Source organism: Equus asinus, chromosome 1 (genome assembly GCF_041296235.1).
Source record: "Equus asinus isolate D_3611 breed Donkey chromosome 1, EquAss-T2T_v2, whole genome shotgun sequence".
NCBI lineage: Eukaryota > Metazoa > Chordata > Mammalia > Perissodactyla > Equidae > Equus > Equus asinus.
In genome coordinates, this window is record NC_091790.1 from 78,042,120 (window position 1) to 78,114,208 (window position 72,089).

Genomic DNA, 72,089 nt, shown 5'->3' on the forward strand with positions numbered 1-72,089 from the left:
GGAAGCTGAGAAACAACTCGCTCTGCACAGTGCTCTAACAGCCTACAGGGAACATCTCTTACAAAGGCCTGTGAAACGCAGTTTCTTTGCAGGCCTGATCTGGCTGAAGTAGAACTTCTGCTCTGGGTGTGCTACATTGCCTTAGAGCTGCAAGGCACAAAGTGCTGCCTTCTTGCCAAAGGGTGAGAAGGGCCCCAAAGCATCTTGCTTCCGGCTCTTTGGGAAGCTAAGAAACAACTCGCTCTGCACAGTGCTCTAACAGCCTACCGGGAACATCTCTTACAAAGGCCTGTGAAACGCAGTTTCTTTGCGGGCCTGATCTGGCTGAAGTAGAACTTCTGCTCTGGGTGTGCTACATTGCCCTAGAGCTGCAAGACACAAAGTGCTGCGTTCTTTCCATAGGGGCAGATGGGCCCCAAAGCATCTTTTTTTTTGTTTGTTTATTAATGTTATGATGGATTACAAGCTTGTGAAATTTCAGTTGTACATTTTTGTTAGTCATGTTGTGGGAACACCACTTCCCACTCCGTGCCCTCCCCCCACCCCCCCTTTTCCCTGGTAACCACCGATCAGATCTCCTTCTCAATATACTAATTTCCACCTATGAGTGGAGTCATATAGAGTTCGTCTTTCTCTGACTGACTTATTTCGCTTAACATAATGCCCTCGAGGTCCATCCACATTGTTGTGAAGGGGCCAATGTCGTCTTTTTTATGGCTGAGTAGTATTCCATTGTGTATATATACCACATCTTCTTTATCCAATCATCAGTTTCTGGGCATGTAGGCTGGTTCCACGTCTTGGCTATTGTAAATAACGCTGCGATGAACATAGGGGTGCAACGGACTCTTGAGATATCTGATATCAGGTTCTTAGGATAGATACCCAGTAATGGGATGGCTGGGTCATAGGGTATTTCTATTTTTAACTTTTTGAGAAATCTCCATACTGTTTTCCATAGTGGCTGTACCAGTTTGCATTCCCACCAACAGTGTATGAGGGTTCCTCTTTCTCCACAACCTCTCCAACATTCGTCGTTCTTGGTTTTGGATGTGTTTGCCAATCTAACGGGGGTAAGGTGATATCTTAGTGTAGTTTTGATTTGCATTTCCCTGATGATTAGCGATGATGAACATCTTTTCATGTGTCTATTGGCCATATTCATATCTTCTTTTGAGAAATGTCTGTTCATGTCCTCTGCCCATTTTTTGATCGGGTTGTTTGTTTTTTTGTTGTTAAGCAGTGTGAGTTCTTTGTACCTATTCTCCTCAAACTGTTCCAGAAAATTGAGAAAGATGGAGAACTCCCTAACACATTCTATGAAGCCAACATCACTCTGATCCCCCAACCTGACAAGGACAACACAAAGAAGGAGAACTACAGGCCGATATCACTGATGAACATAGATGCAAAAATCCTCAACAAAATTTTGGCAAACCGATTACAGCAATACATCAAAAAGATTATACACCATGATCAAGTGGGATTTATACCAGGGACACAGGGATGGTTCAACACCCGCAAGTCAATCAACGTGATACACTACATCAACAAAATGAAAAACAAAAACCACATGATCATCTCAATAGACGCAGAGAAAGCATTCGACTAGATCCAACACCCATTTATGATAAAAACCCTCAGTAAAATGGGTATAGAAGGAAAGTACCTCAACATAATAAAGGCCATATATGATAGACCCACAGCCAACATCATACTCAATGGACAAAAGCTGAAAGCCATCCCTCTGAGGACAGGAACAAGACAAGGGTGCCCACTTTCACCACTCCTATTCAACATAGTACTGGAGGTGCTGGCCAGAGCAATTCGGCAGGAAAAAAAAATAAAAGGAATCCAAATAGGTAACGAAGAAGTAAAACTCGCGTTGTTTGCAGACGACATGATCTTATACATAGAAAACCCCAAAGAATCCACAGAAAAATTATTAGAAATAACCAACAACTACAGCAAAGTAGCAGGGTATAAAATTAACGGGCCACAAAGCATCTTGCTTCCAGCTCTCTGGGAAGCTAAGAAACAACTCGCTCTGCACAGTGCTCTAACAGCCTACCGGGAACATCTCTTACAAAGGCCTGTGAAACGCAGTTTCTTTGCAGGCCTGATCTGGCTGAAGTAGAACTTCTGCTCGGGGTGTGCTGCATTGCCCTAGAGCTGCAAGGCACAAAGTGCTGCGTTCTTTCCATACGGGCAGATGGGCCCCAAAGCATCTTGCTTCCAGCTCTCTGGGAAGCTAAAAAACTAGTCGCCCTGCACAGTGCTCTTACAGCCTACAGGGAACATCTCTTACAAAGGCCTGTGAAACGAAGTTTCTTTGCAGGTCTGATCTAGCTGAAGTAGAACTTCGGCTCTGGGTGTGCTAAATTGCCCTAGAGCTGCAAGGCACAAAGTGCTGCCTTCTTTCCAAAGGGTGAGAGGGCCCCAAAGCATCTTGCTTCCAGCTCTTTGGGAAGCTAAGAAACAAGTCGCTCTGCACAGTGCTCTAACAGCCTACCGGGAACATCTCTTACAAAGGCCTGTGAAACGAAGTTTCTTTGCAGGCCTGACCTGGCAGAAGTAGAACAACTTCTCTGGGTGTGCTACATTGCCCTAGAGCTGCAAGGCACAAAGTGCTGCCTTCTTTCCTTAAGGGCAGATGGTCCCTAAAGCATCTTGCTTCCAGCTCCTTGGGAAGCTAAGAAACAACTCGCTCTGCACAGTGCTCTAACAGCCTACAGGGAACATCTCTTACAAAGGCCTGTGAAACGCAGTTTCTTTGCAGGTCTGATCTGGCTGAAGTAGAACTTCTGCTTTGGGTGTGCTACATTGCCCTAGAGCTGCAAGGCACAAAGTGCTGCCTTCTTTCCAAAGGGTGAGAAGGGCCCAAAAGCATCTTGCTTCCAGCTCTTTGGGAAGCTAGGAAACAACTTGCTCTGCACAGTGCTCTAACAGCCTACCGGGAACATCTCTTACAAAGGCCTGTGAAACGCAGTTTCTTTGCAGGCCTGATCTGGCTGAAGTAGAACTTCTGCTCTGGGTGTGCTGCATTGCCCTAGAGCTGCAAGGCACAAAGTGCTGCCTTCTTTCCTTAAGGGCAGATGGCCCTCAAAGCATCTTGCTTCCGGCTGTTTGGGAAGCTGAGAAACAACTCGCTCTGCACAGTGCTCTAACAGCCTACCGCGAACATCTCTTACAAAGGCCTGTGAAACGCAGTTTCTTTGCAGGCCTGATCTGGCTGAAGTAGAACTTCTGCTCTGGGTGTGCTACATTGCCCTAGAGCTGCAAGGCACAAAGTGCTGCCTTCATCTCAAAGGGGCAGATGAGCCCCAAAGCATCTTGCTTCCAACTCTTTTGGAAGCTGAGAAACAACTCGCTCTGCACAGTGCTCTAACAGCCTACAGGGAACATCTCTTACAAAGGCCTGTGAAACGCAGTTTCTTTGCAGGCCTGATCTGGCTGAAGTAGAACTTCTGCTCTGGGTGTGCTACATTGCCTTAGAGCTGCAAGGCACAAAGTGCTGCCTTCTTGCCAAAGGGTGAGAAGGGCCCCAAAGCATCTTGCTTCCGGCTCTTTGGGAAGCTAAGAAACAACTCGCTCTGCACAGTGCTCTAACAGCCTACCGGGAACATCTCTTACAAAGGCCTGTGAAACGCAGTTTCTTTGCGGGCCTGATCTGGCTGAAGTAGAACTTCTGCTCTGGGTGTGCTACATTGCCCTAGAGCTGCAAGACACAAAGTGCTGCGTTCTTTCCATAGGGGCAGATGGGCCCCAAAGCATCTTTTTTTTTGTTTGTTTATTAATGTTATGATGGATTACAAGCTTGTGAAATTTCAGTTGTACATTTTTGTTAGTCATGTTGTGGGAACACCACTTCCCACTCCGTGCCCTCCCCCCACCCCCCCTTTTCCCTGGTAACCACCGATCAGATCTCCTTCTCAATATACTAATTTCCACCTATGAGTGGAGTCATATAGAGTTCGTCTTTCTCTGACTGACTTATTTCGCTTAACATAATGCCCTCGAGGTCCATCCACATTGTTGTGAAGGGGCCAATGTCGTCTTTTTTATGGCTGAGTAGTATTCCATTGTGTATATATACCACATCTTCTTTATCCAATCATCAGTTTCTGGGCATGTAGGCTGGTTCCACGTCTTGGCTATTGTAAATAACGCTGCGATGAACATAGGGGTGCAACGGACTCTTGAGATATCTGATATCAGGTTCTTAGGATAGATACCCAGTAATGGGATGGCTGGGTCATAGGGTATTTCTATTTTTAACTTTTTGAGAAATCTCCATACTGTTTTCCATAGTGGCTGTACCAGTTTGCATTCACACCAACAGTGTATGAGGGTTCCTCTTTCTCCACAACCTCTCCAACATTCGTCGTTCTTGGTTTTGTATGTTTTTGCCAATCTAACGGGGGTAAGGTGATATCTTAGTGTAGTTTTGATTTGCATTTCCCTGATGATTAGCGATGATGAACATCTTTTCATGTGTCTATTGGCCATATTCATATCTTCTTTTGAGAAATGTCTGTTCATGTCCTCTGCCCATTTTTTGATCGGGTTGTTTGTTTTTTTGTTGTTAAGCAGTGTGAGTTCTTTGTACCTATTCTCCTCAAACTGTTCCAGAAAATTGAGAAAGATGGAGAACTCCCTAACACATTCTATGAAGCCAACATCACTCTGATCCCCAAACCTGACAAGGACAACACAAAGAAGGAGAACTACAGGCCGATATCACTGATGAACATAGATGCAAAAATCCTCAACAAAATTTTGGCAACCCGATTACAGCAATACATCAAAAAGATTATACACCATGATCAAGTGGGATTTATACCAGGGACACAGGGATGGTTCAACACCCGCAAGTCAATCAACGTGATACACTACATCAACAAAATGAAAAACAAAAACCACATGATCATCTCAATAGACGCAGAGAAAGCATTCGACAAGATCCAACACCCATTTATGATAAAAACCCTCAGTAAAATGGGTATAGAAGGAAAGTACCTCAACATAATAAAGGCCATATATGATAGACCCACAGCCAACATCATACTCAATGGACAAAAGCTGAAAGCCATCCCTCTGAGGACAGGAACAAGACAAGGGTGCCCACTTTCACCACTCCTATTCAACATAGTACTGGAGGTGCTGGCCAGAGCAATTCGGCAGGAAAAAAAAATAAAAGGAATCCAAATAGGTAACGAAGAAGTAAAACTCGCGTTGTTTGCAGACGACATGATCTTATACATAGAAAACCCCAAAGAATCCACAGAAAAACTATTAGAAATAACCAACAACTACAGCAAAGTAGCAGGGTATAAAATTAACGGGCCACAAAGCATCTTGCTTCCAGCTCTCTGGGAAGCTAAGAAACAACTCGCTCTGCACAGTGCTCTAACAGCCTACCGGGAACATCTCTTACAAAGGCCTGTGAAACGCAGTTTCTTTGCAGGCCTGATCTGGCTGAAGTAGAACTTCTGCTCGGGGTGTGCTGCATTGCCCTAGAGCTGCAAGGCACAAAGTGCTGCGTTCTTTCCATACGGGCAGATGGGCCCCAAAGCATCTTGCTTCCAGCTCTCTGGGAAGCTAAAAAACTAGTCGCTCTGCACAGTGCTCTTACAGCCTACCGGGAACATCTCTTACAAAGGCCTGTGAAACGAAGTTTCTTTGCAGGTCTGATCTAGCTGAAGTAGAACTTCGGCTCTGGGTGTGCTAAATTGCCCTAGAGCTGCAAGGCACAAAGTGCTGCCTTCTTTCCAAAGGGTGAGAGGGCCCCAAAGCATCTTGCTTCCAGCTCTTTGGGAAGCTAAGAAACAAGTCGCTCTGCACAGTGCTCTAACAGCCTACCGGTAACATCTCTTACAAAGGCCTGTGAAACGAAGTTTCTTTGCAGGCCTGACCTGGCAGAAGTAGAACAACTTCTCTGGGTGTGCTACATTGCCCTAGAGCTGCAAGGCACAAAGTGCTGCCTCCTTTCCTTAAGGGCAGATGGTCCCTAAAGCATCTTGCTTCCAGCTCCTTGGGAAGCTAAGAAACAACTCGCTCTGCACAGTGCTCTAACAGCCTACAGGGAACATCTCTTACAAAGGCATGTGAAACGCAGTTTCTTTGCAGGTCTCATCTGGCTGAAGTAGAACTTCTGCTTTGGGTGTGCTACATTGCCCTAGAGCTGCAAGGCACAAAGTGCTGCCTTCTTTCCAAAGGGTGAGAAGGGCCCAAAAGCATCTTGCTTCCAGCTCTTTGGGAAGCTAGGAAACAACTTGCTCTGCACAGTGCTCTAAGAGCCTACCGGGAACATCTCTTACAAAGGCCTGTGAAACGCAGTTTCTTTGCAGGCCTGATCTGGCTGAAGTAGAACTTCTGCTCTGGGTGTGCTACATTGCCCTAGAGCTGCAAGGCACAAAGTGCTGCGTTCTTTGCATAGGGGCAGATGGGCCCCAAAGCATCTTTTTTTTTTTTTTTGTTTATTAATCTTATGATGGATTACAAGCTTGTGAAATTTCAGTTGTACATTTTTGTTAGTCATGTTGTGGGAACACCACTTCCCCCTCCGTGCCCTCCCCCACCCCCCCTTTTCCCTGGTAACCACCGATCAGATCTCCTTCTCAATATACTAATTTCCACCTATGAGTGGAGTCATATAGAGTTCGTCTTTCTCTGACTGACTTATTTCGCTTAACATAATGCCCTCGAGGTCCATCCACATTGTTGTGAAGGGGCCAATGTCGTCTTTTTTTATGGCTGAGTAGTATTCCATTGTGTATATATACCACATCTTCTTTATCCAATCATCAGTTTCTGGGCATGTAGGCTGGTTCCACGTCTTGGCTATTGTAAATAATGCTGCGATGAACATAGGGGTGCAACGGACTCTTGAGATATCTGATATCAGGTTCTTAGGATAGATACCCAGTAATGGGATGGCTGGGTCATAGGGTATTTCTATTTTTAACTTTTTGAGAAATCTCCATACTGTTTTCCATAGTGGCTGTACCAGTTTGCATTCCCACCAACAGTGTATGAGGGTTCCTCTTTCTCCACAACCTCTCCATTTGTCGTTCTTGGTCTTGGATGTTTTTGCCAATCAAACGGGGGTAAGGTGATATCTTAGTGTAGTTTTGATTTGCATTTCCCTGATGATTAGCGATGATGAACATCTTTTCATGTGTCTATTGGCCATATTCATATCTTCTTTTGAGAAATATCTGTTCATGTCCTCTGCCCATTTTCTGATCGGGTTGTTTGTTTTTTTGTTGTTAAGCAGTGTGAGTTCTTTGTACCTATTCTCCTCAGACTGTTCCAGAAAATTGAGAAAGATGGAGAACTCCCTAACACATTCTATGAAGCCAACATCACTCTGATCCCCCAACCTGACAAGGACAACACAAAGAAGGAGAACTACAGGCCGATATCACTGATGAACATAGATGCAAAAATCCTCAACAAAATTTTGGCAACCCGATTACAGCAATACATCAAAAAGATTATACACCATGATCAAGTGGGATTTATACCAGGGACACAGGGATGGTTCAACACCCGCAAGTCAATCAACGTGATACACTACATCAACAAAATGAAAAACAAAAACCACAGGATCATCTCAATAGACGCAGAGAAAGCATTCGACAAGATCCAACACCCATTTATGATAAAAACCCTCAGTAAAATGGGTATGGAAGGAAAGTACCTCAACATAATAAAGGCCATATATGATAGACCCACAGCCAACATCATACTCAATGGACAAAAGCTGAAAGCCATCCCTCTGAGGACAGGAACAAGACAAGGGTGCCCACTTTCACCACTCCTATTCAACATAGTACTGGAGGTGCTGGGCAGAGCAATTCGGCAGGAAAATAAAATAAAAGGAATCCAAATAGGTAACGAAGAAGTAAAACTCACGTTGTTTGCAGACGACATGATCTTATACATAAAAAACCCCAAAGAATCCACAGAAAAACTATTAGAAATAATCAACAACTACAGCAAAGTAGCAGGGTATAAAATTGACGGGCCCCAAAGCATCTTGCTTCCAGCTCTCTGGGAAGCTAAGAAACAACTCGCTCTGCACAGTGCTCTAACAGCCTACCGGGAACATCTCTTACAAAGGCCTGTGAAACGCAGTTTCTTTGCAGGCCTGATCTGGATGAAGTAGAACTTCTGCTCGGGGTGTGCTGCATTGCCCTAGAGCTGCAAGGCACAAAGTGCTGCGTTCTTTCCATACGGGCAGATGGGCCCCAAAGCATCTTGCTTCCAGCTCTCTGGGAAGCTAAAAAACTAGTCGCTCTGCACAGTGCTGTTACAGCCTACCGGGAACATCTCTTACAAAGGCCTGTGAAACGAAGTTTCTTTGCAGGTCTGATCTAGCTGAAGTAGAACTTCTGCTCTGGGTGTGCTACATTGCCCTAGAGCTGCAAGGCACAAAGTGCTGCCTTCTTTCCAAAGGGTGAGAGGGCCCCAAAGCATCTTGCTTCCAGCTCTTTGGGAAGCTAAGAAACAAGTCGCTCTGCACAGTGCTCTAACAGCCTACCGGTAACATCTCTTACAAAGGCCTGTGAAACGAAGTTTCTTTGCAGGCCTGACCTGGCAGAAGTAGAACAACTTCTCTGGGTGTGCTACATTGCCCTAGAGCTGCAAGGCACAAAGTGCTGCCTTCTTTCCTTAAGGGCAGATGGTCCCTAAAGCATCTTGCTTCCAGCTCCTTGGGAAGCTAAGAAACAACTCGCTCTGCACAGTGCTCTAACAGCCTACCGGGAACATCTCTTACAAAGGCCTGTGAAACGCAGTTTCTTTGCAGGCCTGATCTGGCTGAAGTAGAACTTCTGCTCTGGGTGTGCTACATTGCCCTAGAGCTGCAAGGCACAAAGTGCTGCGTTCTTTGCATAGGGGCAGATGGGCCCCAAAGCATCTTTTTTTTTTTTTTGTTTATTAATCTTATGATGGATTACAAGCTTGTGAAATTTCAGTTGTACATTTTTGTTAGTCATGTTGTGGGAACACCACTTCCCCCTCCGTGCCCTCCCCCACCCCCCCTTTTCCCTGGTAACCACCGATCAGATCTCCTTCTCAATATACTAATTTCCACCTATGAGTGGAGTCATATAGAGTTCGTCTTTCTCTGACTGACTTATTTCGCTTAACATAATGCCCTCGAGGTCCATCCACATTGTTGTGAAGGGGCCAATGTCGTCTTTTTTTATGGCTGAGTAGTATTCCATTGTGTATATATACCACATCTTCTTTATCCAATCATCAGTTTCTGGGCATGTAGGCTGGTTCCACGTCTTGGCTATTGTAAATAATGCTGCCATGAACATAGGGGTGCAACGGACTCTTGAGATATCTGATATCAGGTTCTTAGGATAGATACCCAGTAATGGGATGGCTGGGTCATAGGGTATTTCTATTTTTAACTTTTTGAGAAATCTCCATACTGTTTTCCATAGTGGCTGTACCAGTTTGCATTCCCACCAACAGTGTATGAGGGTTCCTCTTTCTCCACAACCTCTCCATTTGTCGTTCTTGGTCTTGGATGTTTTTGCCAATCAAACGGGGGTAAGGTGATATCTTAGTGTAGTTTTGATTTGCATTTCCCTGATGATTAGCGATGATGAACATCTTTTCATGTGTCTATTGGCCATATTCATATCTTCTTTTGAGAAATATCTGTTCATGTCCTCTGCCCATTTTCTGATCGGGTTGTTTGTTTTTTTGTTGTTAAGCAGTGTGAGTTCTTTGTACCTATTCTCCTCAGACTGTTCCAGAAAATTGAGAAAGATGGAGAACTCCCTAACACATTCTATGAAGCCAACATCACTCTGATCCCCCAACCTGACAAGGACAACACAAAGAAGGAGAACTACAGGCCGATATCACTGATGAACATAGATGCAAAAATCCTCAACAAAATTTTGGCAAACCGATTACAGCAATACATCAAAAAGATTATACACCATGATCAAGTGGGATTTATACCAGGGACACAGGGATGGTTCAACACCCGCAAGTCAATCAACGTGATACACTACATCAACAAAATGAAAAACAAAAACCACAGGATCATCTCAATAGACGCAGAGAAAGCATTCGACAAGATCCAACACCCATTTATGATAAAAACCCTCAGTAAAATGGGTATAGAAGGAAAGTACCTCAACATAATAAAGGCCATATATGATAGACCCACAGCCAACATCATACTCAATGGACAAAAGCTGAAAGCCATCCCTCTGAGGACAGGAACAAGACAAGGGTGCCCACTTTCACCACTCCTATTCAACATAGTACTGGAGGTGCTGAGCAGAGCAATTCGGCAGGAAAATAAAATAAAAGGAATCCAAATAGGTAACGAAGAATTAAAACTCACGTTGTTTGCAGACGACATGATCTTATACATAAAAAACCCCAAAGAATCCACAGAAAAACTATTAGAAATAATCAACAACTACAGCAAAGTAGCAGGGTATAAAATTGACGGGCCCCAAAGCATCTTGCTTCCAGCTCTCTGGGAAGCTAAGAAACAACTCGCTCTGCACAGTGCTCTAACAGCCTACCGGGAACATCTCTTACAAAGGCCTGTGAAACGCAGTTTCTTTGCAGGCCTGATCTGGCTGAAGTAGAACTTCTGCTCGGGGTGTGCTGCATTGCCCTAGAGCTGCAAGGCACAAAGTGCTGCGTTCTTTCCATACGGGCAGATGGGCCCCAAAGCATCTTGCTTCCAGCTCTCTGGGAAGCTAAAAAACTAGTCGCTCTGCACAGTGCTGTTACAGCCTACCGGGAACATCTCTTACAAAGGCCTGTGAAACGAAGTTTCTTTGCAGGTCTGATCTAGCTGAAGTAGAACTTCGGCTCTGGGTGTGCTACATTGCCCTAGAGCTGCAAGGCACAAAGTGCTGCCTTCTTTCCAAAGGGTGAGAGGGCCCCAAAGCATCTTGCTTCCAGCTCTTTGGGAAGCTAAGAAACAAGTCGCTCTGCACAGTGCTCTAAAAGCCTACCGGTAACATCTCTTACAAAGGCCTGTGAAACGAAGTTTCTTTGCAGGCCTGATCTGGCTGAAGTAGAACTTCTGCTCTGGGTGTGCTACATTGCCCTAGAGCTGCAAGGCACAAAGTGCTGCCTTCTTTCCTTAAGGGCAGATGGCCCCTAAAGCATCTTGCTTCCAGCTCGTTGGGAAGCTAAGAAACAACTCGCTCTGCACAGTGCTCTAACAGCCTACCGGGAACATCTCTTACAAAGGCCTGTGAAACGGAGTTTCTTTGCGGGCCTGATCTGGCTGAAGTAGAACTTCTGCTCTGGGTGTGCTACATTGCCCTAGAGCTGCAAGGCACAAAGTGCTGCGTTCTTTCCATAGAGGCAGATGGGCCCCAAAGCATCTTTTTTTTGTTTGTTTGTTTATTAATGTTATGATGGATTACAAGCTTGTGAAATTTCAGTTGTACATTTTTGTTAGTCATGTTGTGGGAACACCACTTCCCCCTCCGTGCCCTCCCGCCACCCCCCCTTTTCCCTGGTAACCACCGATCAGATCTCCTTCTCAGTATACTAATTTCCACCTATGAGTGGAGTCATATAGAGTCTGTCTTTCTCTGACTGACTTATTTCGCTTAACATAATGCCCTCGAGGTCCATCCACATTGTTTTGAATGGGCCAATGTCGTCTTTTTTTATGGCTGAGTAGTATTCCATTGTGTATATATACCACATCTTCTTTATCCAATCATCAGTTTCTGGGCATGTTGGCTGGTTCCACGTCTTGGCTATTGTAAATAATGCTGCGATGAACATAGGGGTGCAACGGACTCTTGAGATATCTGATATCAGGTTCTTAGGATAGATACCCAGTAATGGGATGGCTGGGTCATAGGGTATTTCTATTTTTTACTTTTTGAGAAATCTCCATACTGTTTTCCATAGTGGCTGTACCAGTTTGCATTCCCACCGACAGTGTATGAGGGTTCCTCTTTCTCCACAACCTCTCCAACATTCGTCTTTCTTGGTTTTGGATGTTTTTGCCAATCTAACGGGGGTAAGGTGATATCTTAGTGTAGTTTTGATTTGCATTTCCCTGATGATTAGCGATGATGAACATCTTTTCATGTGTCTATTGGCCATATTCATATCTTCTTTTGAGAAATGTCTGTTCATGTCCTCTGCCCATTTTTTGATCGGGTTGTTTGTTTTTTTGTTGTTAAGCAGTGTGAGTTCTTTGTACCTATTCTCCTCAAACTGTTCCAGAAAATTGAGAAAGATGGAGAACTCCCTAACACATTCTATGAAGCCAACATCACTCTGATCCCCCAACCTGACAAGGACAACACAAAGAAGGAGAACTACAGGCCGATATCACTGATGAACATAGATGCAAAAATCCTCAACAAAATTTTGGCAAACCGATTACAGCAATACATCAAAGAGATTATACACCATGATCAAGTGGGATTTATACCAGGGACACAGGGATGGTTCAACACCCGCAAGTCAATCAACGTGATACACTACATCAACAAAATGAAAAACAAAAACCACATGATCATCTCAATAGACGCAGAGAAAGCATTCGACAAGATCCAACACCCATTTATGATAAAAACCCTCAGTAAAATGGGTATAGAAGGAAAGTACCTCAACATAATAAAGGCCATATATGATAGACCCACAGCCAACAGCATACTCAATGGACAAAAGCTGAAAGCCATCCCTCTGAGGACAGGAACAAGACAAGGGTGCCCACTTTCACCACTCCTATTCAACATAGTACTGGAGGTGCTGGCCAGAGCAATTCGGCAGGAAAAAAGAATAAAAGGAATCGAAATAGGTAACGAAGAAGTAAAACTCGCGTTGTTTGCAGACGACATGATCTTATACATAGAAAACCCCAAAGAATCCACAGAAAAACTATTAGAAATAATCAACAACTACAGCAAAGTAGCAGGGGATACAATTAACGGGCCCCAAAGCATCTTGCTTCCAGCTCTCTGGGAAGCTAAGAAACAACTCGCTCTGCACAGTGCTCTAACAGCCTACCGGGAACATCTCTTACAAAGGCCTGTGAAACGCAGTTTCTTTGCAGGCCTGATCTGGCTGAAGTAGAACTTCTGCTCGGGGTGTGCTGCATTGCCCTAGAGCTGCAAGGCACAAAGTGCTGCGTTCTTTCCATAGGGGCAGAAGGGCCCCAAAGCATCTTACTTCCAGCTCTCTGGGAAGCTAAGAAACTAGTCGCTCTGCACAGTGCTCTTACAGCCTACAGGGAACATCTCTTGCAAAGGCCTGTGAAAAGCAGTTTCTTTGCAGGCCTGATCTGGCTGAAGTAGAACTTCTGCTCTGGGTGTGCTACATTGCCCTAGAGCTGTAAGGCACAAAGTGCTGCCTTCTTTCCAAAGGGTGAGAAGGGCCCCAAAGCATCTTGCTTCCAGCTCTTTGGGAAGCTAAGAAACAACTCGCTCTGCACAGTGCTCTAACAGCCTACCGGGAACATCTCTTACAAAGGCCTGTGAAACGCAGTTTCTTTGCAGGCCTGATCTGGCTGAAGTAGAACTTCTGCTCTGGGTGTGCTACATTGCCCTAGAGCTGCAAGGCACAAAGTGCTGCCTTCTTTCCTTAAGGGCAGATGGCCCCTAAAGCATCTTGCTTCCAGCTCGTTGGGAAGCTAAGAAACAACTCGCTCTGCACAGTGCTCTAACAGCCTACCGGGAACATCTCTTACAAAGGCCTGTGAAACGGAGTTTCTTTGCGGGCCTGATCTGGCTGAAGTAGAACTTCTGCTCTGGGTGTGCTACATTGCCCTAGAGCTGCAAGGCACAAAGTGCTGCGTTCTTTCCATAGAGGCAGATGGGCCCCAAAGCATCTTTTTTTTGTTTGTTTGTTTATTAATGTTATGATGGATTACAAGCTTGTGAAATTTCAGTTGTACATTTTTGTTAGTCATGTTGTGGGAACACCACTTCCCCCTCCGTGCCCTCCCCCCACCCCCCCTTTTCCCTGGTAACCACCGATCAGATCTCCTTCTCAGTATACTAATTTCCACCTATGAGTGGAGTCATATAGAGTCTGTCTTTCTCTGACTGACTTATTTCGCTTAACATAATGCCCTCGAGGTCCATCCACATTGTTGTGAATGGGCCAATGTCGTCTTTTTTTATGGCTGAGTAGTATTCCATTGTGTATATATACCACATCTTCTTTATCCAATCATCAGTTTCTGGGCATGTAGGCTGGTTCCACGTCTTGGCTATTGTAAATAATGCTGCGATGAACATAGGGGTGCAACGGACTCTTGAGATATCTGATATCAGGTTCTTAGGATAGATACCCAGTAATGGGATGGCTGGGTCGTAGGGTATTTCTATTTTTAACTTTTTGAGAAATCTCCATACTGTTTTCCATAGTGGCTGTACCAGTTTGCATTCCCACCAACAGTGTATGAGGGTTCCTCTTTCTCCACAACCTCTCCAACATTCGTCTTTCTTGGTTTTGGATGTTTTTGCCAATCTAACGGGGGTAAGGTGATATCTTAGTGTAGTTTTGATTTGCATTTCCCTGATGATTAGCGATGATGAACATCTTTTCATGTGTCTATTGGCCATATTCATATCTTCTTTTGAGAAATGTCTGTTCATGTCCTCTGCCCATTTTTTGATCGGGTTGTTTGTTTTTTTGTTGTTAAGCAGTGTGAGTTCTTTGTACCTATTCTCCTCAAACTGTTCCAGAAAATTGAGAAAGATGGAGAACTCCCTAACACATTCTATGAAGCCAACATCACTCTGATCCCCCAACCTGACAAGGACAACACAAAGAAGGAGAACTACAGGCCGATATCACTGATGAACATAGATGCAAAAATCCTCAACAAAATTTTGGCAAACCGATTACAGCAATACATCAAAAAGATTATACACCATGATCAAGTGGGATTTATACCAGGGACACAGGGATGGTTCAACACCCGCAAGTCAATCAACGTGATACACTACATCAACAAAATGAAAAACAAAAACCACATGATCATCTCAATAGACGCAGAGAAAGCATTCGACAAGATCCAACACCCATTTATGATAAAAACCCTCAGTAAAATGGGTATAGAAGGAAAGTACCTCAACATAATAAAGGCCATATATGATAGACCCACAGCCAACAGCATACTCAATGGACAAAAGCTGAAAGCCATCCCTCTGAGGACAGGAACAAGACAAGGGTGCCCACTTTCACCACTCCTATTCAACATAGTACTGGAGGTGCTGGCCAGAGCAATTCGGCAGGAAAAAAGAATAAAAGGAATCGAAATAGGTAACGAAGAAGTAAAACTCGCGTTGTTTGCAGACGACATGATCTTATACATAGAAAACCCCAAAGAATCCACAGAAAAACTATTAGAAATAATCAACAACTACAGCAAAGTAGCAGGGGATACAATTAACGGGCCCCAAAGCATCTTGCTTCCAGCTCTCTGGGAAGCTAAGAAACAACTCGCTCTGCACAGTGCTCTAACAGCCTACCGGGAACATCTCTTACAAAGGCCTGTGAAACGCAGTTTCTTTGCAGGCCTGATCTGGCTGAAGTAGAACTTCTGCTCTGGGTGTGCTACATTGCCCTAGAGCTGCAAGGCACAATGTGCTGCCTTCATCTCAAAGGGGCAGATGAGCCCCAAAGCATCTTGCTTCCAACTCTTTTGGAAGCTGAGAAACAACTCGCTCTGCACAGTGCTCTAACAGCCTACCGGGAACATCTCTTACAAAGGCCTGTGAAACGCAGTTTTTTTGCGGGCCTGATCTGGCTGAAGTAGAACTTCTGCTCTGGGTGTGCTACATTGCCCTAGAGCTGCAAGGCACAAAGTGCTGCGTTCTTTCCATAGGGGCAGATGGGCCCCAAAGCATCTTTTTTTTTTTTTGTTTATTAATGTTATGATGGATTACAAGCTTGTGAAATTTCAGTTGTACATTTTTGTTAGTCATGTTGTGGGAACACCACTTCCCCTTCCGTGCCCTCCCCCCACCCCCCCTTTTCCCTGGTAACCACCGATCAGATCTCCTTCTCAATATACTAATTTCCACCTATGAGTGGAGTCATATAGAGTTCGTCTTTCTCTGACTGACTTATTTCGCTTAACATAATGCGCTCGAGGTCCATCCACATTGTTGTGAATGGGCCAATGTCGTCTTTTTTTATGGCTGAGTAGTATTCCATTGTGTATATATACCACATCTTCTTTATCCAATCATCAGTTTCTGGGCATGTCGGCTGGTTCCACGTCTTGGCTATTGTAAATAATGCTGCGATGAACATAGGGGTGCAACGGACTCTTGAGATATCTGATATCAGGTTCTTAGGATAGATACCCAGTAATGGGATGGCTGGGTCGTAGGGTATTTCTATTTTTAACTTTTTGAGAAATCTCCATACTGTTTTCCATAGTGGCTGTACCAGTTTGCATTCCCACCAACAGTGTATGAGGGTTCCTCTTTCTCCACAACCTCTCCAACATTTGTCGTTCTTGGTTTTGGATGTTTTTGCCAATCTAACGGGGGTAAGGTGATATCTTAGTGTAGTTTTGATTTGCATTTCCCTGATGATGAGCGATGATGAACTTTTCATGTGTCTATTGGCCATATTCATATCTTCTTTTGAGAAATGTCTGTTCATGTCCTCTGCCCATTTTTTGATCGGGTTGTTTGTTTTTTTGTTGTTAAGCAGTGTGAGTTCTTTGTACCTATTCTCCTCAAACTGTTCCAGAAAATTGAGAAAGATGGAGAACTCCCTAACACATTCTATGAAGCCAACATCACTCTGATCCCCCAACCTGACAAGGACAACACAAAGAAGGAGAACTACAGGCCGATATCACTGATGAACATAGATGCAAAAATCCTCAACAAAATTTTGGCAAACCGATTACAGCAATACATCAAAGAGATTATACACCATGATCAAGTGGGATTTATACCAGGGACACAGGGATGGTTCAACACCCGCAAGTCAATCAACGTGATACACTACATCAACAAAATGAAAAACAAAAACCACATGATCATCTCAATAGACGCAGAGAAAGCATTCGACAAGATCCAACACCCACTTATGATAAAAACCCTCAGTAAAATGGGTATAGAAGGAAAGTACCTCAACATAATAAAGGCCATATATGATAGACCCACAGCCAACAGCATACTCAATGGACAAAAGCTGAAAGCCATCCCTCTGAGGACAGGAACAAGACAAGGGTGCCCACTTTCACCACTCCTATTCAACATAGTACTGGAGGTGCTGGCCAGAGCAATTCGGCAGGAAAAAAGAATAAAAGGAATCGAAATAGGTAACGAAGAAGTAAAACTCGCGTTGTTTGCAGACGACATGATCTTATACATAGAAAACCCCAAAGAATCCACAGAAAAACTATTAGAAATAATCAACAACTACAGCAAAGTAGCAGGGGATACAATTAACGGGCCCCAAAGCATCTTGCTTCCAGCTCTCTGGGAAGCTAAGAAACAACTCGCTCTGCACAGTGCTCTAACAGCCTACCGGGAACATCTCTTACAAAGGCCTGTGAAACGCAGTTTCTTTGTAGGCCTGATCTGGCTGAAGTAGAACTTCTGCTCTGGGTGTGCTACATTGCCCTAGAGCTGCAAGGCACAATGTGCTGCCTTCATCTCAAAGGGGCAGATGAGCCCCAAAGCATCTTGCTTCCAACTCTTTTGGAAGCTGAGAAACAACTCGCTCTGCACAGTGCTCTAACAGCCTACCGGGAACATCTCTTACAAAGGCCTGTGAAACGCAGTTTCTTTGCGGGCCTGATCTGGCTGAAGTAGAACTTCTGCTCTGGGTGTGCTACATTGCCCTAGAGCTGCAAGGCACAAAGTGCTGCGTTCTTTCCATAGGGGCAGATGGGCCCCAAAGCATCTTTTTTTTTTTTGTTTATTAATGTTATGATGGATTACAAGCTTGTGAAATTTCAGTTGTACATTTTTGTTAGTCATGTTGTGGGAACACCACTTCCCCTTCCGTGCCCTCCCCCCACCCCCCCTTTTCCCTGGTATCCACCGATCAGATCTCCTTCTCAATATACTAATTTCCACCTATGAGTGGAGTCATATAGAGTTCGTCTTTCTCTGACTGACTTATTTCGCTTAACATAATGCGCTCGAGGTCCATCCACATTGTTGTGAATGGGCCAATGTCGTCTTTTTTTATGGCTGAGTAGTATTCCATTGTGTATATATACCACATCTTCTTTATCCAATCATCAGTTTCTGGGCATGTAGGCTGGTTCCACGTCTTGGCTATTGTAAATAATGCTGCGATGAACATAGGGGTGCAACGGACTCTTGAGATATCTGATATCAGGTTCTTAGGATAGATACCCAGTAATGGGATGGCTGGGTCAAAGGGTATTTCTATTTTTAACTTTTTGAGAAATCTCCATACTGTTTTCCATAGTGGCTGTACCAGTTTGCATTCCCACCAACAGTGTATGAGGGTTCCTCTTTCTCCACAACCTCTCCAACATTTGTCGTTCTTGGTTTTGGATGTTTTTGCCAATCTAACGGGGGTAAGGTGATATCTTAGTGTAGTTTTGATTTGCATTTCCCTGATGATGAGCGATGATGAACTTTTCATGTGTCTATTGGCCATATTCATATCTTCTTTTGAGAAATATCTGTTCATGTCCTCTGCCTATTTTTTGATCGGGTTGTTTGTTTTTTTGTTGTTAAGCAGTGTGAGTTCTTTGTACCTATTCTCCTCAAACTGTTCCAGAAAATTGAGAAAGATGGAGAACTCCCTAACACATTCTATGAAGCCAACATCACTCTGATCCCCCAACCTGACAAGGACAACACAAAGAAGGAGAACTACAGGCCGATATCACTGATGAACATAGATGCAAAAATCCTCAACAAAATTTTGGCAAACCGATTACAGCAATACATCAAAAAGATTATACACCATGATCAAGTGGGATTTATACCAGGGACACAGGGATGGTTCAACACCCGCAAGTCAATCAACGTGATACACTACATCAACAAAATGAAAAACAAAAACCACATGATCATCTCAATAGACGAAGAGAAAGCATTCGACAAGATCCAACACCCACTTATGATAAAAACCCTCAGTAAAATGGGTATAGAAGGAAAGTACCTCAACATAATAAAGGCCATATATGATAGACCCACAGCCAACAGCATACTCAATGGACAAAAGCTGAAAGCCATCCCTCTGAGGACAGGAACAAGACAAGGGTGCCCACTTTCACCACTCCTATTCAACATAGTACTGGAGGTGCTGGCCAGAGCAATTCGGCAGGAAAAAAAAATAAAAGGAATCCAAATAGGTAACGAAGAAGTAAAACTCGCGTTGTTTGCAGACGACATGATCTTATACATAGAAAACCCCAAAGAATCCACAGAAAAACTATTAGAAATAATCAACAACTACAGCAAAGTAGCAGGGGATACAATTAACGGGCCCCAAAGCATCTTGCTTCCAGCTCTCTGGGAAGCTAAGAAACAACTCGCTCTGCACAGTGCTCTAACAGCCTACCGGGAACATCTCTTACAAAGGCCTGTGAAACGCAGTTTCTTTGCAGGCCTGATCTGGCTGAAGTAGAACTTCTGCTCGGGGTGTGCTGCAATGCCCTAGAGCTGAAAGGCACAAAGTGCTGCCTTCTTTACTTTACGGCAGATGGCCCCCAAAGCATCTTGCTTCCAGGTCTTTGGGAAGCTAAGAAAGAACTCGCTCTGCACAGTGCTCTAACAGCCTACAGGAAACATCTCTTACAAAGGCCTGTGAAATGCAGTTTCTTTGCAGGCCTGATCTGGCTGAAGAAGAACTTCTGCTCTGGGTGTGCTACATTGCACTAGAGCTGTAAGTCACAAAGTGCTGCGTTCTTTCCAAAGGGTGAGAAGGGCCCCAAAGCATCTTGCTTCCAGCTCTTTGGGAAGCTAAGAAAGAACTCGCTCTGCACAGTGCTCTAACAGCCTACCGGGAACATCTCTTACAAAGGCCTGTGAAACGCAGTTTCTTTGCAGGCCTGATCTGGCTGAAGTAGAACTTCTGCTCTGGGTGTGCTACATTGCCCTAGAGCTGCAAGGCACAATGAGCTGCATTCATCTCAAAGGGGCAGATGAGCCCCACAGCATCTTGCTTCCAACTCTTTTGGAAGCTGAGAAACAACTCGCTCTGCACAGTGCTCTAACAGCCTACCGGGAACATCTCTTACAAAGGCCTGTGAAACGAAGTTTCTTTGCGGGCCTGATCTGGCTGAAGTAGAACTTCTGCTCTGGGTGTGCTACATTGCCCTAGAGCTGCAAGGCACAAAGTGCTGCGTTCTTTCCATAGGGGCAGATGGGCCTCAAAGCATCTTTTTTTTTTTTGTTTATTAATGTTATGATGGATTACAAGCTTGTGAAATTTCAGTTGTACATTTTTGTTAGTCATGTTGTGGGAACACCACTTCCCACTCCGTGCCCTCCCCCCACCCCCCCTTTTCCCTGGTAACCACCGATCAGATCTCCTTCTCAATATACTAATTTCCACCTATGAGTGGAGTCATATAGAGTTCGTCTTTCTCTGACTGACTTATTTCGCTTAACATAATGCGCTCGAGGTCCATCCACATTGTTGTGAATGGGCCAATGTCCTCTTTTTTTATGGCTGAGTAGTATTCCATTGTGTATATATACCACATCTTCTTTATCCAATCATCAGTTTCTGGGCATGTAGGCTGGTTCCACGTCTTGGCTATTGTAAATAATGCTGCGATGAACATAGGGGTGCAACGGACTCTTGAGATATCTGATATCAGGTTCTTAGGATAGATACCCAGTAATGGGATGGCTGTGTCATAGGGTATTTCTATTTTTAACTTTTTGAGAAATCTCCATACTGTTTTCCATAGTGGCTGTACCAGTTTGCATTCCCACCAACAGTGTATGAGGGTTCCTCTTTCTCCACAACCTCTCCAACATTTGTCGTTCTTGGTTTTGGATGTTTTTGCCAATCTAACGGGGGTAAGGTGATATCTTAGTGTAGTTTTGATTTGCATTTCCCTGATGATGAGCGATGATGAACTTTTCATGTGTCTATTGGCCATATTCATATCTTCTTTTGAGAAATGTCTGTTCATGTCCTCTGCCCATTTTTTGATCGGGTTGTTTGTTTTTTGTTGTTAAGCAGTGTGAGTTCTTTGTACCTATTCTCCTCAAACTGTTCCAGAAAATTGAGAAAGATGGAGAACTCCCTAACACATTCTATGAAGCCAACATCACTCTGATCCCCCAACCTGACAAGGACAACACAAAGAAGGAGAACTACAGGCCGATATCACTGATGAACATAGATGCAAAAATCCTCAACAAAATTTTGGCAAACCGATTACAGCAATACATCAAAAAGATTATACACCATGATCAAGTGGGATTTATACCAGGGACACAGGGATGGTTCAACACCCGCAAGTCAATCAACGTGATACACTACATCAACAAAATGAAAAACAAAAACCACATGATCATCTCAATAGACGCAGAGAAAGCATTCGACAAGATCCAACACCCACTTATGATAAAAACCCTCAGTAAAATGGGTATAGAAGGAAAGTACCTCAACATAATAAAGGCCATATATGATAGACCCACAGCCAACAGCATACTCAATGGACAAAAGCTGAAAGCCATCCCTCTGAGGACAGGAACAAGACAAGGGTGCCCACTTTCACCACTCCTATTCAACATAGTACTGGAGGTGCTGGCCAGAGCAATTCGGCAGGAAAAAAGAATAAAAGGAATCGAAATAGGTAACGAAGAAGTAAAACTCGCGTTGTTTGCAGACGACATGATCTTATACATAGAAAACCCCAAAGAATCCACAGAAAAACTATTAGAAATAATCAACAACTACAGCAAAGTAGCAGGGGATACAATTAACGGGCCCCAAAGCATCTTGCTTCCAGCTCTCTGGGAAGCTAAGAAACAACTCGCTCTGCACAGTGCTCTAACAGCCTACCGGGAACATCTCTTACAAAGGCCTGTGAAACGCAGTTTCTTTGCAGGCCTGATCTGGCTGAAGTAGAACTTCTGCTCTGGGTGTGCTACATTGCCCTAGAGCTGCAAGGCACTAAGTGCTGCCTTCATTTCAAAGGGGCAGATGAGCCCCAAAGCATCTTGCTTCCAACTCTTTTGGAAGCTGAGAAACAACTCGCTGTGCACAGTGCTCTAACAGCCTACCGGGAACATCTCTTAAAAAGGCCTGTGAAACGAAGTTTCTTTGCAGGCCTGACCTGGCAGAAGTAGAACAACTGCTCTGGGTGTGCTACATTGCCCTAGAGCTGCAAGGCACAAAGTGCTGCCTTCTTTCCTTAAGGGCACATGGCCCCTAAAGCATCTTGCTTCCAGCTCCTTGGGAAGCAAAGAAACAACTCGCTCTGCACAGTTCTCTAACAGCCTACAGGGAACATCTCTTACAAAGGCCTGTGAAACGCAGTTTCTTTGCAGGTCTGATGTGGCTGAAGTAGAACTTCTGCTTTGGGTGTTCTACATTGCCCTAGAGCTGCAAGGCACAAAGTGCTGCCTTCTTTCCAAAGGGTGAGAAGGGCCCCAAAGCATCTTGCTTCCGGCTCTTTGGGAAGCTAGGAAACAACTTGCTCTGCACAGTGCTCTAACAGCCTACCGGGAACATCTCTTACAAAGGCCTGTGAAACGAAGTTTCTTTGTGGGCCTGATCTGGCTGAAGTAGAACTTCTGCTCTGGGTGTGCTACATTGCCCTAGAGCTGCAAGGCACAAAGTGCTGCGTTCTTTCCATAGGGGCAGATGGGCCCCAAAGCATCTTTTTTTTTTGTTTATTAATGTTATGATGGATTACAAGCTTGTGAAATTTCAGTTGTACATTTTTGTTAGTCATGTTGTAGGAACACCACTTCCCACTCCGTGACCTCCCCCCACCCCCCCTTTTCCCTGGTAACCACCGATCAGATCTCCTTCTCAATATACTAATTTCCACCTATGAGTGGAGTCATATAGAGTTCGTCTTTCTCTGACTGACTTATTTCGCTTAACATAATGCCCTCGAGGTCCATCCACATTGTTGTGAATGGGCCAATGTCGTCTTTTTTTATGGCTGAGTAGTATTCCATTGTGTATATATACCACATCTTCTTTATCCAATCATCAGTTTCTGGGCATGTAGGCTGGTTCCACGTCTTGGCTATTGTAAATAATGCTGCGATGAACATAGGGGTTCAACGGACTCTTGAGATATCTGATATCAGGTTCTTAGGATAGATACCCAGTAATGGGATGGCTGGGTCATAGGGTATTTCTATTTTTAACTTTTTGAGAAATCTCCATACTGTTTTCCATAGTGGCTGTACCAGTTTGCATTCCCACCAACAGTGCATGAGGGTTCCTCTTTCTCCACAACCTCTCCAACATTTGTCGTTCTTGGTTTTGGATGTTTTTGCCAATCTAACGGGGGTAAGGTGATATCTTAGTGTAGTTTTGATTTGCATTTCCCTGATGATTAGCGATGATGAACATCTTTTCATGTGTCTATTGGCCATATTCATATCTTCTTTGGAGAAATGTCTGTTCATGTCCTCTGCCCATTTTTTGATCGGGTTGTTTGTTTTTTTGTTGTTAAGCAGTGTGAGTTCTTTGTACCTATTCTCCTCAAACTGTTCCAGAAAATTGAGAAAGATGGAGAACTCCCTAACACATTCTATGAAGCCAACATCACTCTGATCCCCAAACCTGACAAGGACAACACAAAGAAGGAGAACTACAGGCCGATATCACTGATGAACATAGATGCAAAAATCCTCAACAAAATTTTGGCAAACCGATTACAGCAATACATCAAAAAGATTATACACCATGATCAAGTGGGATTTATACCAGGGACACAGGGATGGTTCAACACCCGCAAGTCAATCAACGTGATACACTACATCAACAAAATGAAAAACAAAAACCACATGATCATCTCAATAGACGCAGAGAAAGCATTCGACTAGATCCAACACCCATTTATGATAAAAACCCTCAGTAAAATGGGTATAGAAGGAAAGTACCTCAACATAATAAAGGCCATATATGATAGACCCACAGCCAACAGCATACTCAATGGACAAAAGCTGAAAGCCATCCCTCTGAGGACAGGAACAAGACAAGGGTGCCCACTTTCACCACTCCTATTCAACATAGTACTGGAGGTGCTGGCCAGAGCAATTCGGCAGGAAAAAAGAATAAAAGGAATCGAAATAGGTAACGAAGAAGTAAAACTCGCGTTGTTTGCAGACGACATGATCTTATACATAGAAAACCCCAAAGAATCCACAGAAAAACTATTAGAAATAATCAACAACTACAGCAAAGTAGCAGGGGATACAATTAACGGGCCCCAAAGCATCTTGCTTCCAGCTCTCTGGGAAGCTAAGAAACAACTCGCTCTGCACAGTGCTCTAACAGCCTACCGGGAACATCTCTTACAAAGGCCTGTGAAACGCAGTTTCTTTGCAGGCCTGATCTGGCTGAAGTAGAACTTCTGCTCTGGGTGTGCTACATTGCCCTAGAGCTGCAAGGCACAATGTGCTGCCTTCATCTCAAAGGGGCAGATGAGCCCCAAAGCATCTTGCTTCCAACTCTTTTGGAAGCTGAGAAACAACTCGCTCTGCACAGTGCTCTAACAGCCTACCGGGAACATCTCTTACAAAGGCCTGTGAAACGAACTTTCTTTGCGGGCCTGATCTGGCTGAAGTAGAACTTCTGCTCTGGGTGTGCTACATTGCCCTAGAGCTGCAAGGCACAAAGTGCTGCGTTCTTTCCATAGGGGCAGATGGGCCCCAAAGCATCTTTTTTTTTTTTTGTTTATTAATGTTATGATGGATTACAAGCTTGTGAAATTTCAGTTGTACATTTTTGTTAGTCATGTTGTGGGAACACCACTTCCCACTCCGTGCCCTCCCCCCACCCCCCCTTTTCCCTGGTAATCACCGATCAGATCTCCTTCTCAATATACTAATTTCCACCTATGAGTGGAGTCATATAGAGTTCGTCTTTCTCTGACTGACTTATTTCGCTTAACATAATGCCCTCGAGGTCCATCCACATTGTTGTGAATGGGCCAATGTCGTCTTTTTTTATGGCTGAGTAGTATTCCATTGTGTATATATACCACATCTTCTTTATCCAATCATCAGTTTCTGGGCATGTAGGCTGGTTCCACGTCTTGGCTATTGTAAATAATGCTGCGATGAACATAGGGGTGCAACGGACTCTTGAGATATCTGATATCAGGTTCTTAGGATAGATACCCAGTAATGGGATGGCTGGGTCATAGGGTATTTCTATTTTTAACTTTTTGAGAAATCTCCATACTGTTTTCCATAGTGGCTGTACCAGTTTGCATTCCCACCAACAGTATATGAGGGTTCCTCTTTCTCCACAACCTCTCCAACATTTGTCGTTCTTGGTTTTGGATGTTTTTGCCAATCTAACGGGGGTAAGGTGATATCTTAGTGTAGTTTTGATTTGCATTTCCCTGATGATGAGCGATGATGAACTTTTCATGTGTCTATTGGCCATATTCATATCTTCTTTTGAGAAATGTCTGTTCATGTCCTCTGCCCATTTTTTGATCGGGTTGTTTGTTTTTTTGTTGTTAAGCAGTGTGAGTTCTTTGTACCTATTCTCCTCAAACTGTTCCAGAAAATTGAGAAAGATGGAGAACTCCCTAACACATTCTATGAAGCCAACATCACTCTGATCCCCCAACCTGACAAGGACAACACAAAGAAGGAGAACTACAGGCCGATATCACTGATGAACATAGATGCAAAAATCCTCAACAAATTTTGGCAAACCGATTACAGCAATACATCAAAAAGATTATACACCATGATCAAGTGGGATTTATACCAGGGACACAGGGATGGTTCAACACCCGCAAGTCAATCAACGTGATACACTACATCAACAAAATGAAAAACAAAAACCACATGATCATCTCAATAGACGCAGAGAAAGCATTCGACAAGATCCAACACCCACTTATGATAAAAACCCTCAGTAAAATGGGTATAGAAGGAAAGTACCTCAACATAATAAAGGCCATATATGATAGACCCACAGCCAACAGCATACTCAATGGACAAAAGCTGAAAGCCATCCCTCTGAGGACAGGAACAAGACAAGGGTGCCCACTTTCACCACTCCTATTCAACATAGTACTGGAGGTGCTGGCCAGAGCAATTCGGCAGGAAAAAAGAATAAAAGGAATCGAAATAGGTAACGAAGAAGTAAAACTCGCGTTGTTTGCAGACGACATGATCTTATACATAGAAAACCCCAAAGAATCCACAGAAAAACTATTAGAAATAATCAACAACTACAGCAAAGTAGCAGGGGATACAATTAACGGGCCCCAAAGCATCTTGCTTCCAGCTCTCTGGGAAGCTAAGAAACAACTCGCTCTGCACAGTGCTCTAACAGCCTACCGGGAACATCTCTTACAAAGGCCTGTGAAACGCAGTTTCTTTGCAGGCCTGATCTGGCTGAAGTAGAACTTCTGCTCTGGGTGTGCTACATTGCCCTAGAGCTGCAAGGCACTAAGTGCTGCCTTCATTTCAAAGGGGCAGATGAGCCCCAAAGCATCTTGCTTCCAACTCTTTTGGAAGCTGAGAAACAACTCGCTGTGCTCTAACAGCCTACCGGGAACATCTCTTAAAAAGGCCTGTGAAACGAAGTTTCTTTGCAGGCCTGACCTGGCAGAAGTAGAACAACTGCTCTGGGTGTGCTACATTGCCCTAGAGCTGCAAGGCACAAAGTGCTGCCTTCTTTCCTTAAGGGCACATGGCCCCTAAAGCATCTTGCTTCCAGCTCCTTGGGAAGCTAAGAAACAACTCGCTCTGCACAGTTCTCTAACATCCTACAGGGAACATCTCTTACAAAGGCCTGTGAAACGCAGTTTCTTTGCAGGTCTGATGTGGCTGAAGTAGAACTTCTGCTTTGGGTGTTCTACATTGCCCTAGAGCTGCAAGGCACAAAGTGCTGCCTTCTTTCCAAAGGGTGAGAAGGGCCCCAAAGCATCTTGCTTCCGGCTCTTTGGGAAGCTAGGAAACAACTTGCTCTGCACAGTGCTCTAACAGCCTACCGGGAACATCTCTTACAAAGGCCTGTGAAACGAAGTTTCTTTGTGGGCCTGATCTGGCTGAAGTAGAACTTCTGCTCTGGGTGTGCTACATTGCCCTAGAGCTGCAAGGCACAAAGTGCTGCGTTCTTTCCATAGGGGCAGATGGGCCCCAAAGCATCTTTTTTTTTTTTGTTTATTAATGTTATGATGGATTACAAGCTTGTGAAATTTCAGTTGTACATTTTTGTTAGTCATGTTGTAGGAACACCACTTCCCACTCCGTGACCTCCCCCCACCCCCCCTTTTCCCTGGTAACCACCGATCAGATCTCCTTCTCAATATACTAATTTCCACCTATGAGTGGAGTCATATAGAGTTCGTCTTTCTCTGACTGACTTATTTCGCTTAACATAATGCCCTCGAGGTCCATCCACATTGTTGTGAATGGGCCAATGTCGTCTTTTTTTATGGCTGAGTAGTATTCCATTGTGTATATATACCACATCTTCTTTATCCAATCATCAGTTTCTGGGCATGTAGGCTGGTTCCACGTCTTGGCTATTGTAAATAATGCTGCGATGAACATAGGGGTGCAACGGACTCTTGAGACATCTGATATCAGGTTCTTAGGATAGATACCCAGTAATGGGATGGCTGGGTCATAGGGTATTTCTATTTTTAACTTTTTGAGAAATCTCCATACTGTTTTCCATAGTGGCTGTACCAGTTTGCATTCCCACCAACAGTGTATGAGCGTTCCTCTTTCTCCACAACCTCTCCAACATTTGTCGTTCTTGGTTTTGGATGTTTTTGCCAATCTAACGGGGGTAAGGTGATATCTTAGTGTAGTTTTGATTTGCATTTCCCTGATGATGAGCGATGATGAACATCTTTTCATGTGTCTATTGGCCATATTCATATCTTCTTTGGAGAAATGTCTGTTCATGTCCTCTGCCCATTTTTTGATCGGGTTGTTTGTTTTTTTGTTGTTAAGCAGTGTGAGTTCTTTGTACCTATTCTCCTCAAACTGTTCCAGAAAATTGAGAAAGATGGAGAACTCCCTAACACATTCTATGAAGCCAACATCACTCTGATCCCCCAACCTGACAAGGACAACACAAAGAAGGAGAACTACAGGCCGATATCACTGATGAACATAGATGCAAAAATCCTCAACAAAATTTTGGCAAACCGATTACAGCAATACATCAAAAAGATTATACACCATGATCAAGTGGGATTTATACCAGGGACACAGGGATGGTTCAACACCCGCAAGTCAATCAACGTGATACACTACATCAACAAAATGAAAAACAAAAACCACATGATCATCTCAATAGACGCAGAGAAAGCATTCGACAAGATCCAACACCCATTTATGATAAAAACCCTCAGTAAAATGGGTATAGAAGGAAAGTACCTCAACATAATAAAGGCCATATATGATAGACCCACAGCCAACAGCATACTCAATGGACAAAAGCTGAAAGCCATCCCTCTGAGGACAGGAACAAGACAAGGGTGCCCACTTTCACCACTCCTATTCAACATAGTACTGGAGGTGCTGGCCAGAGCAATTCGGCAGGAAAAAAGAATAAAAGGAATCGAAATAGGTAACGAAGAAGTAAAACTCGCGTTGTTTGCAGACGACATGATCTTATACATAGAAAACCCCAAAGAATCCACAGAAAAACTATTAGAAATAATCAACAACTACAGCAAAGTAGCAGGGGATACAATTAACGGGCCCCAAAGCATCTTGCTTCCAGCTCTCTGGGAAGCTAAGAAACAACTCGCTCTGCACAGTGCTCTAACAGCCTACCGGGAACATCTCTTACAAAGGCCTGTGAAACGCAGTTTCTTTGCAGGCCTGATCTGGCTGAAGTAGAACTTCTGCTCTGGGTGTGCTACATTGCCCTAGAGCTGCAAGGCACTAAGTGCTGCCTTCATTTCAAAGGGGCAGATGAGCCCCAAAGCATCTTGCTTCCAACTCTTTTGGAAGCTGAGAAACAACTCGCTGTGCACAGTGCTCTAACAGCCTACCGGGAACATCTCTTAAAAAGGCCTGTGAAACGAAGTTTCTTTGCAGGCCTGACCTGGCAGAAGTAGAACAACTGCTCTGGGTGTGCTACATTGCCCTAGAGCTGCAAGGCACAAAGTGCTGCCTTCTTTCCTTAAGGGCACATGGCCCCTAAAGCATCTTGCTTCCAGCTCCTTGGGAAGCTAAGAAACAACTCGCTCTGCACAGTTCTCTAACATCCTACAGGGAACATCTCTTACAAAGGCCTGTGAAACGCAGTTTCTTTGCAGGTCTGATGTGGCTGAAGTAGAACTTCTGCTTTGGGTGTTCTACATTGCCCTAGAGCTGCAAGGCACAAAGTGCTGCCTTCTTTCCAAAGGGTGAGAAGGGCCCCAAAGCATCTTGCTTCCGGCTCTTTGGGAAGCTAGGAAACAACTTGCTCTGCACAGTGCTCTAACAGCCTACCGGGAACATCTCTTACAAAGGCCTGTGAAACGAAGTTTCTTTGTGGGCCTGATCTGGCTGAAGTAGAACTTCTGCTCTGGGTGTGCTACATTGCCCTAGAGCTGCAAGGCACAAAGTGCTGCGTTCTTTCCATAGGGGCAGATGGGCCCCAAAGCATCTTTTTTTTTTGTTTATTAATGTTATGATGGATTACAAGCTTGTGAAATTTCAGTTGTACATTTTTGTTAGTCATGTTGTAGGAACACCACTTCCCACTCCGTGACCTCCCCCCACCCCCCCTTTTCCCTGGTAACCACCGATCAGATCTCCTTCTCAATATACTAATTTCCACCTATGAGTGGAGTCATATAGAGTTCGTCTTTCTCTGACTGACTTATTTCGCTTAACATAATGCCCTCGAGGTCCATCCACATTGTTGTGAATGGGCCAATGTCGTCTTTTTTTATGGCTGAGTAGTATTCCATTGTGTATATATACCACATCTTCTTTATCCAATCATCAGTTTCTGGGCATGTAGGCTGGTTCCACGTCTTGGCTATTGTAAATAATGCTGCGATGAACATAGGGGTTCAACGGACTCTTGAGATATCTGATATCAGGTTCTTAGGATAGATACCCAGTAATGGGATGGCTGGGTCATAGGGTATTTCTATTTTTAACTTTTTGAGAAATCTCCATACTGTTTTCCATAGTGGCTGTACCAGTTTGCATTCCCACCAACAGTGCATGAGGGTTCCTCTTTCTCCACAACCTCTCCAACATTTGTCGTTCTTGGTTTTGGATGTTTTTGCCAATCTAACGGGGGTAAGGTGATATCTTAGTGTAGTTTTGATTTGCATTTCCCTGATGATGAGCGATGATGAACATCTTTTCATGTGTCTATTGGCCATATTCATATCTTCTTTGGAGAAATGTCTGTTCATGTCCTCTGCCCATTTTTTGATCGGGTTGTTTGTTTTTTGTGGTTAAGCAGTGTGAGTTCTTTGTACCTATTCTCCTCAAACTGTTCCAGAAAATTGAGAAAGATGGAGAACTCCCTAACACATTCTATGAAGCCAACATCACTCTGATCCCCAAACCTGACAAGGACAACACAAAGAAGGAGAACTACAGGCCGATATCACTGATGAACATAGATGCAAAAATCCTCAACAAAATTTTGGCAAACCGATTACAGCAATACATCAAAAAGATTATACACCATGATCAAGTGGGATTTATACCAGGGACACAGGGATGGTTCAACACCCGCAAGTCAATCAACGTGATACACTACATCAACAAAATGAAAAACAAAAACCACATGATCATCTCAATAGACGCAGAGAAAGCATTCGACAAGATCCAACACCCATTTATGATAAAAACCCTCAGTAAAATGGGTATAGAAGGAAAGTACCTCAACATAATAAAGGCCATATATGATAGACCCACAGCCAACAGCATACTCAATGGACAAAAGCTGAAAGCCATCCCTCTGAGGACAGGAACAAGACAAGGGTGCCCACTTTCACCACTCCTATTCAACATAGTACTGGAGGTGCTGGCCAGAGCAATTCGGCAGGAAAAAAGAATAAAAGGAATCGAAATAGGTAACGAAGAAGTAAAACTCGCGTTGTTTGCAGACGACATGATCTTATACATAGAAAACCCCAAAGAATCCACAGAAAAACTATTAGAAATAATCAACAACTACAGCAAAGTAGCAGGGGATACAATTAACGGGCCCCAAAGCATCTTGCTTCCAGCTCTCTGGGAAGCTAAGAAACAACTCGCTCTGCACAGTGCTCTAACAGCCTACCGGGAACATCTCTTACAAAGGCCTGTGAAACGCAGTTTCTTTGCAGGCCTGATCTGGCTGAAGTAGAACTTCTGCTCTGGGTGTGCTACATTGCCCTAGAGCTGCAAGGCACTAAGTGCTGCCTTCATTTCAAAGGGGCAGATGAGCCCCAAAGCATCTTGCTTCCAACTCTTTTGGAAGCTGAGAAACAACTCGCTGTGCACAGTGCTCTAACAGCCTACCGGGAACATCTCTTAAAAAGGCCTGTGAAACGAAGTTTCTTTGCAGGCCTGACCTGGCAGAAGTAGAACAACTGCTCTGGGTGTGCTACATTGCCCTAGAGCTGCAAGGCACAAAGTGCTGCCTTCTTTCCTTAAGGGCACATGGCCCCTAAAGCATCTTGCTTCCAGCTCCTTGGGAAGCTAAGAAACAACTCGCTCTGCACAGTTCTCTAACAGCCTACAGGGAACATCTCTTACAAAGGCCTGTGAAACGCAGTTTCTTTGCAGGTCTGATGTGGCTGAAGTAGAACTTCTGCTTTGGGTGTTCTACATTGCCCTAGAGCTGCAAGGCACAAAGTGCTGCCTTCTTTCCAAAGGGTGAGAAGGGCCCCAAAGCATCTTGCTTCCGGCTCTTTGGGAAGCTAGGAAACAACTTGCTCTGCACAGTGCTCTAACAGCCTACCGGGAACATCTCTTACAAAGGCCTGTGAAACGAACTTTCTTTGCGGGCCTGATCTGGCTGAAGTAGAACTTCTGCTCTGGGTGTGCTACATTGCCCTAGAGCTGCAAGGCACAAAGTGCTGCGTTCTTTCCATAGGGGCAGATGGGCCCCAAAGCATCTTTTTTTTTTTTTGTTTATTAATGTTATGATGGATTACAAGCTTGTGAAATTTCAGTTGTACATTTTTGTTAGTCATGTTGTGGGAACACCACTTCCCACTCCGTGCCCTCCCCCCACCCCCCCTTTTCCCTGGTAATCACCGATCAGATCTCCTTCTCAATATACTAATTTCCACCTATGAGTGGAGTCATATAGAGTTCGTCTTTCTCTGACTGACTTATTTCGCTTAACATAATGCCCTCGAGGTCCATCCACATTGTTGTGAATGGGCCAATGTCGTCTTTTTTTATGGCTGAGTAGTATTCCATTGTGTATATATACCACATCTTCTTTATCCAATCATCAGTTTCTGGGCATGTAGGCTGGTTCCACGTCTTGGCTATTGTAAATAATGCTGCGATGAACATAGGGGTGCAACGGACTCTTGAGATATCTGATATCAGGTTCTTAGGATAGATACCCAGTAATGGGATGGCTGGGTCATAGGGTATTTCTATTTTTAACTTTTTGAGAAATCTCCATACTGTTTTCCATAGTGGCTGTACCAGTTTGCATTCCCACCAACAGTGTATGAGGGTTCCTCTTTCTCCACAACCTCTCCAACATTTGTCGTTCTTGGTTTTGGATGTTTTTGCCAATCTAACGGGGGTAAGGTGATATCTTAGTGTAGTTTTGATTTGCATTTCCCTGATGATGAGCGATGATGAACTTTTCATGTGTCTATTGGCCATATTCATATCTTCTTTTGAGAAATGTCTGTTCATGTCCTCTGCCCATTTTTTGATCGGGTTGTTTGTTTTTTTGTTGTTAAGCAGTGTGAGTTCTTTGTACCTATTCTCCTCAAACTGTTCCAGAAAATTGAGAAAGATGGAGAACTCCCTAACACATTCTATGAAGCCAACATCACTCTGATCCCCCAACCTGACAAGGACAACACAAAGAAGGAGAACTACAGGCCGATATCACTGATGAACATAGATGCAAAAATCCTCAACAAATTTTGGCAAACCGATTACAGCAATACATCAAAAAGATTATACACCATGATCAAGTGGGATTTATACCAGGGACACAGGGATGGTTCAACACCCGCAAGTCAATCAACGTGATACACTACATCAACAAAATGAAAAACAAAAACCACATGATCATCTCAATAGACGCAGAGAAAGCATTCGACAAGATCCAACACCCACTTATGATAAAAACCCTCAGTAAAATGGGTATAGAAGGAAAGTACCTCAACATAATAAAGGCCATATATGATAGACCCACAGCCAACAGCATACTCAATGGACAAAAGCTGAAAGCCATCCCTCTGAGGACAGGAACAAGACAAGGGTGCCCACTTTCACCACTCCTATTCAACATAGTACTGGAGGTGCTGGCCAGAGCAATTCGGCAGGAAAAAAGAATAAAAGGAATCGAAATAGGTAACGAAGAAGTAAAACTCGCGTTGTTTGCAGACGACATGATCTTATACATAGAAAACCCCAAAGAATCCACAGAAAAACTATTAGAAATAATCAACAACTACAGCAAAGTAGCAGGGGATACAATTAACGGGCCCCAAAGCATCTTGCTTCCAGCTCTCTGGGAAGCTAAGAAACAACTCGCTCTGCACAGTGCTCTAACAGCCTACCGGGAACATCTCTTACAAAGGCCTGTGAAACGCAGTTTCTTTGCAGGCCTGATCTGGCTGAAGTAGAACTTCTGCTCTGGGTGTGCTACATTGCCCTAGAGCTGCAAGGCACTAAGTGCTGCCTTCATTTCAAAGGGGCAGATGAGCCCCAAAGCATCTTGCTTCCAACTCTTTTGGAAGCTGAGAAACAACTCGCTGTGCTCTAACAGCCTACCGGGAACATCTCTTAAAAAGGCCTGTGAAACGAAGTTTCTTTGCAGGCCTGACCTGGCAGAAGTAGAACAACTGCTCTGGGTGTGCTACATTGCCCTAGAGCTGCAAGGCACAAAGTGCTGCCTTCTTTCCTTAAGGGCACATGGCCCCTAAAGCATCTTGCTTCCAGCTCCTTGGGAAGCTAAGAAACAACTCGCTCTGCACAGTTCTCTAACATCCTACAGGGAACATCTCTTACAAAGGCCTGTGAAACGCAGTTTCTTTGCAGGTCTGATGTGGCTGAAGTAGAACTTCTGCTTTGGGTGTTCTACATTGCCCTAGAGCTGCAAGGCACAAAGTGCTGCCTTCTTTCCAAAGGGTGAGAAGGGCCCCAAAGCATCTTGCTTCCGGCTCTTTGGGAAGCTAGGAAACAACTTGCTCTGCACAGTGCTCTAACAGCCTACCGGGAACATCTCTTACAAAGGCCTGTGAAACGAAGTTTCTTTGTGGGCCTGATCTGGCTGAAGTAGAACTTCTGCTCTGGGTGTGCTACATTGCCCTAGAGCTGCAAGGCACAAAGTGCTGCGTTCTTTCCATAGGGGCAGATGGGCCCCAAAGCATCTTTTTTTTTTTTGTTTATTAATGTTATGATGGATTACAAGCTTGTGAAATTTCAGTTGTACATTTTTGTTAGTCATGTTGTAGGAACACCACTTCCCACTCCGTGACCTCCCCCCACCCCCCCTTTTCCCTGGTAACCACCGATCAGATCTCCTTCTCAATATACTAATTTCCACCTATGAGTGGAGTCATATAGAGTTCGTCTTTCTCTGACTGACTTATTTCGCTTAACATAATGCCCTCGAGGTCCATCCACATTGTTGTGAATGGGCCAATGTCGTCTTTTTTTATGGCTGAGTAGTATTCCATTGTGTATATATACCACATCTTCTTTATCCAATCATCAGTTTCTGGGCATGTAGGCTGGTTCCACGTCTTGGCTATTGTAAATAATGCTGCGATGAACATAGGGGTGCAACGGACTCTTGAGACATCTGATATCAGGTTCTTAGGATAGATACCCAGTAATGGGATGGCTGGGTCATAGGGTATTTCTATTTTTAACTTTTTGAGAAATCTCCATACTGTTTTCCATAGTGGCTGTACCAGTTTGCATTCCCACCAACAGTGTATGAGGGTTCCTCTTTCTCCACAACCTCTCCAACATTTGTCGTTCTTGGTTTTGGATGTTTTTGCCAATCTAACGGGGGTAAGGTGATATCTTAGTGTAGTTTTGATTTGCATTTCCCTGATGATGAGCGATGATGAACATCTTTTCATGTGTCTATTGGCCATATTCATATCTTCTTTGGAGAAATGTCTGTTCATGTCCTCTGCCCATTTTTTGATCGGGTTGTTTGTTTTTTTGTTGTTAAGCAGTGTGAGTTCTTTGTACCTATTCTCCTCAAACTGTTCCAGAAAATTGAGAAAGATGGAGAACTCCCTAACACATTCTATGAAGCCAACATCACTCTGATCCCCCAACCTGACAAGGACAACACAAAGAAGGAGAACTACAGGCCGATATCACTGATGAACATAGATGCAAAAATCCTCAACAAAATTTTGGCAAACCGATTACAGCAATACATCAAAAAGATTATACACCATGATCAAGTGGGATTTATACCAGGGACACAGGGATGGTTCAACACCCGCAAGTCAATCAACGTGATACACTACATCAACAAAATGAAAAACAAAAACCACATGATCATCTCAATAGACGCAGAGAAAGCATTCGACAAGATCCAACACCCATTTATGATAAAAACCCTCAGTAAAATGGGTATAGAAGGAAAGTACCTCAACATAATAAAGGCCATATATGATAGACCCACAGCCAACAGCATACTCAATGGACAAAAGCTGAAAGCCATCCCTCTGAGGACAGGAACAAGACAAGGGTGCCCACTTTCACCACTCCTATTCAACATAGTACTGGAGGTGCTGGCCAGAGCAATTCGGCAGGAAAAAAGAATAAAAGGAATCGAAATAGGTAACGAAGAAGTAAAACTCGCGTTGTTTGCAGACGACATGATCTTATACATAGAAAACCCCAAAGAATCCACAGAAAAACTATTAGAAATAATCAACAACTACAGCAAAGTAGCAGGGGATACAATTAACGGGCCCCAAAGCATCTTGCTTCCAGCTCTCTGGGAAGCTAAGAAACAACTCGCTCTGCACAGTGCTCTAACAGCCTACCGGGAACATCTCTTACAAAGGCCTGTGAAACGCAGTTTCTTTGCAGGCCTGATCTGGCTGAAGTAGAACTTCTGCTCTGGGTGTGCTACATTGCCCTAGAGCTGCAAGGCACTAAGTGCTGCCTTCATTTCAAAGGGGCAGATGAGCCCCAAAGCATCTTGCTTCCAACTCTTTTGGAAGCTGAGAAACAACTCGCTGTGCACAGTGCTCTAACAGCCTACCGGGAACATCTCTTAAAAAGGCCTGTGAAACGAAGTTTCTTTGCAGGCCTGACCTGGCAGAAGTAGAACAACTGCTCTGGGTGTGCTACATTGCCCTAGAGCTGCAAGGCACAAAGTGCTGCCTTCTTTCCTTAAGGGCACATGGCCCCTAAAGCATCTTGCTTCCAGCTCCTTGGGAAGCTAAGAAACAACTCGCTCTGCACAGTTCTCTAACAGCCTACAGGGAACATCTCTTACAAAGGCCTGTGAAACGCAGTTTCTTTGCAGGTCTGATGTGGCTGAAGTAGAACTTCTGCTTTGGGTGTTCTACATTGCCCTAGAGCTGCAAGGCACAAAGTGCTGCCTTCTTTCCAAAGGGTGAGAAGGGCCCCAAAGCATCTTGCTTCCGGCTCTTTGGGAAGCTAGGAAACAACTTGCTCTGCACAGTGCTCTAACAGCCTACCGGGAACATCTCTTACAAAGGCCTGTGAAACGAAGTTTCTTTGTGGGCCTGATCTGGCTGAAGTAGAACTTCTGCTCTGGGTGTGCTACATTGCCCTAGAGCTGCAAGGCACAAAGTGCTGCGTTCTTTCCATAGGGGCAGATGGGCCCCAAAGCATCTTTTTTTTTTTTTGTTTATTAATGTTATGATGGATTACAAGCTTGTGAAATTTCAGTTGTACATTTTTGTTAGTCATGTTGTAGGAACACCACTTCCCACTCCGTGCCCTCCCCCCACCCCCCCTTTTCCCTGGTAACCACCGATCAGATCTCCTTCTCAATATACTAATTTCCACCTATGAGTGGAGTCATATAGAGTTCGTCTTTCTCTGACTGACTTATTTCGCTTAACATAATGCCCTCGAGGTCCATCCACATTGTTGTGAATGGGCCAATGTCGTCTTTTTTTATGGCTGAGTAGTATTCCATTGTGTATATATACCACATCTTCTTTATCCAATCATCAGTTTCTGGGCATGTAGGCTGGTTCCACGTCTTGGCTATTGTAAATAATGCTGCGATGAACATAGGGGTGCAACGGACTCTTGAGACATCTGATATCAGGTTCTTAGGATAGATACCCAGTAATGGGATGGCTGGGTCATAGGGTATTTCTATTTTTAACTTTTTGAGAAATCTCCATACTGTTTTCCATAGTGGCTGTACCAGTTTGCATTCCCACCAACAGTGTATGAGGGTTCCTCTTTCTCCACAACCTCTCCAACATTTGTCGTTCTTGGTTTTGGATGTTTTTGCCAATCTAACGGGGGTAAGGTGATATCTTAGTGTAGTTTTGATTTGCATTTCCCTGATGATGAGCGATGATGAACATCTTTTCATGTGTCTATTGGCCATATTCATATCTTCTTTGGAGAAATGTCTGTTCATGTCCTCTGCCCATTTTTTGATCGGGTTGTTTGTTTTTTTGTTGTTAAGCAGTGTGAGTTCTTTGTACCTATTCTCCTCAAACTGTTCCAGAAAATTGAGAAAGATGGAGAACTCCCTAACACATTCTATGAAGCCAACATCACTCTGATCCCCCAACCTGACAAGGACAACACAAAGAAGGAGAACTACAGGCCGATATCACTGATGAACATAGATGCAAAAATCCTCAACAAAATTTTGGCAAACCGATTACAGCAATACATCAAAAAGATTATACACCATGATCAAGTGGGATTTATACCAGGGACACAGGGATGGTTCAACACCCGCAAGTCAATCAACGTGATACACTACATCAACAAAATGAAAAACAAAAACCACATGATCATCTCAATAGACGCAGAGAAAGCATTCGACAAGATCCAACACCCATTTATGATAAAAACCCTCAGTAAAATGGGTATAGAAGGAAAGTACCTCAACATAATAAAGGCCATATATGATAGACCCACAGCCAACAGCATACTCAATGGACAAAAGCTGAAAGCCATCCCTCTGAGGACAGGAACAAGACAAGGGTGCCCACTTTCACCACTCCTATTCAACATAGTACTGGAGGTGCTGGCCAGAGCAATTCGGCAGGAAAAAAGAATAAAAGGAATCGAAATAGGTAACGAAGAAGTAAAACTCGCGTTGTTTGCAGACGACATGATCTTATACATAGAAAACCCCAAAGAATCCACAGAAAAACTATTAGAAATAATCAACAACTACAGCAAAGTAGCAGGGGATACAATTAACGGGCCCCAAAGCATCTTGCTTCCAGCTCTCTGGGAAGCTAAGAAACAACTCGCTCTGCACAGTGCTCTAACAGCCTACCGGGAACATCTCTTACAAAGGCCTGTGAAACGCAGTTTCTTTGCAGGCCTGATCTGGCTGAAGTAGAACTTCTGCTCTGGGTGTGCTACATTGCCCTAGAGCTGCAAGGCACTAAGTGCTGCCTTCATTTCAAAGGGGCAGATGAGCCCCAAAGCATCTTGCTTCCAACTCTTTTGGAAGCTGAGAAACAACTCGCTGTGCACAGTGCTCTAACAGCCTACCGGGAACATCTCTTAAAAAGGCCTGTGAAACGAAGTTTCTTTGCAGGCCTGACCTGGCAGAAGTAGAACAACTGCTCTGGGTGTGCTACATTGCCCTAGAGCTGCAAGGCACAAAGTGCTGCCTTCTTTCCTTAAGGGCACATGGCCCCTAAAGCATCTTGCTTCCAGCTCCTTGGGAAGCTAAGAAACAACTCGCTCTGCACAGTTCTCTAACAGCCTACAGGGAACATCTCTTACAAAGGCCTGTGAAACGCAGTTTCTTTGCAGGTCTGATGTGGCTGAAGTAGAACTTCTGCTTTGGGTGTTCTACATTGCCCTAGAGCTGCAAGGCACAAAGTGCTGCCTTCTTTCCAAAGGGTGAGAAGGGCCCCAAAGCATCTTGCTTCCGGCTCTTTGGGAAGCTAGGAAACAACTTGCTCTGCACAGTGCTCTAACAGCCTACCGGGAACATCTCTTACAAAGGCCTGTGAAACGAAGTTTCTTTGTGGGCCTGATCTGGCTGAAGTAGAACTTCTGCTCTGGGTGTGCTACATTGCCCTAGAGCTGCAAGGCACAAAGTGCTGCGTTCTTTCCATAGGGGCAGATGGGCCCCAAAGCATCTTTTTTTTTTTTTGTTTATTAATGTTATGATGGATTACAAGCTTGTGAAATTTCAGTTGTACATTTTTGTTAGTCATGTTGTAGGAACACCACTTCCCACTCCGTGCCCTCCCCCCACCCCCCCTTTTCCCTGGTAACCACCGATCAGATCTCCTTCTCAATATACTAATTTCCACCTATGAGTGGAGTCATATAGAGTTCGTCTTTCTCTGACTGACTTATTTCGCTTAACATAATGCCCTCGAGGTCCATCCACATTGTTGTGAATGGGCCAATGTCGTCTTTTTTTATGGCTGAGTAGTATTCCATTGTGTATATATACCACATCTTCTTTATCCAATCATCAGTTTCTGGGCATGTAGGCTGGTTCCACGTCTTGGCTATTGTAAATAATGCTGCGATGAACATAGGGGTGCAACGGACTCTTGAGACATCTGATATCAGGTTCTTAGGATAGATACCCAGTAATGGGATGGCTGGGTCATAGGGTATTTCTATTTTTAACTTTTTGAGAAATCTCCATACTGTTTTCCATAGTGGCTGTACCAGTTTGCATTCCCACCAACAGTGTATGAGGGTTCCTCTTTCTCCACAACCTCTCCAACATTTGTCGTTCTTGGTTTTGGATGTTTTTGCCAATCTAACGGGGGTAAGGTGATATCTTAGTGTAGTTTTGATTTGCATTTCCCTGATGATGAGCGATGATGAACATCTTTTCATGTGTCTATTGGCCATATTCATATCTTCTTTGGAGAAATGTCTGTTCATGTCCTCTGCCCATTTTTTGATCGGGTTGTTTGTTTTTTTGTTGTTAAGCAGTGTGAGTTCTTTGTACCTATTCTCCTCAAACTGTTCCAGAAAATTGAGAAAGATGGAGAACTCCCTAACACATTCTATGAAGCCAACATCACTCTGATCCCCCAACCTGACAAGGACAACACAAAGAAGGAGAACTACAGGCCGATATCACTGATGAACATAGATGCAAAAATCCTCAACAAAATTTTGGCAAACCGATTACAGCAATACATCAAAAAGATTATACACCATGATCAAGTGGGATTTATACCAGGGACACAGGGATGGTTCAACACCCGCAAGTCAATCAACGTGATACACTACATCAACAAAATGAAAAACAAAAACCACATGATCATCTCAATAGACGCAGAGAAAGCATTCGACAAGATCCAACACCCATTTATGATAAAAACCCTCAGTAAAATGGGTATAGAAGGAAAGTACCTCAACATAATAAAGGCCATATATGATGGACCCACAGCCAACATCATACTCAATGGACAAAAGCTGAAAGCCATCCCTCTGAGGACAGGAACAAGACAAGGGTGCCCACTTTCACCACTCCTATTCAACATAGTACTGGAGGGGCTGGCCAGAGCAATTCGGCAGGAAAAAAGAATAAAAGGAATCGAAATAGGTAACGAAGAAGTAAAACTCGCGTTGTTTGCAGACGACATGATCTTATACATAGAAAACCCCAAAGAATCCACAGAAAAACTATTAGAAATAATCAACAACTACAGCAAAGTAGCAGGGGATACAATTAACGGGCCCCAAAGCATCTTGCTTCCAGCTGTCTGGGAAGCTAAGATACAACTCGCTCTGCACAGTGCTCTAACAGCCTACCGGGAACATCTCTTACAAAGGCCTGTGAAACGCAGTTTCTTTGCAGGCCTGATCTGGCTGAAGTAGAACTTCTGCTCGGGGTGTGCTGCATTGCCCTAGAGCTGCAAGGCACAAAGTGCTGCGTTCTTTCCATAGGGGCAGATGGGCCCCAAAGCATCTTGCTTCCAGCTCTCTGGGAAGCTAAGAAACTAGTCGCTCTGCACAGTGCTCTTACAGCCTACAGGGAACATCTCTTACAAAGGCCTGTGAAACGAAGTTTCTTTGCAGGTCTGATCTAGCTGAAGTACAACTTCGGCTCTGGGTGTGCTACATTGCCCTAGAGCTGCAAGGCACAAAGTGCTGCCTTCTTTCCCAAGGGTGAGAAGGGCCCCAAAGCATCTTGCTTCCAGCTCTTTGGGAAGCTAAGAAACAAGTCGCTCTGCACAGTGCTCTAACAGACTACCGGGAACATCTCTTACAAAGGCCTGTGAAACGAAGTTTCTTTGCAGGCCTCACCTGGCAGAAGTAGAACAACTGCTCTGGGTGTGCTACATTGCCCTAGAGCTGCAAGGCACAAAGTGCTGCCTTCTTTCCTTAAGGGCAGATGGCCCCTAAAGCATCTTGCTTCCAGCTCCTTGGGAAGCTAAGAAACAACTCGCTCTGCACAGTTCTCTAACAGCCTACCGGGAACATCTCTTACAAAGGCCTGTGAAACGCAGTTTCTTTGCAGGTCTGATCTGGCTGAAGTAGAACTTCTGCTTTGGGTGTGCTACATTGCCCTAGAGCTGCAAGGCACAAAGTGCTGCCTTCTTTCCAAAGGGTGAGAAGGGCCCCAAAGCATCTTGCTTCCAGCTCTTTATGACGCTAGGAAACAACTCGCTCTGCACAGTGCTCTAACAGCCTACCGGGAACATCTCTTACAAAGGCCTGTGAAACGCAGTTTCTTTGCGGGCCTGATCTGGCTGAAGTAGAACTTCTGCTCTGGGTGTGCTACATTGCCCTAGAGCTGCAAGGCAGAAAGTGCTGCGTTCTTTCCATAGGGGCAGATGGGCCCCAAAGCATCTTTTTTTTTTTTTTTTGTTTATTAATGTTATGATGGATTACAAGCTTGTGAAATTTCAGTTGTACATTTTTGTTAGTCATGTTGTGGGAACACCACTTCCCCCTCCGTGCCCTCCCCCAGCCCCCTTTTCCCTGGTAACCACCGATCAGATCTCCTTCTCAATATACTAATTTCCACCTGTGAGTGGAGTCATATAGAGTTCGTCTTTCTCTGACTGACTTATTTCGCTTAACATAATGCCCTCGAGGTCCATCCAGATTATTGTGAAGGGGCCAATGTCGTCTTTTTTTTATGGCTGAGTAGTATTCCATTGTGTATATATACCACATCTTCTTTATCCAATCATCAGTTTCTGGGCATGTAGGCTGGTTCCACGTCTTGGCTATTGTAAATAATGCTGCAATGAACATAGGGGTGCAACGGACTCTTGAGATATCTGATATCAGGTTCTTAGGATAGATACCCAGTAATGGGATGGCTGGGTCATAGGGTATTTCTATTTTTAACTCTTTGAGAAATCTCCGTACTGTTTTCCATAGTGGCTGTACCAGTTTGCATTCCCACCAACAGTGTATGAGGTTTCCTCTTTCTCCACAACCTCTCCAACATTTGTCGTTCTTGGTTTTGGATGTTTTTGCCAATCTAACGGGGGTAAGGTGATATCTTAGTGTAGTTTTGATTTGCATTTCCCTGATGATTAGCGATGATGAACATCTTTTCATGTGTCTATTGGCCATATTCATATCTTCTTTGGAGAAATGTCTGTTCATGTCCTCTGCCCATTTTTTGATCGGGTTGTTTGTTTTTTTGTTGTTAAGCATTGTGAGTTCTTTGTACCTATTCTCCTCAAACTGTTCCAGAAAATTGAGAAAGATGGAGAACTCCCTAACACATTCTATGAAGCCAACATCACTCTGATCCCCCAACCTGACAAGGACAACACAAAGAAGGAGAACTACAGGCCGATATCACTGATGAACATAGATGCAAAAATCCTCAACAAAATTTTGGCAAACCGATTACAGCAATACATCAAAAAGATTATACACCATGATCAAGTGAGATTTATACCAGGGACACAGGGATGGTTCAACACCCGCAAGTCAATCAACGTGATACACTACATCAACAAAATGAAAAACAAAAACCACATGATCATCTCAATAGACGCAGAGAAAGCATTCGACAAGATCCAACACCCATTTATGATAAAAACCCTCAGTAAAATGGGTATAGAAGGAAAGTACCTCAACATAATAAAGGCCATATATGATAGACCCACAGCCAACAGCATACTCAATGGACAAAAGCTGAAAGCCATCCCTCTGAGGACAGGAACAAGACAAGGGTGCCCACTTTCACCACTCCTATTCAACATAGTACTGGAGGTGCTGGCCAGAGCAATTCGGCAGGAAAAAAGAATAAAAGGAATCGAAATAGGTAACGAAGAAGTAAAACTCGCGTTGTTTGCAGACGACATGATCTTATACATAGAAAACCCCAAAGAATCCACAGAAAAACTATTAGAAATAATCAACAACTACAGCAAAGTAGCAGGGGATACAATTAACGGGCCCCAAAGCATCTTGCTTCCAGCTCTCTGGGAAGCTAAGAAACAACTCGCTCTGCACAGTGCTCTAACAGCCTACCGGGAACATCTCTTACAAAGGCCTGTGAAACGCAGTTTCTTTGCAGGCCTGATCTGGCTGAAGTAGAACTTCTGCTCTGGGTGTGCTACATTGCCCTAGAGCTGCAAGGCACTAAGTGCTGCCTTCATTTCAAAGGGGCAGATGAGCCCCAAAGCATCTTGCTTCCAACTCTTTTGGAAGCTGAGAAACAACTCGCTGTGCACAGTGCTCTAACAGCCTACCGGGAACATCTCTTAAAAAGGCCTGTGAAACGAAGTTTCTTTGCAGGCCTGACCTGGCAGAAGTAGAACAACTGCTCTGGGTGTGCTACATTGCCCTAGAGCTGCAAGGCACAAAGTGCTGCCTTCTTTCCTTAAGGGCACATGGCCCCTAAAGCATCTTGCTTCCAGCTCCTTGGGAAGCTAAGAAACAACTCGCTCTGCACAGTTCTCTAACAGCCTACAGGGAACATCTCTTACAAAGGCCTGTGAAACGCAGTTTCTTTGCAGGTCTGATGTGGCTGAAGTAGAACTTCTGCTTTGGGTGTGCTACATTGCCCTAGAGCTGCAAGACACAAAGTGCTGCCTTCTTTCCAAAGGGTGAGAAGGGCCCCAAAGCATCTTGCTTCCAGCTCTTTGGGAAGCTAGGAAACAACTTGCTCAGCACAGTGCTCTAACAGCCTACCGCGAACATCTCTTACAAAGGCCTGTGAAACGCAGTTTCTTTGCAGGCCTGATCTGGCTGAAGTACAACTTCTGCTCTGGGCGTGCTACATTGCCCTAGAGCTTCAAGGCACAAAGTGCTGCCTTCTTTCCAAAGGGTGAGAAGGGCCCCAAAGCATCTTGCTTTCGGCTGTTTGGGAAGCTGAGAAACAACTCGCTCTACACAGTGCTCTAACAGCCTACGGGCAACATCTCTTACAAAGGCCTGTGAAACGCAGTTTCTTTGCAGGGCTGACGTGGCAGAAGTAGAACATTTGCTCTGGGTGTGCTACATTGCACTAGAGCTGCAAGGCACAAAGTGCTGCCTTCTTTCCTTAAGGGAAGATGGCCCCCAAAGCATCTTGCTTCCAGCTCTTTGGTAAGCTAAGAAAGAACTCGCTCTGCACAGTGCTCTAACAGCCCACCGGGAACATCTCTTACAAAGGCCTGTGAAATGCAGTTTATTTGTGGGCCTGATCTGGCTGAAGTAGAACTTCTGCTCTGGGTGTGCTACATTGACCTAGAGCTGCAAGGCACAAAGTGCTGCCTTCTTTCCTTAAGGGCAGATGGTCCCTAAAGTATCTTGCTTCCAGCTCCTTGGGAAGCTAAGAAACAACTCGCTCTGCACAGTTCTCTAACAGCCTACAGGGAACATCTCTTACAAAGGCCTGTGAAACGAAGTTTCTTTGCAGGCCTGACCTGGCAGAAGTAGAACAACTGCTCTGGGTGTGCTACATTGCCCTCGAGCTGCAAGGCAGAAGGGCTGCCTTCTTTCCTTAAGGGCAGATGGCCCCTAAAGCATCTTGCTTGCAGCTCGTTGGGAAGCTAAGAAACAACTCGCTCTGCACAGTGCTCTAACAACCTACCGGGAACATCTCTTACAAAGGCCTGTGAAACGCAGTTTCTTTGCGGGCCTGATCTGGCTGAAGTAGAACTTCTGCTCTGGGTGTGCTACATTGCGCTAGAGCTGCAAGGCACAAAGTGCTGCATTCTTTCCATAGGGGCAGATGGGCCCCAAAGCATCTTTTTTTTTTTTTTTTTGTTTATTAATGTTATGATGGATTACAAGCTTGTGAAATTTCAGTTGTACATTTTTGTTAGTCATGTTGTGGGAACACCACTTCCCCCTCCGTGCCCTCCCCCCACCCCCCCTTTTCCCTGGTAACCACCGATCAGATCTCCTTCTCAATATACTAATTTCCACCTATGAGTGGAGTCATATAGAGTTCGTCTTTCTCTGACTGACTTATTTCGCTTAACATAATGCCCTCGAGGTCCATCCACATTGTTGTGAAGGGGCCAATGTCGTCTTTTTTTATGGCTGAGTAGTATTCCATTGTGTATATATACCACATCTTCTTTATCCAATCATCATTTTCTGGGCATGTAGGCTGGTTCCACGTCTTGGCTATTGTAAATAATGCTGCGATGAACATAGGGGTGCAACGGACTTTTGAGATATTTGATATCAGGTTCTTAGGATAGATACCCAGTAATGGGATGGCTGGGTCATAGGGTATTTCTATTTTTAACTTTTTGAGAAATCTCCATACTGTTTTCCATAGTGGCTGTACCAGTTTGCATTCCCACCAACAGTGTATGAGGGTTCCTCTTTCTCCACAACCTCTCCAACATTCGTCGTTCTTGGTTTTGGATGTTTTTGCCAATCTAACGGGGGTAAGGTGATATCTTAGTGTAGTTTTGATTTGCATTTCCCTGATGATTAGCGATGATGAACATCTTTTCATGTGTCTATTTGCCATATTCCTATCTTCTTTGGAGAAATGTCTGTTCATGTCCTCTGCCCATTTTTTGATCGGGTTGTTTGTTTTTTTGTTGTTAAGCAGTGTGAGTTCTTTGTACCTATTCTCCTCAAACTGTTCCAGAAAATTGAGAAAGATGGAGAACTCCCTAACACATTCTATGAAGCCAACATCACTCTGATCCCCCAACCTGACAAGGACAACACAAAGAAGGAGAACTACAGGCCGATATCACTGATGAACATAGATGCAAAAATCCTCAACAAAATTTTGGCAAACCGATTACAGCAATACATCAAAAAGATTATACACCATGATCAAGTGGGATTTCTACCAGGGACACAGGGATGGTTCAACACCCGCAAGTCAATCAACGTGATACACTACATCAACAAAATGAAAAACAAAAACCACATGATCATCTCAATAGACGCAGAGAAAGCATTCGACAAGATCCAACACCCATTTATGATAAAAACCCTCAGTAAAATGGGTATAGAAGGAAAGTACCTCAACATAATAAAGGCCATATATGATAGACCCACAGCCAACAGCATACTCAATGGACAAAAGCTGAAAGCCATCCCTCTGAGGACAGGAACAAGACAAGGGTGCCCACTTTCACCACTCCTATTCAACATAGTACTGGAGGTGCTGGCCAGAGCAATTCGGCAGGAAAAAAGAATAAAAGGAATCGAAATAGGTAACGAAGAAGTAAAACTCGCGTTGTTTGCAGACGACATGATCTTATACATAGAAAACCCCAAAGAATCCACAGAAAAACTATTAGAAATAATCAACAACTACAGCAAAGTAGCAGGGGATACAATTAACGGGCCCCAAAGCATCTTGCTTCCAGCTCTCTGGGAAGCTAAGAAACAACTCGCTCTGCACAGTGCTCTAACAGCCTACCGGGAACATCTCTTACAAAGGCCTGTGAAACGCAGTTTCTTTGCAGGCCTGATCTGGCTGAAGTAGAACTTCTGCTCGGGGTGTGCTGCATTGCCCTAGAGCTGCAAGGCACAAAGTGCTGCGTTCTTTCCATACGGGCAGATGGGCCCCAAAGCATCTTGCTTCCAGCTCTCTGGGAAGCTAAAAAACTAGTCGCTCTGCACAGTGCTGTTACAGCCTACCGGGAACATCTCTTACAAAGGCCTGTGAAACGAAGTTTCTTTGCAGGTCTGATCTAGCTGAAGTAGAACTTCGGCTCTGGGTGTGCTACATTGCCCTAGAGCTGCAAGGCACAAAGTGCTGCCTTCTTTCCAAAGGGTGAGAGGGCCCCAAAGCATCTTGCTTCCAGCTCTTTGGGAAGCTAAGAAACAAGTCGCTCTGCACAGTGCTCTAACAGCCTACCGGTAACATCTCTTACAAAGGCCTGTGAAACGAAGTTTCTTTGCAGGCCTGATCTGGCTGAAGTAGAACTTCTGCTCTGGGTGTGCTACATTGCCCTAGAGCTGCAAGGCACAAAGTGCTGCCTTCTTTCCTTAAGGGCAGATGGCCCCTAAAGCATCTTGCTTCCAGCTCGTTGGGAAGCTAAGAAACAACTCGCTCTGCACAGTGCTCTAACAGCCTACCGGGAACATCTCTTACAAAGGCCTGTGAAACGGAGTTTCTTTGCGGGCCTGATCTGGCTGAAGTAGAACTTCTGCTCTGGGTGTGCTACATTGCCCTAGAGCTGCAAGGCACAAAGTGCTGCGTTCTTTCCATAGAGGCAGATGGGCCCCAAAGCATCTTTTTTTTGTTTGTTTGTTTATTAATGTTATGATGGATTACAAGCTTGTGAAATTTCAGTTGTACATTTTTGTTAGTCATGTTGTGGGAACACCACTTCCCCCTCCGTGCCCTCCCCCCACCCCCCCTTTTCCCTGGTAACCACCGATCAGATCTCCTTCTCAGTATACTAATTTCCACCTATGAGTGGAGTCATATAGAGTCTGTCTTTCTCTGACTGACTTATTTCGCTTAACATAATGCCCTCGAGGTCCATCCACATTGTTTTGAATGGGCCAATGTCGTCTTTTTTTATGGCTGAGTAGTATTCCATTGTGTATATATACCACATCTTCTTTATCCAATCATCAGTTTCTGGGCATGTAGGCTGGTTCCACGTCTTGGCTATTGTAAATAATGCTGCGATGAACATAGGGGTGCAACGGACTCTTGAGATATCTGATATCAGGTTCTTAGGATAGATACCCAGTAATGGGATGGCTGGGTCATAGGGTATTTCTATTTTTTACTTTTTGAGAAATCTCCATACTGTTTTCCATAGTGGCTGTACCAGTTTGCATTCCCACCAACAGTGTATGAGGGTTCCTCTTTCTCCACAACCTCTCCAACATTCGTCTTTCTTGGTTTTGGATGTTTTTGCCAATCTAACGGGGGTAAGGTGATATCTTAGTGTAGTTTTGATTTGCATTTCCCTGATGATTAGCGATGATGAACATCTTTTCATGTGTCTATTGGCCATATTCATATCTTCTTTTGAGAAATGTCTGTTCATGTCCTCTGCCCATTTTTTGATCGGGTTGTTTGTTTTTTTGTTGTTAAGCAGTGTGAGTTCTTTGTACCTATTCTCCTCAAACTGTTCCAGAAAATTGAGAAAGATGGAGAACTCCCTAACACATTCTATGAAGCCAACATCACTCTGATCCCCCAACCTGACAAGGACAACACAAAGAAGGAGAACTACAGGCCGATATCACTGATGAACATAGATGCAAAAATCCTCAACAAAATTTTGGCAAACCGATTACAGCAATACATCAAAAAGATTATACACCATGATCAAGTGGGATTTATACCAGGGACACAGGGATGGTTCAACACCCGCAAGTCAATCAACGTGATACACTACATCAACAAAATGAAAAACAAAAACCACATGATCATCTCAATAGACGCAGAGAAAGCATTCGACAAGATCCAACACCCATTTATGATAAAAACCCTCAGTAAAATGGGTATAGAAGGAAAGTACCTCAACATAATAAAGGCCATATATGATAGACCCACAGCCAACAGCATACTCAATGGACAAAAGCTGAAAGCCATCCCTCTGAGGACAGGAACAAGACAAGGGTGCCCACTTTCACCACTCCTATTCAACATAGTACTGGAGGTGCTGGCCAGAGCAATTCGGCAGGAAAAAAGAATAAAAGGAATCGAAATAGGTAACGAAGAAGTAAAACTCGCGTTGTTTGCAGACGACATGATCTTATACATAGAAAACCCCAAAGAATCCACAGAAAAACTATTAGAAATAATCAACAACTACAGCAAAGTAGCAGGGGATACAATTAACGGGCCCCAAAGCATCTTGCTTCCAGCTCTCTGGGAAGCTAAGAAACAACTCGCTCTGCACAGTGCTCTAACAGCATACCGGGAACATCTCTTACAAAGGCCTGTGAAACGCAGTTTCTTTGCAGGCCTGATCTGGCTGAAGTAGAACTTCTGCTCGGGGTGTGCTGCATTGCCCTAGAGCTGCAAGGCACAAAGTGCTGCGTTCTTTCCATAGGGGCAGATGGGCCCCAAAGCATCTTACTTCCAGCTCTCTGCGAAGCTAAGAAACTAGTCGCTCTGCACAGTGCTCTTACAGCCTACAGGGAACATCTCTTGCAAAGGCCTGTGAAAAGCAGTTTCTTTGCAGGCCTGATCTGGCTGAAGTAGAACTTCTGCTCTGGGTGTGCTACATTGCCCTAGAGCTGTAAGGCACAAAGTGCTGCCTTCTTTCCAAAGGGTGAGAAGGGCCCCAAAGCATCTTGCTTCCAGCTCTTTGGGAAGCTAAGAAACAAGTCGCTCTGCACAGTGCTCTAACAGCCTACCGGGAACATCTCTTACAAAGGCCTGTGAAACGAAGTTTCTTTGCAGGCCTGATCTGGCTGAAGTAGAACTTCTGCTCTGGTGTGCTACATTGCCCTAGAGCTGCAAGGCACAAAGTGCTGCCTTCTTTCCTTAAGGGCAGATGGCCCCTAAAGCATCTTGCTTCCAGCTCGTTGGGAAGCTAAGAAACAACTCGCTCTGCACAGTGCTCTAACAGCCTACCGGGAACATCTCTTACAAAGGCCTGTGAAACGGAGTTTCTTTGCGGGCCTGATCTGGCTGAAGTAGAACTTCTGCTCTGGGTGTGCTACATTGCCCTAGAGCTGCAAGGCACAAAGTGCTGCGTTCTTTCCATAGAGGCAGATGGGCCCCAAAGCATCTTTTTTTTGTTTGTTTGTTTATTAATGTTATGATGGATTACAAGCTTGTGAAATTTCAGTTGTACATTTTTGTTAGTCATGTTGTGGGAACACCACTTCCCCCTCCGTGCCCTCCCCCCACCCCCCCTTTTCCCTGGTAACCACCGATCAGATCTCCTTCTCAGTATACTAATTTCCACCTATGAGTGGAGTCATATAGAGTCTGTCTTTCTCTGACTGACTTATTTCGCTTAACATAATGCCCTCGAGGTCCATCCACATTGTTGTGAATGGGCCAATGTCGTCTTTTTTTATGGCTGAGTAGTATTCCATTGTGTATATATACCACATCTTCTTTATCCAATCATCAGTTTCTGGGCATGTAGGCTGGTTCCACGTCTTGGCTATTGTAAATAATGCTGCGATGAACATAGGGGTGCAACGGACTCTTGAGATATCTGATATCAGGTTCTTAGGATAGATACCCAGTAATGGGATGGCTGGGTCGTAGGGTATTTCTATTTTTAACTTTTTGAGAAATCTCCATACTGTTTTCCATAGTGGCTGTACCAGTTTGCATTCCCACCAACAGTGTATGAGGGTTCCTCTTTCTCCACAACCTCTCCAACATTCGTCTTTCTTGGTTTTGGATGTTTTTGCCAATCTAACGGGGGTAAGGTGATATCTTAGTGTAGTTTTGATTTGCATTTCCCTGATGATTAGCGATGATGAACATCTTTTCATGTGTCTATTGGCCATATTCATATCTTCTTTTGAGAAATGTCTGTTCATGTCCTCTGCCCATTTTTTGATCGGGTTGTTTGTTTTTTTGTTGTTAAGCAGTGTGAGTTCTTTGTACCTATTCTCCTCAAACTGTTCCAGAAAATTGAGAAAGATGGAGAACTCCCTAACACATTCTATGAAGCCAACATCACTCTGATCCCCCAACCTGACAAGGACAACACAAAGAAGGAGAACTACAGGCCGATATCACTGATGAACATAGATGCAAAAATCCTCAACAAAATTTTGGCAAACCGATTACAGCAATACATCAAAAAGATTATACACCATGATCAAGTGGGATTTATACCAGGGACACAGGGATGGTTCAACACCCGCAAGTCAATCAACGTGATACACTACATCAACAAAATGAAAAACAAAAACCACATGATCATCTCAATAGACGCAGAGAAAGCATTCGACAAGATCCAACACCCATTTATGATAAAAACCCTCAGTAAAATGGGTATAGAAGGAAAGTACCTCAACATAATAAAGGCCATATATGATAGACCCACAGCCAACAGCATACTCAATGGACAAAAGCTGAAAGCCATCCCTCTGAGGACAGGAACAAGACAAGGGTGCCCACTTTCACCACTCCTATTCAACATAGTACTGGAGGTGCTGGCCAGAGCAATTCGGCAGGAAAAAAGAATAAAAGGAATCGAAATAGGTAACGAAGAAGTAAAACTCGCGTTGTTTGCAGACGACATGATCTTATACATAGAAAACCCCAAAGAATCCACAGAAAAACTATTAGAAATAATCAACAACTACAGCAAAGTAGCAGGGGATACAATTAACGGGCCCCAAAGCATCTTGCTTCCAGCTCTCTGGGAAGCTAAGAAACAACTCGCTCTGCACAGTGCTCTAACAGCCTACCGGGAACATCTCTTACAAAGGCCTGTGAAACGCAGTTTCTTTGCAGGCCTGATCTGGCTGAAGTAGAACTTCTGCTCGGGGTGTGCTGCATTGCCCTAGAGCTGCAAGGCACAAAGTGCTGCGTTCTTTCCATAGGGGCAGATGGGCCCCAAAGCATCTTACTTCCAGCTCTCTGGGAAGCTAAGAAACTAGTCGCTCTGCACAGTGCTCTTACAGCCTACAGGGAACATCTCTTGCAAAGGCCTGTGAAAAGCAGTTTCTTTGCAGGCCTGATCTGGCTGAAGTAGAACTTCTGCTCTGGGTGTGCTACATTGCCCTAGAGCTGTAAGGCACAAAGTGCTGCCTTCTTTCCAAAGGGTGAGAAGGGCCCCAAAGCATCTTGCTTCCAGCTCTTTGGGAAGCTAAGAAACAACTCGCTCTGCACAGTGCTCTAACAGCCTACCGGGAACATCTCTTACAAAGGCCTGTGAAACGAACTTTCTTTGCAGGCCTGATCTGGCTGAAGTAGAACTTCTGCTCTGGGTGTGCTACATTGCCCTAGAGCTGCAAGGCACAAAGTGCTGCCTTCTTTCCTTAAGGGCAGATGGCCCCTAAAGCATCTTGCTTCCAGCTCGTTGGGAAGCTAAGAAACAACTCGCTCTGCACAGTGCTCTAACAGCCTACCGGGAACATCTCTTACAAAGGCCTGTGAAACGGAGTTTCTTTGCGGGCCTGATCTGGCTGAAGTAGAACTTCTGCTCTGGGTGTGCTACATTGCCCTAGAGCTGCAAGGCACAAAGTGCTGCGTTCTTTCCATAGAGGCAGATGGGCCCCAAAGCATCTTTTTTTTGTTTGTTTGTTTATTAATGTTATGATGGATTACAAGCTTGTGAAATTTCAGTTGTACATTTTTGTTAGTCATGTTGTGGGAACACCACTTCCCCCTCCGTGCCCTCCCCCCACCCCCCCTTTTCCCTGGTAACCACCGATCAGATCTCCTTCTCAGTATACTAATTTCCACCTATGAGTGGAGTCATATAGAGTCTGTCTTTCTCTGACTGACTTATTTCGCTTAACATAATGCCCTCGAGGTCCATCCACATTGTTGTGAATGGGCCAATGTCGTCTTTTTTTATGGCTGAGTAGTATTCCATTGTGTATATATACCACATCTTCTTTATCCAATCATCAGTTTCTGGGCATGTAGGCTGGTTCCACGTCTTGGCTATTGTAAATAATGCTGCGATGAACATAGGGGTGCAACGGACTCTTGAGATATCTGATATCAGGTTCTTAGGATAGATACCCAGTAATGGGATGGCTGGGTCGTAGGGTATTTCTATTTTTAACTTTTTGAGAAATCTCCATACTGTTTTCCATAGTGGCTGTACCAGTTTGCATTCCCACCAACAGTGTATGAGGGTTCCTCTTTCTCCACAACCTCTCCAACATTCGTCTTTCTTGGTTTTGGATGTTTTTGCCAATCTAACGGGGGTAAGGTGATATCTTAGTGTAGTTTTGATTTGCATTTCCCTGATGATTAGCGATGATGAACATCTTTTCATGTGTCTATTGGCCATATTCATATCTTCTTTTGAGAAATGTCTGTTCATGTCCTCTGCCCATTTTTTGATCGGGTTGTTTGTTTTTTTGTTGTTAAGCAGTGTGAGTTCTTTGTACCTATTCTCCTCAAACTGTTCCAGAAAATTGAGAAAGATGGAGAACTCCCTAACACATTCTATGAAGCCAACATCACTCTGATCCCCCAACCTGACAAGGACAACACAAAGAAGGAGAACTACAGGCCGATATCACTGATGAACATAGATGCAAAAATCCTCAACAAAATTTTGGCAAACCGATTACAGCAATACATCAAAAAGATTATACACCATGATCAAGTGGGATTTCTACCAGGGACACAGGGATGGTTCAACACCCGCAAGTCAATCAACGTGATACACTACATCAACAAAATGAAAAACAAAAACCACATGATCATCTCAATAGACGCAGAGAAAGCATTCGACAAGATCCAACACCCATTTATGATAAAAACCCTCAGTAAAATGGGTATAGAAGGAAAGTACCTCAACATAATAAAGGCCATATATGATAGACCCACAGCCAACAGCATACTCAATGGACAAAAGCTGAAAGCCATCCCTCTGAGGACAGGAACAAGACAAGGGTGCCCACTTTCACCACTCCTATTCAACATAGTACTGGAGGTGCTGGCCAGAGCAATTCGGCAGGAAAAAAGAATAAAAGGAATCGAAATAGGTAACGAAGAAGTAAAACTCGCGTTGTTTGCAGACGACATGATCTTATACATAGAAAACCCCAAAGAATCCACAGAAAAACTATTAGAAATAATCAACAACTACAGCAAAGTAGCAGGGGATACAATTAACGGGCCCCAAAGCATCTTGCTTCCAGCTCTCTGGGAAGCTAAGAAACAACTCGCTCTGCACAGTGCTCTAACAGCCTACCGGGAACATCTCTTACAAAGGCCTGTGAAACGCAGTTTCTTTGCAGGCCTGATCTGGCTGAAGTAGAACTTCTGCTCGGGGTGTGCTGCATTGCCCTAGAGCTGCAAGGCACAAAGTGCTGCGTTCTTTCCATAGGGGCAGATGGGCCCCAAAGCATCTTACTTCCAGCTCTCTGGGAAGCTAAGAAACTAGTCGCTCTGCACAGTGCTCTTACAGCCTACAGGGAACATCTCTTGCAAAGGCCTGTGAAAAGCAGTTTCTTTGCAGGCCTGATCTGGCTGAAGTAGAACTTCTGCTCTGGGTGTGCTACATTGCCCTAGAGCTGTAAGGCACAAAGTGCTGCCTTCTTTCCAAAGGGTGAGAAGGGCCCCAAAGCATCTTGCTTCCAGCTCTTTGGGAAGCTAAGAAACAACTCGCTCTGCACAGTGCTCTAACAGCCTACCGGGAACATCTCTTACAAAGGCCTGTGAAACGAACTTTCTTTGCAGGCCTGATCTGGCTGAAGTAGAACTTCTGCTCTGGGTGTGCTACATTGCCCTAGAGCTGCAAGGCACAAAGTGCTGCCTTCTTTCCTTAAGGGCAGATGGCCCCTAAAGCATCTTGCTTCCAGCTCGTTGGGAAGCTAAGAAACAACTCGCTCTGCACAGTGCTCTAACAGCCTACCGGGAACATCTCTTACAAAGGCCTGTGAAACGGAGTTTCTTTGCGGGCCTGATCTGGCTGAAGTAGAACTTCTGCTCTGGGTGTGCTACATTGCCCTAGAGCTGCAAGGCACAAAGTGCTGCGTTCTTTCCATAGAGGCAGATGGGCCCCAAAGCATCTTTTTTTTGTTTGTTTGTTTATTAATGTTATGATGGATTACAAGCTTGTGAAATTTCAGTTGTACATTTTTGTTAGTCATGTTGTGGGAACACCACTTCCCCCTCCGTGCCCTCCCCCCACCCCCCCTTTTCCCTGGTAACCACCGATCAGATCTCCTTCTCAGTATACTAATTTCCACCTATGAGTGGAGTCATATAGAGTCTGTCTTTCTCTGACTGACTTATTTCGCTTAACATAATGCCCTCGAGGTCCATCCACATTGTTGTGAATGGGCCAATGTCGTCTTTTTTTATGGCTGAGTAGTATTCCATTGTGTATATATACCACATCTTCTTTATCCAATCATCAGTTTCTGGGCATGTAGGCTGGTTCCACGTCTTGGCTATTGTAAATAATGCTGCGATGAACATAGGGGTGCAACGGACTCTTGAGATATCTGATATCAGGTTCTTAGGATAGATACCCAGTAATGGGATGGCTGGGTCGTAGGGTATTTCTATTTTTAACTTTTTGAGAAATCTCCATACTGTTTTCCATAGTGGCTGTACCAGTTTGCATTCCCACCAACAGTGTATGAGGGTTCCTCTTTCTCCACAACCTCTCCAACATTCGTCTTTCTTGGTTTTGGATGTTTTTGCCAATCTAACGGGGGTAAGGTGATATCTTAGTGTAGTTTTGATTTGCATTTCCCTGATGATTAGCGATGATGAACATCTTTTCATGTGTCTATTGGCCATATTCATATCTTCTTTTGAGAAATGTCTGTTCATGTCCTCTGCCCATTTTTTGATCGGGTTGTTTGTTTTTTTGTTGTTAAGCAGTGTGAGTTCTTTGTACCTATTCTCCTCAAACTGTTCCAGAAAATTGAGAAAGATGGAGAACTCCCTAACACATTCTATGAAGCCAACATCACTCTGATCCCCCAACCTGACAAGGACAACACAAAGAAGGAGAACTACAGGCCGATATCACTGATGAACATAGATGCAAAAATCCTCAACAAAATTTTGGCAAACCGATTACAGCAATACATCAAAAAGATTATACACCATGATCAAGTGGGATTTCTACCAGGGACACAGGGATGGTTCAACACCCGCAAGTCAATCAACGTGATACACTACATCAACAAAATGAAAAACAAAAACCACATGATCATCTCAATAGACGCAGAGAAAGCATTCGACAAGATCCAACACCCATTTATGATAAAAACCCTCAGTAAAATGGGTATAGAAGGAAAGTACCTCAACATAATAAAGGCCATATATGATAGACCCACAGCCAACAGCATACTCAATGGACAAAAGCTGAAAGCCATCCCTCTGAGGACAGGAACAAGACAAGGGTGCCCACTTTCACCACTCCTATTCAACATAGTACTGGAGGTGCTGGCCAGAGCAATTCGGCAGGAAAAAAGAATAAAAGGAATCGAAATAGGTAACGAAGAAGTAAAACTCGCGTTGTTTGCAGACGACATGATCTTATACATAGAAAACCCCAAAGAATCCACAGAAAAACTATTAGAAATAATCAACAACTACAGCAAAGTAGCAGGGGATACAATTAACGGGCCCCAAAGCATCTTGCTTCCAGCTCTCTGGGAAGCTAAGAAACAACTCGCTCTGCACAGTGCTCTAACAGCCTACCGGGAACATCTCTTACAAAGGCCTGTGAAACGCAGTTTCTTTGCAGGCCTGATCTGGCTGAAGTAGAACTTCTGCTCGGGGTGTGCTGCATTGCCCTAGAGCTGCAAGGCACAATGTGCTGCCTTCATCTCAAAGGGGCAGATGAGCCCCAAAGCATCTTGATTCCAACTCTTTTGGAAGCTGAGGAACAACTCGCTCTGCACAGTGCTCTAACAGCCTACCGGGAACATCTCTTACAAAGGCCTGTGAAACGCAGTTTCTTTGCGGGCCTGATCTGGCTGAAGTAGAACTTCTGCTCTGGGTGTGCTACATTGCCCTAGAGCTGCAAGGCACAAAGTGCTGCGTTCTTTCCATAGGGGCAGATGGGCCCCAAAGCATCTTTTTTTTTTTTTGTTTATTAATGTTATGATGGATTACAAGCTTGTGAAATTTCAGTTGTACATTTTTGTTAGTCATGTTGTGGGAACACCACTTCCCCTTCCGTGCCCTCCCCCCACCCCCCCTTTTCCCTGGTAACCACCGATCAGATCTCCTTCTCAATATACTAATTTCCACCTATGAGTGGAGTCATATAGAGTTCGTCTTTCTCTGACTGACTTATTTCGCTTAACATAATGCCCTCGAGGTCCATCCACATTGTTGTGAATGGGCCAATGTCGTCTTTTTTTATGGCTGAGTAGTATTCCATTGTGTATATATACCACATCTTCTTTATCCAATCATCAGTTTCTGGGCATGTCGGCTGGTTCCACGTCTTGGCTATTGTAAATAATGCTGCGATGAACATAGGGGTGCAACGGACTCTTGAGATATCTGATATCAGGTTCTTAGGATAGATACCCAGTAATGGGATGGCTGGGTCAAAGGGTATTTCTATTTTTAACTTTTTGAGAAATCTCCATACTGTTTTCCATAGTGGCTGTACCAGTTTGCATTCCCACCAACAGTGTATGAGGGTTCCTCTTTCTCCACAACCTCTCCAACATTTGTCGTTCTTGGTTTTGGATGTTTTTGCCAATCTAACGGGGGTAAGGTGATATCTTAGTGTAGTTTTGATTTGCATTTCCCTGATGATGAGCGATGATGAACTTTTCATGTGTCTATTGGCCATATTCATATCTTCTTTTGAGAAATGTCTGTTCATGTCCTCTGCCCATTTTTTGATCGGGTTGTTTGTTTTTTTGTTGTTAAGCAGTGTGAGTTCTTTGTACCTATTCTCCTCAAACTGTTCCAGAAAATTGAGAAAGATGGAGAACTCCCTAACACATTCTATGAAGCCAACATCACTCTGATCCCCCAACCTGACAAGGACAACACAAAGAAGGAGAACTACAGGCCGATATCACTGATGAACATAGATGCAAAAATCCTCAACAAAATTTTGGCAAACCGATTACAGCAATACATCAAAAAGATTATACACCATGATCAAGTGGGATTTCTACCAGGGACACAGGGATGGTTCAACACCCGCAAGTCAATCAACGTGATACACTACATCAACAAAATGAAAAACAAAAACCACATGATCATCTCAATAGACGCAGAGAAAGCATTCGACAAGATCCAACACCCATTTATGATAAAAACCCTCAGTAAAATGGGTATAGAAGGAAAGTACCTCAACATAATAAAGGCCATATATGATAGACCCACAGCCAACAGCATACTCAATGGACAAAAGCTGAAAGCCATCCCTCTGAGGACAGGAACAAGACAAGGGTGCCCACTTTCACCACTCCTATTCAACATAGTACTGGAGGTGCTGGCCAGAGCAATTCGGCAGGAAAAAAGAATAAAAGGAATCCAAATAGGTAACGAAGAAGTAAAACTCGCGTTGTTTGCAGACGACATGATCTTATACATAGAAAACCCCAAAGAATCCACAGAAAAACTATTAGAAATAATCAACAACTACAGCAAAGTAGCAGGGGATACAATTAACGGGCCCCAAAGCATCTTGCTTCCAGCTCTCTGGGAAGCTAAGAAACAACTCGCTCTGCACAGTGCTCTAACAGCCTACCGGGAACATCTCTTACAAAGGCCTGTGAAACGCAGTTTCTTTGCAGGCCTGATCTGGCTGAAGTAGAACTTCTGCTCGGGGTGTGCTGCATTGCCCTAGAGCTGCAAGGCACAAAGTGCTGCGTTCTTTCCATACGGGCAGATGGGCCCCAAAGCATCTTGCTTCCAGCTCTCTGGGAAGCTAAAAAACTAGTCGCTCTGCACAGTGCTGTTACAGCCTACCGGGAACATCTCTTACAAAGGCCTGTGAAACGAAGTTTCTTTGCAGGTCTGATCTAGCTGAAGTAGAACTTCGGCTCTGGGTGTGCTACATTGCCCTAGAGCTGCAAGGCACAAAGTGCTGCCTTCTTTCCAAAGGGTGAGAGGGCCCCAAAGCATCTTGCTTCCAGCTCTTTGGGAAGCTAAGAAACAAGTCGCTCTGCACAGTGCTCTAACAGCCTACCGGTAACATCTCTTACAAAGGCCTGTGAAACGAAGTTTCTTTGCAGGCCTGATCTGGCTGAAGTAGAACTTCTGCTCTGGGTGTGCTACATTGCCCTAGAGCTGCAAGGCACAAAGTGCTGCCTTCTTTCCTTAAGGGCAGATGGCCCCTAAAGCATCTTGCTTCCAGCTCGTTGGGAAGCTAAGAAACAACTCGCTCTGCACAGTGCTCTAACAGCCTACCGGGAACATCTCTTACAAAGGCCTGTGAAACGGAGTTTCTTTGCGGGCCTGATCTGGCTGAAGTAGAACTTCTGCTCTGGGTGTGCTACATTGCCCTAGAGCTGCAAGGCACAAAGTGCTGCGTTCTTTCCATAGAGGCAGATGGGCCCCAAAGCATCTTTTTTTTGTTTGTTTGTTTATTAATGTTATGATGGATTACAAGCTTGTGAAATTTCAGTTGTACATTTTTGTTAGTCATGTTGTGGGAACACCACTTCCCCCTCCGTGCCCTCCCCCCACCCCCCCTTTTCCCTGGTAACCACCGATCAGATCTCCTTCTCAGTATACTAATTTCCACCTATGAGTGGAGTCATATAGAGTCTGTCTTTCTCTGACTGACTTATTTCGCTTAACATAATGCCCTCGAGGTCCATCCACATTGTTTTGAATGGGCCAATGTCGTCTTTTTTTATGGCTGAGTAGTATTCCATTGTGTATATATACCACATCTTCTTTATCCAATCATCAGTTTCTGGGCATGTAGGCTGGTTCCACGTCTTGGCTATTGTAAATAATGCTGCGATGAACATAGGGGTGCAACGGACTCTTGAGATATCTGATATCAGGTTCTTAGGATAGATACCCAGTAATGGGATGGCTGGGTCATAGGGTATTTCTATTTTTTACTTTTTGAGAAATCTCCATACTGTTTTCCATAGTGGCTGTACCAGTTTGCATTCCCACCAACAGTGTATGAGGGTTCCTCTTTCTCCACAACCTCTCCAACATTCGTCTTTCTTGGTTTTGGATGTTTTTGCCAATCTAACGGGGGTAAGGTGATATCTTAGTGTAGTTTTGATTTGCATTTCCCTGATGATTAGCGATGATGAACATCTTTTCATGTGTCTATTGGCCATATTCATATCTTCTTTTGAGAAATGTCTGTTCATGTCCTCTGCCCATTTTTTGATCGGGTTGTTTGTTTTTTTGTTGTTAAGCAGTGTGAGTTCTTTGTACCTATTCTCCTCAAACTGTTCCAGAAAATTGAGAAAGATGGAGAACTCCCTAACACATTCTATGAAGCCAACATCACTCTGATCCCCCAACCTGACAAGGACAACACAAAGAAGGAGAACTACAGGCCGATATCACTGATGAACATAGATGCAAAAATCCTCAACAAAATTTTGGCAAACCGATTACAGCAATACATCAAAAAGATTATACACCATGATCAAGTGGGATTTATACCAGGGACACAGGGATGGTTCAACACCCGCAAGTCAATCAACGTGATACACTACATCAACAAAATGAAAAACAAAAACCACATGATCATCTCAATAGACGCAGAGAAAGCATTCGACAAGATCCAACACCCATTTATGATAAAAACCCTCAGTAAAATGGGTATAGAAGGAAAGTACCTCAACATAATAAAGGCCATATATGATAGACCCACAGCCAACAGCATACTCAATGGACAAAAGCTGAAAGCCATCCCTCTGAGGACAGGAACAAGACAAGGGTGCCCACTTTCACCACTCCTATTCAACATAGTACTGGAGGTGCTGGCCAGAGCAATTCGGCAGGAAAAAAGAATAAAAGGAATCCAAATAGGTAACGAAGAAGTAAAACTCGCGTTGTTTGCAGACGACATGATCTTATACATAGAAAACCCCAAAGAATCCACAGAAAAACTATTAGAAATAATCAACAACTACAGCAAAGTAGCAGGGGATACAATTAACGGGCCCCAAAGCATCTTGCTTCCAGCTCTCTGGGAAGCTAAGAAACAACTCGCTCTGCACAGTGCTCTAACAGCCTACCGGGAACATCTCTTACAAAGGCCTGTGAAACGCAGTTTCTTTGCAGGCCTGATCTGGCTGAAGTAGAACTTCTGCTCGGGGTGTGCTGCATTGCCCTAGAGCTGCAAGGCACAAAGTGCTGCGTTCTTTCCATAGGGGCAGATGGGCCCCAAAGCATCTTACTTCCAGCTCTCTGGGAAGCTAAGAAACTAGTCGCTCTGCACAGTGCTCTTACAGCCTACAGGGAACATCTCTTGCAAAGGCCTGTGAAAAGCAGTTTCTTTGCAGGCCTGATCTGGCTGAAGTAGAACTTCTGCTCTGGGTGTGCTACATTGCCCTAGAGCTGTAAGGCACAAAGTGCTGCCTTCTTTCCAAAGGGTGAGAAGGGCCCCAAAGCATCTTGCTTCCAGCTCTTTGGGAAGCTAAGAAACAACTCGCTCTGCACAGTGCTCTAACAGCCTACCGGGAACATCTCTTACAAAGGCCTGTGAAACGCAGTTTCTTTGCAGGCCTGATCTGGCTGAAGTAGAACTTCTGCTCTGGGTGTGCTACATTGCCCTAGAGCTGCAAGGCACAAAGTGCTGCCTTCTTTCCTTAAGGGCAGATGGCCCCTAAATCATCTTGCTTCCAGCTCGTTGGGAAGCTAAGAAACAACTCGCTCTGCACAGTGCTCTAACAGCCTACCGGGAACATCTCTTACAAAGGCCTGTGAAACGGAGTTTCTTTGCGGGCCTGATCTGGCTGAAGTAGAACTTCTGCTCTGGGTGTGCTACATTGCCCTAGAGCTGCAAGGCACAAAGTGCTGCGTTCTTTCCATAGAGGCAGATGGGCCCCAAAGCATCTTTTTTTTGTTTGTTTGTTTATTAATGTTATGATGGATTACAAGCTTGTGAAATTTCAGTTGTACATTTTTGTTAGTCATGTTGTGGGAACACCACTTCCCCCTCCGTGCCCTCCCCCCACCCCCCCTTTTCCCTGGTAACCACCGATCAGATCTCCTTCTCAGTATACTAATTTCCACCTATGAGTGGAGTCATATAGAGTCTGTCTTTCTCTGACTGACTTATTTCGCTTAACATAATGCCCTCGAGGTCCATCCACATTGTTGTGAATGGGCCAATGTCGTCTTTTTTTATGGCTGAGTAGTATTCCATTGTGTATATATACCACATCTTCTTTATCCAATCATCAGTTTCTGGGCATGTAGGCTGGTTCCACGTCTTGGCTATTGTAAATAATGCTGCGATGAACATAGGGGTGCAACGGACTCTTGAGATATCTGATATCAGGTTCTTAGGATAGATACCCAGTAATGGGATGGCTGGGTCGTAGGGTATTTCTATTTTTAACTTTTTGAGAAATCTCCATACTGTTTTCCATAGTGGCTGTACCAGTTTGCATTCCCACCAACAGTGTATGAGGGTTCCTCTTTCTCCACAACCTCTCCAACATTCGTCTTTCTTGGTTTTGGATGTTTTTGCCAATCTAACGGGGGTAAGGTGATATCTTAGTGTAGTTTTGATTTGCATTTCCCTGATGATTAGCGATGATGAACATGTTTTCATGTGTCTATTGGCCATATTCATATCTTCTTTTGAGAAATGTCTGTTCATGTCCTCTGCCCATTTTTTGATCGGGTTGTTTGTTTTTTTGTTGTTAAGCAGTGTGAGTTCTTTGTACCTATTCTCCTCAAACTGTTCCAGAAAATTGAGAAAGATGGAGAACTCCCTAACACATTCTATGAAGCCAACATCACTCTGATCCCCCAACCTGACAAGGACAACACAAAGAAGGAGAACTACAGGCCGATATCACTGATGAACATAGATGCAAAAATCCTCAACAAAATTTTGGCAAACTGATTACAGCAATACATCAAAAAGATTATACACCATGATCAAGTGGGATTTATACCAGGGACACAGGGATGGTTCAACACCCGCAAGTCAATCAACGTGATACACTACATCAACAAAATGAAAAACAAAAACCACATGATCATCTCAATAGACGCAGAGAAAGCATTCGACAAGATCCAACACCCATTTATGATAAAAACCCTCAGTAAAATGGGTATAGAAGGAAAGTACCTCAACATAATAAAGGCCATATATGATAGACCCACAGCCAACAGCATACTCAATGGACAAAAGCTGAAAGCCATCCCTCTGAGGACAGGAACAAGACAAGGGTGCCCACTTTCACCACTCCTATTCAACATAGTACTGGAGGTGCTGGCCAGAGCAATTCGGCAGGAAAAAAGAATAAAAGGAATCGAAATAGGTAACGAAGAAGTAAAACTCGCGTTGTTTGCAGACGACATGATCTTATACATAGAAAACCCCAAAGAATCCACAGAAAAACTATTAGAAATAATCAACAACTACAGCAAAGTAGCAGGGGATACAATTAACGGGCCCCAAAGCATCTTGCTTCCAGCTCTCTGGGAAGCTAAGAAACAACTCGCTCTGCACAGTGCTCTAACAGCCTACCGGGAACATCTCTTACAAAGGCCTGTGAAACGCAGTTTCTTTGCAGGCCTGATCTGGCTGAAGTAGAACTTCTGCTCGGGGTGTGCTGCATTGCCCTAGAGCTGCAAGGCACAATGTGCTGCCTTCATCTCAAAGGGGCAGATGAGCCCCAAAGCATCTTGCTTCCAACTCTTTTGGAAGCTGAGAAACAACTCGCTCTGCACAGTGCTCTAACAGCCTACCGGGAACATCTCTTACAAAGGCCTGTGAAACGCAGTTTCTTTGCGGGCCTGATCTGGCTGAAGTAGAACTTCTGCTCTGGGTGTGCTACATTGCCCTAGAGCTGCAAGGCACAAAGTGCTGCGTTCTTTCCATAGGGGCAGATGGGCCCCAAAGCATCTTTTTTTTTTTTTGTTTATTAATGTTATGATGGATTACAAGCTTGTGAAATTTCAGTTGTACATTTTTGTTAGTCATGTTGTGGGAACACCACTTCCCCTTCCGTGCCCTCCCCCCACCCCCCCTTTTCCCTGGTAACCACCGATCAGATCTCCTTCTCAATATACTAATTTCCACCTATGAGTGGAGTCATATAGAGTTCGTCTTTCTCTGACTGACTTATTTCGCTTAACATAATGCCCTCGAGGTCCATCCACATTGTTGTGAATGGGCCAATGTCGTCTTTTTTTATGGCTGAGTAGTATTCCATTGTGTATATATACCACATCTTCTTTATCCAATCATCAGTTTCTGGGCATGTCGGCTGGTTCCACGTCTTGGCTATTGTAAATAATGCTGCGATGAACATAGGGGTGCAACGGACTCTTGAGATATCTGATATCAGGTTCTTAGGATAGATACCCAGTAATGGGATGGCTGGGTCAAAGGGTATTTCTATTTTTAACTTTTTGAGAAATCTCCATACTGTTTTCCATAGTGGCTGTACCAGTTTGCATTCCCACCAACAGTGTATGAGGGTTCCTCTTTCTCCACAACCTCTCCAACATTTGTCGTTCTTGGTTTTGGATGTTTTTGCCAATCTAACGGGGGTAAGGTGATATCTTAGTGTAGTTTTGATTTGCATTTCCCTGATGATGAGCGATGATGAACTTTTCATGTGTCTATTGGCCATATTCATATCTTCTTTTGAGAAATGTCTGTTCATGTCCTCTGCCCATTTTTTGATCGGGTTGTTTGTTTTTTTGTTGTTAAGCAGTGTGAGTTCTTTGTACCTATTCTCCTCAAACTGTTCCAGAAAATTGAGAAAGATGGAGAACTCCCTAACACATTCTATGAAGCCAACATCACTCTGATCCCCCAACCTGACAAGGACAACACAAAGAAGGAGAACTACAGGCCGATATCACTGATGAACATAGATGCAAAAATCCTCAACAAAATTTTGGCAAACCGATTACAGCAATACATCAAAAAGATTATACACCATGATCAAGTGGGATTTATACCAGGGACACAGGGATGGTTCAACACCCGCAAGTCAATCAACGTGATACACTACATCAACAAAATGAAAAACAAAAACCACATGATCATCTCAATAGACGCAGAGAAAGCATTCGACAAGATCCAACACCCACTTATGATAAAAACCCTCAGTAAAATGGGTATAGAAGGAAAGTACCTCAACATAATAAAGGCCATATATGATAGACCCACAGCCAACAGCATACTCAATGGACAAAAGCTGAAAGCCATCCCTCTGAGGACAGGAACAAGACAAGGGTGCCCACTTTCACCACTCCTATTCAACATAGTACTGGAGGTGCTGGCCAGAGCAATTCGGCAGGAAAAAAGAATAAAAGGAATCGAAATAGGTAACGAAGAAGTAAAACTCGCGTTGTTTGCAGACGACATGATCTTATACATAGAAAACCCCAAAGAATCCACAGAAAAACTATTAGAAATAATCAACAACTACAGCAAAGTAGCAGGGGATACAATTAACGGGCCCCAAAGCATCTTGCTTCCAGCTCTCTGGGAAGCTAAGAAACAACTCGCTCTGCACAGTGCTCTAACAGCCTACCGGGAACATCTCTTACAAAGGCCTGTGAAACGCAGTTTCTTTGCAGGCCTGATCTGGCTGAAGTAGAACTTCTGCTCTGGGTGTGCTACATTGCCCTAGAGCTGCAAGGCACAATGTGCTGCCTTCATCTCAAAGGGGCAGATGAGCCCCAAAGCATCTTGCTTCCAACTCTTTTGGAAGCTGAGAAACAACTCGCTCTGCACAGTGCTCTAACAGCCTACCGGGAACATCTCTTACAAAGGCCTGTGAAACGCAGTTTCTTTGCGGGCCTGATCTGGCTGAAGTAGAACTTCTGCTCTGGGTGTGCTACATTGCCCTAGAGCTGCAAGGCACAAAGTGCTGCGTTCTTTCCATAGGGGCAGATGGGCCCCAAAGCATCTTTTTTTTTTTTTGTTTATTAATGTTATGATGGATTACAAGCTTGTGAAATTTCAGTTGTACATTTTTGTTAGTCATGTTGTGGGAACACCACTTCCCCTTCCGTGCCCTCCCCCCACCCCCCCTTTTCCCTGGTAACCACCGATCAGATCTCCTTCTCAATATACTAATTTCCACCTATGAGTGGAGTCATATAGAGTTCGTCTTTCTCTGACTGACTTATTTCGCTTAACATAATGCGCTCGAGGTCCATCCACATTGTTGTGAATGGGCCAATGTCGTCTTTTTTTATGGCTGAGTAGTATTCCATTGTGTATATATACCACATCTTCTTTATCCAATCATCAGTTTCTGGGCATGTCGGCTGGTTCCACGTCTTGGCTATTGTAAATAATGCTGCGATGAACATAGGGGTGCAACGGACTCTTGAGATATCTGATATCAGGTTCTTAGGATAGATACCCAGTAATGGGATGGCTGGGTCAAAGGGTATTTCTATTTTTAACTTTTTGAGAAATCTCCATACTGTTTTCCATAGTGGCTGTACCAGTTTGCATTCCCACCAACAGTGTATGAGGGTTCCTCTTTCTCCACAACCTCTCCAACATTTGTCGTTCTTGGTTTTGGATGTTTTTGCCAATCTAACGGGGGTAAGGTGATATCTTAGTGTAGTTTTGATTTGCATTTCCCTGATGATGAGCGATGATGAACTTTTCATGTGTCTATTGGCCATATTCATATCTTCTTTTGAGAAATGTCTGTTCATGTCCTCTGCCTATTTTTTGATCGGGTTGTTTGTTTTTTTGTTGTTAAGCAGTGTGAGTTCTTTGTACCTATTCTCCTCAAACTGTTCCAGAAAATTGAGAAAGATGGAGAACTCCCTAACACATTCTATGAAGCCAACATCACTCTGATCCCCCAACCTGACAAGGACAACACAAAGAAGGAGAACTACAGGCCGATATCACTGATGAACATAGATGCAAAAATCCTCAACAAAATTTTGGCAAACCGATTACAGCAATACATCAAAAAGATTATACACCATGATCAAGTGGGATTTATACCAGGGACACAGGGATGGTTCAACACCCGCAAGTCAATCAACGTGATACACTACATCAACAAAATGAAAAACAAAAACCACATGATCATCTCAATAGACGAAGAGAAAGCATTCGACAAGATCCAACACCCACTTATGATAAAAACCCTCAGTAAAATGGGTATAGAAGGAAAGTACCTCAACATAATAAAGGCCATATATGATAGACCCACAGCCAACAGCATACTCAATGGACAAAAGCTGAAAGCCATCCCTCTGAGGACAGGAACAAGACAAGGGTGCCCACTTTCACCACTCCTATTCAACATAGTACTGGAGGTGCTGGCCAGAGCAATTCGGCAGGAAAAAAAAATAAAAGGAATCCAAATAGGTAACGAAGAAGTAAAACTCGCGTTGTTTGCAGACGACATGATCTTATACATAGAAAACCCCAAAGAATCCACAGAAAAACTATTAGAAATAATCAACAACTACAGCAAAGTAGCAGGGGATACAATTAACGGGCCCCAAAGCATCTTGCTTCCAGCTCTCTGGGAAGCTAAGAAACAACTCGCTCTGCACAGTGCTCTAACAGCCTACCGGGAACATCTCTTACAAAGGCCTGTGAAACGCAGTTTCTTTGCAGGCCTGATCTGGCTGAAGTAGAACTTCTGCTCGGGGTGTGCTGCAATGCCCTAGAGCTGAAAGGCACAAAGTGCTGCCTTCTTTACTTTACGGCAGATGGCCCCCAAAGCATCTTGCTTCCAGGTCTTTGGGAAGCTAAGAAAGAACTCGCTCTGCACAGTGCTCTAACAGCCTACAGGGAACATCTCTTACAAAGGCCTGTGAAACGCAGTTTCTTTGCAGGCCTGATCTGGCTGAAGAAGAACTTCTGCTCTGGGTGTGCTACATTGCACTAGAGCTGTAAGGCACAAAGTGCTGCGTTCTTTCCAAAGGGTGAGAAGGGCCCCAAAGCATCTTGCTTCCAGCTCTTTGGGAAGCTAAGAAACAACTCGCTCTGCACAGTGCTCTAACAGCCTACCGGGAACATCTCTTACAAAGGCCTGTGAAACGCAGTTTCTTTGCAGGCCTGATCTGGCTGAAGTAGAACTTCTGCTCTGGGTGTGCTACATTGCCCTAGAGCTGCAAGGCACAATGTGCTGCATTCATCTCAAAGGGGCAGATGAGCCCCACAGCATCTTGCTTCCAACTCTTTTGGAAGCTGAGAAACAACTCGCTCTGCACAGTGCTCTAACAGCCTACCGGGAACATCTCTTACAAAGGCCTGTGAAACGAAGTTTCTTTGCGGGCCTGATCTGGCTGAAGTAGAACTTCTGCTCTGGGTGTGCTACATTGCCCTAGAGCTGCAAGGCACAAAGTGCTGCGTTCTTTCCATAGGGGCAGATGGGCCTCAAAGCATCTTTTTTTTTTTTGTTTATTAATGTTATGATGGATTACAAGCTTGTGAAATTTCAGTTGTACATTTTTGTTAGTCATGTTGTGGGAACACCACTTCCCACTCCGTGCCCTCCCCCCACCCCCCCTTTTCCCTGGTAACCACCGATCAGATCTCCTTCTCAATATACTAATTTCCACCTATGAGTGGAGTCATATAGAGTTCGTCTTTCTCTGACTGACTTATTTCGCTTAACATAATGCGCTCGAGGTCCATCCACATTGTTGTGAATGGGCCAATGTCCTCTTTTTTTATGGCTGAGTAGTATTCCATTGTGTATATATACCACATCTTCTTTATCCAATCATCAGTTTCTGGGCATGTAGGCTGGTTCCACGTCTTGGCTATTGTAAATAATGCTGCGATGAACATAGGGGTGCAACGGACTCTTGAGATATCTGATATCAGGTTCTTAGGATAGATACCCAGTAATGGGATGGCTGTGTCATAGGGTATTTCTATTTTTAACTTTTTGAGAAATCTCCATACTGTTTTCCATAGTGGCTGTACCAGTTTGCATTCCCACCAACAGTGTATGAGGGTTCCTCTTTCTCCACAACCTCTCCAACATTTGTCGTTCTTGGTTTTGGATGTTTTTGCCAATCTAACGGGGGTAAGGTGATATCTTAGTGTAGTTTTGATTTGCATTTCCCTGATGATGAGCGATGATGAACTTTTCATGTGTCTATTGGCCATATTCATATCTTCTTTTGAGAAATGTCTGTTCATGTCCTCTGCCCATTTTTTGATCGGGTTGTTTGTTTTTTGTTGTTAAGCAGTGTGAGTTCTTTGTACCTATTCTCCTCAAACTGTTCCAGAAAATTGAGAAAGATGGAGAACTCCCTAACACATTCTATGAAGCCAACATCACTCTGATCCCCAAACCTGACAAGGACAACACAAAGAAGGAGAACTACAGGCCGATATCACTGATGAACATAGATGCAAAAATCCTCAACCAAATTTTGGCAAACCGATTACAGCAATACATCAAGAAGATTATACACCATGATCAAGTGGGATTTATACCAGGGACACAGGGATGGTTCAACACCCGCAAGTCAATCAACGTGATACACTACATCAACAAAATGAAAAACAAAAACCACATGATCATCTCAATAGACGCAGAGAAAGCATTCGACAAGATCCAACACCCATTTATGATAACAACCCTCAGTAAAATGGGTATAGAAGGAAAGTACCTCAACATAATAAAGGCCATATATGATAGACCCACAGCCAACATCATACTCAATGGACAAAAGCTGAAAGCCATCCCTCTGAGGACAGGAACAAGACAAGGGTGCCCACTTTCACCACTCCTATTCAACATAGTACTGGAGGTGCTGGCCAGAGCAATTCGGCAGGAAAAAAAAATAAAAGGAATCCAAATAGGTAACGAAGAAGTAAAACTCGCGTTGTTTGCAGACGACATGATCTTATACATAGAAAACCCCAAAGAATCCACAGAAAAACTATTAGAAATAATCAACAACTACAGCAAAGTAGCAGGGGATACAATTAACGGGCCCCAAAGCATCTTGCTTCCAGCTCTCTGGGAAGCTAAGAAACAACTCGCTCTGCACAGTGCTCTAACAGCCTACCGGGAACATCTCTTACAAAGGCCTGTGAAACGCAGTTTCTTTGCAGGCCTGATCTGGCTGAAGTAGAACTTCTGCTCGGGGTGTGCTGCAATGCCCTAGAGCTGAAAGGCACAAAGTGCTGCCTTCTTTACTTTGCGGCAGATGGCCCCCAAAGCATCTTGCTTCCAGGTCTTTGGGAAGCTAAGAAAGAACTCGCTCTGCACAGTGCTCTAACAGCCTACAGGGAACATCTCTTACAAAGGCCTGTGAAACGCAGTTTCTTTGCAGGCCTGATCTGGCTGAAGAAGAACTTCTGCTCTGGGTGTGCTACATTGCACTAGAGCTGTAAGGCACAAAGTGCTGCGTTCTTTCCAAAGGGTGAGAAGGGCCCCAAAGCATCTTGCTTCCAGCTCTTTGGGAAGCTAAGAAACAACTCGCTCTGCACAGTGCTCTAACAGCCTACCGGGAACATCTCTTACAAAGGCCTGTGAAACGCAGTTTCTTTGCAGGCCTGATCTGGCTGAAGTAGAACTTCTGCTCTGGGTGTGCTACATTGCCCTAGAGCTGCAAGGCACTAAGTGCTGCCTTCATTTCAAAGGGGCAGATGAGCCCCAAAGCATCTTGCTTCCAACTCTTTTGGAAGCTGAGAAACAACTCGCTGTGCACAGTGCTCTAACAGCCTACCGGGAACATCTCTTAAAAAGGCCTGTGAAACGAAGTTTCTTTGCAGCCCTGAACTGGCAGAAGTAGAACAACTGCTCTGGGTGTGCTACATTGCCCTAGAGCTGCAAGGCACAAAGTGCTGCCTTCTTTCCTTAAGGGCACATGGCCCCTAAAGCATCTTGCTTCCAGCTCCTTGGGAAGCAAAGAAACAACTCGCTCTGCACAGTTCTCTAACAGCCTACAGGGAACATCTCTTACAAAGGCCTGTGAAACGCAGTTTCTTTGCAGGTCTGATGTGGCTGAAGTAGAACTTCTGCTTTGGGTGTTCTACATTGCCCTAGAGCTGCAAGGCACAAAGTGCTGCCTTCTTTCCAAAGGGTGAGAAGGGCCCCAAAGCATCTTGCTTCCGGCTCTTTGGGAAGCTAGGAAACAACTTGCTCTGCACAGTGCTCTAACAGCCTACCGGGAACATCTCTTACAAAGGCCTGTGAAACGAAGTTTCTTTGTGGGCCTGATCTGGCTGAAGTAGAACTTCTGCTCTGGGTGTGCTACATTGCCCTAGAGCTGCAAGGCAGAAAGTGCTGCGTTCTTTCCATAGGGGCAGATGGGCCCCAAAGCATCTTTTTTTTTTTTGTTTATTAATGTTATGATGGATTACAAGCTTGTGAAATTTCAGTTGTACATTTTTGTTAGTCATGTTGTAGGAACACCACTTCCCACTCCGTGACCTCCCCCCACCCCCCCTTTTCCCTGGT